At 43.1% G+C, this 59,936-nt stretch overlaps 1 protein-coding gene across 3 annotated transcripts; it reads right to left on the bottom strand.

Moving 5' to 3' along the window:
• Positions 1 to 15,305: 15,305 nt before the first annotated feature.
• Popdc3 (popeye domain containing 3) lies at positions 15,306 to 59,447 on the bottom strand. Of its 3 annotated transcripts, none has more exons than XM_040733230.1 (4): positions 59,424 to 59,447; positions 18,160 to 18,868; positions 17,143 to 17,251; positions 15,306 to 16,068 (listed from the first exon to the last, which is right to left on the bottom strand). In XM_040733230.1, exons 2-4 carry the CDS (start codon positions 18,642 to 18,644, stop codon positions 15,787 to 15,789), a joined length of 876 nt encoding a protein of 291 aa, XP_040589164.1. In that variant the 5' UTR covers positions 18,645 to 18,868; positions 59,424 to 59,447; the 3' UTR covers positions 15,306 to 15,786. The 3 variants fall into 3 exon arrangements, with proteins under 3 accessions (XP_040589164.1, XP_040589165.1, XP_005070470.1); XM_040733231.1 differs by lacking the exon at positions 59,424 to 59,447 and adding an exon at positions 57,527 to 57,603; XM_005070413.4 differs by lacking the exon at positions 59,424 to 59,447 and adding an exon at positions 45,002 to 45,131.
• Positions 59,448 to 59,936: the final 489 nt, after the last annotated feature.

The raw sequence follows: 59,936 nt of genomic DNA, 5'->3' as shown, positions 1-59,936 counted from the left end.
TCTCAAACTAGTGGAAGGCGAGGGCCACAGGGGAGATTTCCTCCTTCCTCCAGGTGCAAGCTGAGCTTTCACTCAAATCTCTCCCTCTCCAGGTCTCCCCCTCATCCCCATCCCACTCTTGTAGTCTCTCCCCTCTTCCTCTCTCCATGAGTGTATGTGCCAGAGCATGTGGAGGCCAGAGGTCAGCCCTAAATTGTCATTCCACAGGAACCATTAGCCTTGTCTTTTGAGACACTCTCATTGGCCTGGAAGTCTCTTATTAGGCTAGTCTGGCTGGCTACTGAGCATCAAGGAACCTGCCTGTCACAGCCTCCCAGTGCTGGGATTACAAACTGTACCACCACACCCCGCCCCGGTTTTTGCCTTATCTTTCCTTCCTTAATTCTTTCCTCCCTCCCTCTCCTCCCTCCCTCCCTCCTTCCTTTCTTCCTTCCTCTTTCTCCCCCCCCCCCTTTTGTGAGACAGGGTTTCTTTGTGTAGCCCGGGCTGTCCTGGAACTTGCTCAATACACCAGGCTGGCCTCGAACTCAGAGATAAGCCCGCCTCTGCCTCCTGGGTGCTGCGATTACAAGTGTGTGCCACCACTACCTGGTGACACCCGAATTTTTTTACATGGGTTTTGTGGGCTCAAACTCCTGTCCTCATGCTTATACAGCAAGGACTTTTCTAACTGAACCACATCTCCAGCCACCTAGGGTTGTGATGAGGACTGAATTTCAGCACACCTGCAAAGGTCTTAGAATGAATGGTATTGATGTAAATTCTGTGTGCATGAATATGTTTTGTCTGGTTTAATTTCCTTTAAGTTGTCTGAAATTAGTTCTCACTGCTACCTATCCAGTGTTAGTTTCTAGATGTTCTTTCTGCCAGTTTGGTTGTTACAGTTAAATACGTTTGAGAACTGGAAATAGCCTACATTCTAACCACAGAAGAGTGAGTGTTGTTCTACATGGCTATTAAAATAATTCAATTCCTAGGACTAGGGAAATGTGGAATAGAATATTCATTTAACTATGTAAAGATGTGTTGCATTTGTTTGTGTTGCAGAATAATTATGTGAATATGTGTTGCTGTTTCACCTTTCCTGCCTAAGGCACCTGATTGGTTTAATAAAAAGCTGAATGGCCAATAGTTAGGCAGAGGAGGGATAGGCAGAGCTGGCAGGCAGAGAGAAAAGGGGAGCCAGCCATCTGGGACCCAGTCAGCCTGGGGCTAGCCAACCAGGCTTGGAGGAAGCAGGAAGGCAGGATGGACAGTATGTAGATGAGGTAAACAAGCCTTGGGGCAGCACATAGACTAAGAGAAATGAATTCATTTAAATTTTAAAGAAAGCTAGCTAGAAACAAACCCAAACTAAGACCAAGAATCCATAATTAATAATAAGTAGCCTTGTCATGATTTGGGGGCTGGCAGTCCAAGAAAGTCTGCTACAGGTGAATGGCCAATAAAGCACCTGCTACACAAATGAGACAGCCCAAGTTCTGACCCTTAGAACGCAAGCAAGTCCCGACTGGGTGCCCCCTCTAATTCCACCATCAGAAGGCAGGGATGGGGATCCCCAGAGCAAGCATCTAGGGAGACTAGCCACATGGGGGAGCTCTGGATTTGCTACCTGTATTTTTAAATTTGTTTATTATTTTTATTTGTGTGTGCACACACACATGTGTGCGTTGGTCTATGCACTGCGTGCGTGCAGGTGCTCTCCACTCAGTGGCTAATGTGTGTTAGTCTTGAGAGAGATTCCTGAGATCAACCCGAGTCCTTGTTTGTGCATTCACACCAATGAGCACACCCCACAAGCATGAAAATACATGTAATCGTACAGAAAGGCGTCACAGACATCCCAGTGATGCCTGCTGAATACACGGGGCAGTGGGTAGCCAACCATGATCCAGAGGACCAGCCCACGTTTGTTTTTGGTTTTTGTTTTGTTTTGTTTTTTACAGCCTACAAGCTAGTATAGTTTGTTGTTGTCTCTCAAAGGTTGAAAAAAAGATCTGAAAACATTTAATGCTTTGTGAAAATTCTATGAAATTCAAATTCAAATTTTATACAAAATTTTACTGGAAGGCAGCATGTTGATTTTCATGGCTTTTTTGGTATCCCAACAGAAATATTGAACAGTGATGACAAGACCTAGATATTTATTATTCGACTCTACAGAAAAAGTATACTGACCCCTGATGCAGATTTTACTTTGGGCCAGTCACTATAATAAGTCCTTTTTTTATTCTTATCTCCCTATTTTTATAGATAGGAAATTGCAGTAACGGGCTTGAGGGTTGAGAAGCTTAGTGAGAAGCTGAAGTAGGGTATGAACCAGGCAGTCTGGTTCCAGAACCTGGACTCTTGGACACAACTTCTACCACCCCCTCCCTTTTTACACCGCCTGCTGCAGTAGGATGGAAAACGGGAAGTGGGAAAGGCAGGTGGCAACAGTGTGTCGCGACAGTCTTGGGCATTCTCTTCAGCGCTGACATTTTGCTGTCTCAGAGCCGGAGCTGATGGTGTTTTCTCCCTCCTTTCCCTCTCAGTCCTCTTTTCTTGACTCCTCATTCTGCATTTGCTTCTGCCCAATTTCCCACAGTAATCATATGCTGCTTTTGTAACTGAAAATTATTGAAGATCCACCTAACGCTTTTGTGGCTCTAAGAGAAGCACCTGTTACAGGCCACTCCCTTTTACCATCGGATGGGGTCCTCCAAGTGTGCCAATCACGTGGGACTGCATACTTCACGTACATGACTTATGATGACGTGACTTGAGTTCCGGGAATCTCTGCTTTCACTGTGTCCTAAGAAATAGAAGGTTGAAACAAAACAAACCTCATCCCCTCAGTACAACCCACCTAAGGATTTAAATAATTTATCATCTTACTGTATTTAATTTACTTATCAAAGATACATGAACGCTGACTACAAAATTCAAAACAAGAAGTCTAGATGTAAAACCGTGGCTGTGGTAATACTTGGGCTCCCACCTCTCTCTTCTGTTTTATGTTTTAAAAGATGATCTCATTTAGCCTCTGTTGGCCTCAGAGTCGCTAGGCAGCTGAGGATGGCCTTGAACTTCTATTCCCCAGTGTGAGGCTGACAAGAATGCGCATTCTACCTCAGTCTGCCACTGTACAGATATTTTAGAAAGTTATTTTCATCTTTATTATCATTGTTTTATGTGTATGGGTGTTTTGCCTGTATGTGTGTTAAGTCACCACATATGTGCTTGGTATCCATGGTGGCCAGAAGAAGGCATCTGATCTCCTGGAACTGGAGTTTCAGGCAGATATGAGTTGTCCATGTATACACGCATTCACCTCTGAGCTTTTTCTGTTGTGTTCAGTAGTCTACATGTCTGTTTTATGCCAGTCAAATAGTTTTGATTACTGTTGCTTTTTAACACAATTTGAAATCCTCAAGTAAGATGCTTCTAGCTTTGTTTTTTTTCCTCAGGACTATTTGGGGGATTTTCGTGGTGCCCTACACATTTTCAATGTTTTTATCTATTTCTGTAAAAAATGCTATTGGGATTTTGGTATAAGTTCATTTAAATTGATACTATACTTTGGGTAGTATGATAGTTTGAATGTACTTGGTCCCTATAAGCTCATAGGGAGTGGCACTACAATTAGGAGGTGCTGCTTTGTTGGAGGAAGTGTATCACTGTGGGGTTGGGTTTTGAGGTCTCCTATGCTCAAGCTATGTCCAATGACACAGACCACTTCCTGTTGCTGTGAATCAAGATGAATTAACTCTTAGCTCCTTCTCCAGCACCATGTCCCACCATGATGATAATGGACTAAACCTCTGAAACTGTAAGCCACCTCAATTAAATATGTTCCCTTATAAAAGTTGCTGTGGTCCCAAAATCATGGGTCCCACAAAGACAGCTGACCTGAGCTTGTGGGAGCTCACAAACTGACAGCTAAGTAGCTGGCATGGGACGGTCCTCTGCATTTGGGTGACAGTTGTGCAACTTGGTCTTTGTGGTATTTGGTGATGCAAACCTTATGAGTTTAGAAGTATTCTTGCTTCAGTTTTTATGGAATGTATTGGTAAGATCCCCCAGGCATTTGGGAGACTTCACAACGGAGGTCATCTGTCCGGAAAGTATCGGAAGATTCCTTCTTCAAAGTGGGAGAAAGGGACTTTGTTCAAAAACAAAGTGATGGCACCATCAGATTGGGCTGCAAGAGGGTGAGTGTCCTTGACTTAGAATACTCACTGAGAGCATGGGAGGGTGTTTGTTGTGATGGTTGTTGAGTCAGTCTGCTTACTCACGTTGCTAAGTTCAGATTTTCTGTTGCTTCATTCTTGCTAGGTTATGGGTTTCTAGGAATGTATTTTTTCTATGCTAAACAGTTTTTGGCATATAATTTTTCATAGTAGTCTCTTTTGATGATACTTTATATTTGTGTGGTACTGGTTGTATACTTCACATATTTTGGAGTGTGTTAATAGTATATATCTTTTTATCACAGAATAATATTCCATTATGTGACTGCACCACAGTTTATTTATCCAATCACCATTTTAAAAGTGTTTTGGTTTCTTCCTGGCTTTGGTGGCATATATATGGATAAACATTCATGTGTAGTTTTTCTTGGGGGGGGTTGCTTTGAGACAGAGTCTCTCTATCTCCCTATATAGCCCTTGTTGTCCCAGAACTCACTGTGTATACCAGGGTGGTCACAAACTTACAGAGATCCTCCTGCCTCTGCTCCCAAGTGCTGGAATTAAAGGGGTGTACCATTAAGGCCAGCTTCACTTATAAATTTTTATGTGAAAGTATCTTAAACCCATCTGAGTAATACTGTAAGTTCTTTGGTAAGATTATGTTTGACTTTGTAAGAAACTGCCAAACTGTTTTCCAAAATGGCTGTACTGCTTTGCCATCCCACTAGTCCTGAGTGTATGTTTTCATTGCTGCACTGCTTTGCTAGTGTTTGTTATCATCTGTTGCTTCCATTTTAGCCATCAAATAGTGTGCCTTTTGCTTTTTAAATGAACTCTCCTGGTGGATTTGTGCAAGATGACCCAATGGCATATGCACTGGGCAGATGTTATTTGATGTGATTACAGAACAGGAAACAATGCCTTAAAGCAAAGGATATAAACATTCTGCTATTGTGATCCAATCCCTAGAGTCTAAAAATGCCCAAGTCGACGACCAAGTATTTCTAATATTAAATTAAAAAAGAACCCCCATAAAAAAGGTGAACTACAGTTAGTGCGGTAGACAAGGCTTTGCTGAGAGACGTTGCCTTTGAAGACACATGGTACACAGCTAAAAGTTTAAAAAGCAACTGAGAAACTTCAAGGATGATGAATTATGAAGGCAATTGAGACTTGGGGCTTTGAAATTAGTACCTGGGTTTGAGCAATGTTTTCATATTTAATAAGCAAAATATAATTTTTAAAATTTGAACTTCAGTTTAGTTGTCTGTAAAACCTTGGGGTGGGGAGAACATGATTGGATTGTTTGAACTTTAGAGACTATTTTTTAAGATGCCTAACATTTAGGTTTTGTTTGACGAATGATATATCCAATCCCTCTCCTGTCCACTTCCCAGTAGCCAAGCTTCGCTAATCTGAAGAAGTAAACTGCCCAGTGAACACATGAACTAGCTACTGGATACTGCCTCTTCCATCCATGTGCCTGTCTCAGACAGGCAGAATACAGCACGCACAAGATATGCCAAATGAAACTTCTTATAGACTGCAAGGCTTTGGTACATCCTAAAATATCCCGTGGTTTGGGAATTCCCTGGATTAGCCAGAAATTACATATTGGTTTCAAAGACAAACTCATAAAAAACACAACAGTAGAGCTTGTGAGAACCTGGGCAACGGGCAGAGCTGAGTTACAGTAATTCACCATCTTGCAGGTGTGTGGCAGTAACAGTAACTAAAATGTTATTAGAGGGAGGATAGTCCCTATCTCTCTATTTGAATAGCTTCCTTCTAAAACAGAAGTGATAGTTGTGAGTTACTGGTTGTAATATTAATAATAGCAAAAAAAAAACCCTGATGAAGCATTGGATAGGGCTTCCCAAGCCTTTAGGAAATGATTTCAGAAGGAATTCTTTACAAATAATCAGGCAAAACAGGCCCCTTTTTTTAAGGATCAAGTTTAAAAAGGAAGAGTAGAGAAGTAGCTGTGAATTGCACTGGACTCCCAAAGAAAACTCAGAGGCAGGGAGGCATGGGGGATGGGTTAGATCTTAAAAACAAAGTTATTCTGAGGCCCAGGCTGATAACACCCTCCCAGAAGGACAGAGGGCATGTGCAAAACTCTGGACAGACCAGTGACAACCTGTGTGTCTTTTATTCTTTTCACCTGGGTCCTAGGGAATCACACACACACACACACACACACACACACACACACACACACACACACACACACACACACCCTTCCTTAAGTCATCTGATGAATCCTAAGTACCTCCACTTTCAGCAAAGAAAGATGAACCAACCATTTAACCCCTGAGGAGGACACTTTTAGGGCACTGTTCTTTCCCAACATGTAAACAGTATGTTCATAAGGGACATGAGGTATTTAGTTGTTAGAAGTAAGGATAATGGCTAATTGTAGAAAAATACTTCTTTGAAATTCTTGGTAATAACTCTTGGTTTGATGGATTCCTAAGTATCTAATGGGAAAGGAAGCCACACTCAGGACTTAATCCGTGTCTGCTGGAGGCAGGACTGTGAAACACATGGCTTCTATTGTATAATACCATCCTGTCTCATGAATTAATTATCCCAAAAGATGATTTTGGAGGCAAACGTGAAGCCTGATAATAGCCAGCCTAGTAATTGACATAAGGCTAGAAACACATCCCAAAGCAACACATCGGAAGGATGGAAAGATGGTGAATGTGGTGTGCTGCCATCCAGCTCTGACTGATGGACCAGAGCACCAGAGCTCCCCAGGGAAATGAATTATTTAAATCCAAATTTTTATTATTATTACTATTTAAATTATTGTAATAAATTCATGAAAATAAGACACCTCTCAAGCTTAATGCACATATAAAGCCTAATAAAATATTTATGAGCCACATACCAGCAGTTTTATCATTTAGCATTAAAAAATGGCAAACACCATGAAACATTTCTTTAATCTCAGTTCAAACATATTTGGCCCAATTTAGAGCTGCACAGAATGGCTACAATGACATTTCATTTGAAAACTATGGAGAACCTCATGCACTTCCACAGAAGAATAAAAATGTTTGCACTTCCAAAGGAAGATATGAGAGCAATTGAGTGTGTTTAGAGTGTGGGAAGGCAACACAGGAAAAGTTTCTAGCCCCAAACAAAGCTATTCGTAGGCACTTGGGCTGCTACTGCGATTTTAAAAAGCTATTCTTTAAATCTGCTACACTACTTTCTCTCACAAGAAGTGTATGAATATATTATGAGTTAAGAAATTGGCATCCAAAAGCAACAGAACATTTAAATATGCCAGGAAATCCCACAGATGTTTGGAAGTTTTTAAATGACTTGGTTTAATGAGTAACATTTCTAATGCCTAGAAACTGGGAATAGGGAATGGGAAAATGCAGTAGAAAGCATGGATATGAACCACTGGACATCAGTGCTTATGTTACTAATGACTTAGCATGTTGACATATGTTTCCCACTTGCCACTTTTAAAAAATATTTTAACATCTTAGATTTTTAGTTAACCTACATCATTGATTTCAGTATGACATTTCATTACATATGCAGATAAGCATATATTTGTACTTTTCTAATAGTCATGCTGTCATTCTTCTTCATTCTCCCCTTGGTGGGCCCCTTTCCCCTAGTAGACCCACCTCTGCTTTCATGTCATGTATGTGCACATATGTGCTTGATTGTAGATTTTGAATAAGAAAAAAACCCTGCCATACCCCCCCACTTTATACTCCTTCTTCCCCCTTTGTAGCTATTTGAATGGCTGTTTAGGCTCATACATTTGGATGCTTTGTTCCCAGTCAGTGAACTGTTTAGGAAGGATTAGGATTGGAGGAGATGTGTCGTTGGTGGTGGGCTTTTTGGTTCAAAAGCCCATGCCAGTCCCAGTCTTTCTGTCTCTGTCTCTGTCTCTGTCTCTGTCTCCGTCTCTGTCTCTGCTCCTGCTTGTAGATAAGATGTGAGCTCTCAGTTACCATGTCTGCATGTCTGCTGCCAGGCTCCCTGCCATGACGATAACAGACAAACCCTCTGAAAGGCTAAGCAAGCCATCAGTTAAATGCTTTCTTTTATGTTGCCTTGTTCATGGTGTCTCTCTCAGCAGTACAGCAGTGACTAAAACACCCTCAATAGCCCCATCCTACTTTTTGCATCTCATATATATACTTACATTTGAGTCAAGATTCTGTAGATGAGAGACTATGTAATATTTGTCTTTCTGTGTCTGGGTGACTTCACTTAACATGATGATCTCCAGTTCTACCCATTTCCCCACAAGTGCCCTAATTTCATTCTTATTTGTGGTGGAATAAAACACCTTTCTCTCTATATACTACATTTTCTTTATTCACTCCTGCATTGATCGGCATCTAGGCTAGTTCCGTGTCTCAGCTGTTGTGAGTAGTGCGGCAGTAAACGTGGATGTGTAAGTATTTCTGTGATATGCTCACTCAGATTCCAGGAGTGGTACAGCTGGATCATCTGGTAACACCTCCACACTGACTTCTGCAGAGGTGCGCAGCTTACATTCCCACCAGCAGTGCATCTGTGTCACAGCCCATTCTCATCAGCGTTTGTTGTTACTTTCTTAACTATCCATTGCACGGGAGTGAGATGGGACCAGTGTTGTCCCTGTGGCTAAGGATAGGGAACTTTTTCAAATGTTTATTGGTCATTTGTATTTTCCTTTCAGAACTGTTCATTTTCCTATTTGTTAATACATGTATTTTGGTGTTTAATTTTTGGAGTTCTTTATGATTGCAGATATTAATCCCATCAGATGTGTAGATGGCAGACACCTCCATCACCAATTCTATACCCTGTCTTTCCACTGGACTGAGCAGAAGCCTCTTAACCCATGAAGCTCCATTGGTCAGTTCTTGGAAATGTTTCTGAAATATGTGGAGTAATTTTCAGAAAGTTCTTGCCTATGCCTACATCCTAAAGTGTCTTCTCAACTTTTTTAAAGTGGCAATATGGATGTTTTGTTGCCCCAGAACAGTTTATCTATCTCTCCTGACCTCAACCACTTGCTACTTTGTTTTTTTGTTTTTGTTTTTTACAAATTTAGGTTCCAGTGTTGCTTCTTCTTCTAACCTCTAAGTTACTGAGGCAAGGGGTATGTCTAATTTAACTTTCATATCCAGTGTACCTAGTTAGGTGATTTACATGTAATTGGAACAATGTCAGGTGATTGAAAAACTGAGTGTACGTGTAATAGAAGAGATAACACATATTTTTCCATTGAAAAACTAGCACATAGTTTTTAAACATATGTTTTAAACTTAGATTATTATGAATGAGGAAAAAACCCAACATGTCAATAGAAATGGCTTATGATAGTGGAATTGCTATTTTATGTTCTTCCGTTCAACTTGTTTATATACAACCACAATATTTTATAACACAAGGAATAGCACTTAATATCCTTCCACATTGGGTCATTTCATTAGAATAATGGTACCTGCCTGTTGACAGTGACACCCTACTCCTTTGCCCAACCACGAATTCTCTGTCCCTGCCTTCCTCTCCTCCACTCTCCCGTCCAGGTGACATAAAAAGAGCAGTATGATAAAGGAGGAAGGAACGATGAAGGGATAAAGGTTTAACTCAAGATTCCTTCAGAGTCCACTCACTTATTCATGCATTCATTATTTCACCTTGAGTGGTCATGTGCTAGGAAATGCCTAAAGACAGCCTGCAGTTGTATAAGAATGCAGAGCTCTGCATGTGAGAACCAGTATGTGTGTGTGGGCAGTCCTGGGGCTCCAGTCCAGATGACCAGAAACCAGATCCAGGAGGACTAGGGATAAATAAACAATCCCGAACACCTTGATCAAGGGAGGAACAAATACAGGTATTCATTACAAACAATTGTTGAAAATGGAAGCTTCCTTCCTTCCTTCCTTTTTCCTTCCTTCCTTCCTTCTTCCCTCCCTCCCTCTCTTCCTCTCTCTCTCCGTCTCTCTCTCTCACTTTATTTATTTATTTATTTATTTATTTATTTATTTATTTATTGGTTTCTCAAGATAGGGTTTCTCTGTGTAGCTCTGGCTCTCCTGATCACTATAGCCGAGGCTGGCCTCAAACTCAGAGTCCTGGGATCACCACACCCGGCTGGGAACACCTTTCAAGTAGCAGGGAAAAATGTTTTCTGCTCTCACTAGGGAGAGGGCATGAGCTGCAGGATGAGGTCAAAGACAGGTTAGGAGAAAGTCGGTTGCCAATGGCACATGTTGGGTTAGTGTCTAGTGTCGGCTCAGTTCACTCTTAAAAATAAGAATTAGGGAGCATTTGCTCTGTATCAGACACTAAATTAGGGGCACGTTTTTGCCAGAAAAATTTTCATATAAATAAAATAGCATAGAGGCTGGTTTAATGTGAAGTCAGAGGAACACCCCTGAAACTATTCATTTTTTAGAAAAACATATAACAAGCAATTACACTATTTAATTATCATTTAAAATAGAAGAATTTGCATAATTCTCCATTGCCTGCTTCTGTTTGAAAACATTAATTGGGAGGCCATTAGGCAGAGAGTGTGCCAGTTTCCTGAGTCCCTCACTGGCAAATCAAAGGCCACTGTACACAACGCAGCCTAAGTGTAACCACAGAAACCACCAGCTATCAGCTAGTAGGAACTTTCCACTGAAATCCTCTCTTCCATTTGTCTTGCCCACCTCTCTCAGCCCCGCCCCCAGGGAAGTGCCGAACTGCTCAGGGTCTGGAGTTGCTCAAATCCTCTTCAAAAATTTTAGTGTGCCTATGTTTACTTTTCAGTATTTCCAGCACAAAACATCTCTAAGCAAATCAGTACTCAGGTTTTCAACCAGAGTCATCTTGGAACACAAGAACTGCTTGGGGGGGCTCTGCACCGAGAATAAGTATTGTTCAAACTACCAACAGCATCAGTGAGGGGCAAATGGCATTTTCACGGGTCTTCCTTTCACTTCATGATGAAACTGCCAGTGGTACCGCATAGTGTGGAAAGGTTTGGTGCAAAAGTGGTTACAATTGCTTTTCTTCCATGAGACAGATAATTGGCAAAACTGCTGTCGTGTGCCAAGCATCGCTCCCAGGAGGGCCAGGGAGGAAACTAAGGGAGGTTCCTTTCTCAGGAGCTTAGATGTGAAGTGTGTGCATTGGGTAAACTTTTACCTCAAGGGAACCAGCGTCCATCTCCCTCCGTTATACCCTGGAAACCCTTTGCACCACACCGAAAATACCTGCTCTATCTTGGAGCCCTCGCCAACTTCTATTTGAAAAAGCTCCAGCTTACAAAACAATTGAGCCCGAAGCATCACCCCAGAGAACAGTAAGGAATGAGAACAACCGGAAACCCTAAATGAGTTTTTTTCTACGAAGGAAGTGATGGGTGGCATGCAGGGCAGACGGGTGAGATGAAAGAGGCTTCTCAGAAAGCACGAGCTGTGGAAATAGCTGAAGTGAACGCGGACCACGTTTGCTGGACTTGATCGTGCCCTTTCATTCTACAAACGGATAGCCAACTCCATAGCATTCTTCGTGATTACGCATTTTACTCGCAGACTGGTTTGAGCTGGAGCTAGTTGTGGCTGCTGCTTCAGGACAAAGGCTCCTGTTTAGGTGATGTTCCTCGACAAGTACCGGCAGACTCAGAAGATGTGGAATTAGCACTTGGCATTGGCTTTTTCTTCAGTTCAGATTGGGGACATTTTGATGTTCTCTGAGTCAAGGAAAAAGTTCTACGGAGAATACAAGCACTGGAGGAATTGGACTCGATACTACCATTTGCTGAGTGAGCCGCAGACCTGTACACACTGAGACAAGGTTCTTCCAAGGAGCAAGAAATGGAATTACTCTACTTTTGTTGACGTTCTCTGTCAGTCTTCAATATAGACAGTAGGTTTTCAAGGTAATCAAAGCATGATAATGAAACTTCAAATTATGTTCAGATCATGATGATATCCGTATATATACAAATATACAGTCTGTCATTAAAATGATGGTGGTATGGTAGGATGACCAGAAGTATGTTCAGTCTTGCTGCATCTTTTCATAACTGTGGTTTTGGTCTACCACAATATGTATTTGTGCTTACCCATGTATTACATTTTAGTAGAATGGAGAAATAGAATTAATTGGACTCAGAATATACTAAACTATCTTTTATTAAAAAGGGGATGGGATGGGGGTCGATATGGGGCAGGGGAGGAGGGTAGGGAGAGGGAACTGGGATTGACATGTAAAACAAGCTTGTTTCTAACTTAAATTTTAAAAATTGCAAAAAAAGTGTTAATTTTTGACTTAATTTCTGGAGGATTTTGTTTGTTTGTTTAAACAGAATTTCATGAGGTAGCCCTGGCTGGCCTGGAACTTGCTACATAGACCAGGCTGGGCTCTAACTCACAGAGATCTGCCTGCCTCTGTCTCAGCTTCCTGAATGCTGGGAACAAAGGCGTGCCCCACTGTCCCCAACTGAAGGTTAATATTTTAGATAATTCACAATCTTTGGGAACATGGAGTCCATTAGAAAACACTGTCTAGTGCCACATGAAGATTTATGTCCTTGATCAAACCAAACTTCTCATATCCCTCATCTTTTTTTGTTGTTTTGTTTCGCTTTTTTTGTACTGGAGATTGAATTTAGGACTTTCCTAGGCAAACACTGAGCTATATCCCCAAGTAGCGCTGGCTGTCCCGGCAACGTACGTACGTGTGTGTGTGTGTGTGTGTGTGTGTGTGTGTGTGTGTGTGTGTGTGTGTATGGTTGTTGTTGTTTTGTATGCAAGATCTCATTCTATAGCCCAGGCCCGAAATCCACTATGTAGCCCAGGCTAGCCTCAAGCTTGTGCTTCTCCTGTCTCGGTCTCTCAAGTGCAGGGATTATGGGCATGAGCCACCACACCCGCCAAGAAAAGGTTCAATTCAGATGAAAAGGGAAGTAGGGATAGATAGAAGGGGGGCTTCTTTTTGAGTACTTTCTCCAATAGATTGTGCCCTTCTGGGTATGTGCAGGGTAACTCTGACACACCCTGTGCTCATCCCGAGAACAGCACACAACCTTCCCTAGCTCCATTGTTGAAGAAGTGAGAATATTTCCACACTGTGCAAGTGCTCAGAGACACATCTGCTTCACAGTAGAGTCATCCTGGGAGCAGGCCCCTAAGGCTATGGAGTCCAGGGCACAGAGGCAAATCAGTTTCAGGAATAGCTCTGAAGGATCAGGAGTGAAGCAGAGGCCTGTAAGATGGATTTGCAGCCTCAGGAACTTCACTGGTGAGTACGGTGTGGGTGTATACGGGCTCATTTTGTGTCCCCATCTGTCCTTTTCCCTCTCACTGCCTTTCAGAGTACCTCTTGGCCATAAAACTGAGGACAGAAAAATCTTAAGGTACCAATTCTTTAAAGTCAGGGTCATCCTATGGCCAGCGCCAGCTTTCTGAGCATGTGATGTGGGTGATTACAAAAGGTCTCTCGCTTGCAAACACTCAAGCTTGTTTGATGCTCTGTTGATTTGAAATTCTTACTGCTTTTTGAAGAAGGGCTCCATTTACCTGTGAATATGCAGGTCTTCTACCCAAAGCTATAAAATGTTTTTAGCGCAGGATCATACCGTGTGTCTCTCATCTTGCTGTGCTCTCAGCAATGAGAGACTGGTGATGGTGAGGCTGGGGCAAAACGGCCCAGTTTTAATAGAAATTAAATTCTCTATGTACCACGGGGTTGCAGTTCATGGTTTCTCAGATACCCATTTCTGCTTTCATCTGAGCTGGCCAGAGTATTTTGATATAGTAAAATACAGTTTTTTTTCAGACATTTCCTATTGGACACCAGTGTAGTTATAAGGGGTCACTGTAGGGTCTTTTGTTTTTACTTTTTACCAGGTTAGAAAACCTGTGAACAAACTAATGTATTGGATCACAGCACACGTGTTAGTACAAGGTTTGGTATCAAGCCTTCATGACAGTGGAGATGGCCAGGGTCCCTGCATTGTCCCTCTCCTTCTAACACCCCTTCATCCCACCGAATTTGCGTCCTATCATAAAAACAGATCTCTGGGAAACTCATCTATTCACTGTCTCATTCCTTCCTGCTGTATGATCTGAGCCCATCACACTGTGACTTTGTTCTCAGTGAACTTCATAGTTAGAAAGCTAGCTGATAATTAATTCCTGCTAAATTGTTACCTGGTGTAACCTAAGGTATTCCATTGTCACCTGGGGTTAGTGTAAAATGGGAATTTGTTACTTAACTGCAACAAATCGTAAAGACACAGGGACCTGAATTTCTCCCTCAGCTGGGGATGGCTGCCACAGGGTCTGACTGTTGTGTCTGCCTGCGTAAGAGCTGCTGTGGCCAAGTGTGGCCGGAGAGGAAAGCCCACCCCATTGCTGATTTTAGTTCATGCTGAACTTTCGTTATCCAATAGCTCATCCATACTGGTGACACAGACCTTGCCATGCTGTCCCATTTACAGCAGATGCTGACTCTCCGGAAGTAGTGCACTTTACATCCTTCTCCCCGCCCTTTCCTGGCTTTACTTTGGAGGTGTGTGAGAAGGCAGGATGTCAAGCTTGTGCCACCTACCACTCTAGCCAGCAGCTGTGCTCCGTCTACTCTGCCTCCTGTCTGTCTGTGATGCCACCGTCCTGTATCAGGTCTCTGGACCCCATCTTCACTCCCCTGCTCAAGGGCGGCACTCAAGCCACGCACCCCCACCTAGAGAGCATGCCATTTGCACGCTTCAGTGCCTCTTTTCCTGTCTTCATCAGCAGTAACCATTTCCTTCTCAATCCCACTTCTGGCTCAGCCGAAGCTCTTATCTGTTATCCCTCTATCAAAATGTTCCTGGTGAAGCTCACTACTATACTTCCTCCTTGATCAGTTCAGTGGTTTATTCCAGACCTCCCATCCAATCTCTCAGGCACGTTAGTGACACTTCCTTGCTCCTTTCTCACAGTGGCTCTGGGAGGACATTCGGGTCTTTGTGTCTTTCATATGGTAACACTGATAGTTTAACCCCAGGTGAGATAATAGCAGGGATGCAATTCTGCTTCCTATGAGTTGCCTCTTTTGATAGTCACTGTAAAGCATACACTCAGGACTTGTTTGTAGCAAGAAAGTAGTCTTCAAATTGGCAAGTTATCATTTCTTACATTTATTCTACTTTCTAGTCACGTCAAAGAATTTCACATGTAAAAGAAATAATTGCTCCCCACACCTAATAGTGTCAGAGACTTTGGAAATTAAGCAGATTCTAGAAATGGGTCTGTGGACAGTGGCTGTCTGCCTTCATGCTGAGAACATTTACTGTTTCTCCTGGGCCAACAGGACAAGACAGCATGGTTGAGAAAACATTGGAGAATGTGAAATCACATTCTCCCAGTTCTGATGCAGAAATAGGGCAAACTGCCCATTATTATTCACATTCCTATCCCATTATAACAGCAAGGAATACAAGAAAATTTGTAAATTTTATTTGCAATGCGGAAGTTAAATTGAATCAAACAGCTGGCAATGCATCTGGACTCTAAATTTAAGTTATAAAAATATCAGTGTGCAAACTTGGCTGGGGAATGATGAAGTCTTTTTCATAATAATCACACAACTTCAGGTTTTGATGTCACTTGTTACAATGTTGTCTGGAATTCCGAAACTGTTCCATCAGGGGTGATCTGGACAGGTCTGGACTTGACATTTGATAGTAGTTGGGTAGCCGGATATCATAGTGATGTTTTTTCCCTGTATACACCCTGTCGTTCAGGGCGTAGAGTTTATCTGCAATGTCACTGCCAATTAAAACCGAAAACAGGCGGGAGATGTAGCGGTGCTGAGCGAAGAGCAGGTATAGCTTTTTTCTCCTCCAAGACACGTACCGACAATCAGTTTCTGCTGTCAGGGTTACCTAAAACATGAAGACACATAAAACAAACCTGACAGCAAGAGAGTCAAACACAGCTCTTAAAGATGTGTTTTTATGTGTTTGGCCTCCATGTGTTTTAGGTACACCACACGTGTGCAGTGTCCAAAGAGGCCAGAAGAGGGCGCCAGATGCCCTGGAACTGAAGTTACAGATGCCATGAGATGACTTGTGGGTGCTGGGAACTGAACCCATGGTCTCTGCAAGAGAAGCCAGTGCTCTTAATCACTGAGCCATCTCTCCACCTCCTTCAACCACGTTCTTCTGCCCCAAATTCTAATTGAATTTCTTACTGTCCTCTTAGGTTGAGAAATATTGTAAAAACTTAAGACATTAAATATTAAAATAAACTACATAATTTACTTCATATCCAATCGCAGTGCTTGTACACATGCTCCAATTGATTATGTATTGCATTTTGCAGAGCTACTTGATATGAAAACAAAAGAGTTAAGATGGCTGGTATCAGAGAACGATACCAAAAATGAAGTATTTTTTAACCCTAACGTGGCTTCTCTAGTACAATATAGAATACAAATACCATTCTTGCATGTTTACATGAATTTGAATTTGCATGTACCTGTGTGTTTTGGTTTGTAGGAAACTGTATAGCATAATGAATGGGACCAACTGAAATGAGTGTCTAACACTTTCAGTACATGACAGACAAAAGTGAGAGCAAATTTAGAAGTAACTGAAGCCCATCAAGCATTTTAAATTTTCAAAAGCCATTTATTTTGTAGTAAGTGCAACTTCTTCTCTTGACACTTTCTAAACTACCACACCCACTGACTGTGTTTAAGGTCAGATCTTAGTTATTACATATTAATCCCCAGATCCGAGGTTCAACACAGGAAATCTAGAGAATATTCATTAGATTCCTTCCTGCCCCCTGACTCAGAACTGGGAAGCAGGCATGAAGCAAATTGCATCCTAAAGTTAAATAAAAATTAAAGCTGTGTTATATGTTGTTCCATGCATATGCCTGCTTGCTTTAAAATTAAGGTTCATGTGTTCCGAAGGCTGGGGTGTTAGCCATGTAGCCTATTTATCCCTTACCTGAAAAATACCTTCCTCTGTGGGTCGTAGTGAATCCCACTCTGGAGAATCCAGGAACTGAAAGGGGAAGATGTAATGCAGAAATTCGCCATCGACTGTCACTCTGACCCTAGTGAGACACAAGGACATCTTTTATGAGGGGACAAGAAAGTGTGTACATATTTGAGGGTATACCATGCGGTGGCATGTCCTTCAGCCTCTGGTGACTTCTTCCCTGTTGAATTTTGAGGAACCAAATACTGAGTCCATATACTACCTTAGAACCCTATGAGACCTGTGCACGGATACTCCTTGCTTAGGCATCTGGAGCAGCAGTAGGTGACATTCACCACAGAGTCACACATACGAGATGAGTCCAGTCCATATGAACACTGTGCTTTGACACAAGACAAGAGTGTACTCAGTCAGATTTTCTGATTTTGTGGAGGGAGTTTAAGAGCATAGTGGAAACTCTCTGCAAGCACCTCTGTGAGTTTAATCTTTCCAGTTACATGAAAAAAACATATTATTGTTTGCCCCCTCACACGTTGCCAAGTTTAGAGTCTATATACACAGACTCTCGAAGATTTCACTCCCATTTCACACAAGGGGCAAATGCTAGAATTTACTAAATAGTTTGATAGTATAAAATTCAAAGTTTCCTGTTATGTAGAAGAATGCCAGTAGAGTCTACCTAAAATACTTTGTGTAGCAATGAAGGTTCTATTGACTCAAGCTGCCTCATCCTCCCTGACATTCAGCGACTAGCTGCAATGCAGCTACTACATCCACAGAACTACATTCACGCATCGGCTGTAAGGCTTGTGAACTTTATTCTAAGATGGAAGAAGAAGGTTGGTTATTTCCTGATTCAAGTAAACAATACCATGTCCTGTAAATGCCCACACCTGTGATTCATGTCTCAAAGATTTCTCCAAGTCTGGGGGTGCCAAATGCCACTCAGGACTCTGCTGCACCAAAATGGAAAGAAACACAGACAGCTACCATAGAGGAAAGACCCGCACGGAGGGTACAAACCTTCCTGAGACAAGCATGGACAGTCTGTCAATGGAGGTTTTCCCTTGCATAGCGTAACAGTGCTCCTTTTCCAAAGTCACCACCTCAGAGCTCAGAGCAATTGTTCTGAAGACAGGCAGCGGGATCCCCAGGGGCTTGAACAGGGAGCTGTACAGCACCTGGAATTCTCGGGCAAACGTTATGCTGTGAACTTGATACGCAGTGTGAACAAACTGCATGAAGCAGATGACAAACAGCACAAAATTCCAGGAGAATATGTCAGCCGCACAGACGTCTACCCACGCCCAGACGGCAGAACACAGGAAACCCAGCCCCAGCAAGCTGAAGACATAAAGGAGCCCGAAGAACCCACTGCCGCCCATAAAACCTACTACAAACAAGATACTGGCGAGCTGGTAAATGGCGCCTTCGGCCTCTTGCTTCCAGGCCATGCAGACTGGGTGTTCACCCACCAGGCTCTTCCACAAACTCGAATTCTTTTCCATGGCTCCGCTACCTGCTTCTCTTGTCAGTTCACTTCAGATGACACTGAAGCCAGCACCGGAGTCCTTCGCTTTGCCATCACCGAATGTTGCTCCTCACAGGCCAGAAGCTGGCATGACAGGGGTTTAGTAGGCATAGAGCCAAACATCTACCGATTCAGCACCAGTCTCTTTAAGCGCACCTGGGCTCCTGATTTAGACCAAGTCCTCAAAGATGTTGCTATTGCCTGTGTAAGAGAAAAGGGACAGAGGAGCTAATTCACCGAAAAGAATGAATGGTGTTTACTTAATGAATCAACAGCATTACTTATGCAAATTGACTTCCTATTGTTATGAAATCAGGATGTTTTAGACACAAATGTTAATCAAATTTCTAATGACAGCCTATTAGAAAATAGGCTAGCTATTTCCTTTTTTATTAATGCATTTTTCTTTTATGTGCATTGGTGTTTTGCCTGCATCTATATCTGTGTGAGGGTGTTATATCCCATGTAACTGGAGTTACAGACGTTGTAAGCTGCCATGTGGGTGCTGGAAATTGAACCTGGATCCCCTGGAAGAGCAGACAGTGCTCTTAACCACTGAGCCATCATCTCTCCAGCCCTGGCTAGCTGTTTCCTTTCCAGAGTGTTTAGGTTAGTTTTGACACGAGCTAGAGTTACCTGAGAAGGAAGGAAACCCAACTAATTAATTGCCTCCATCAGACTGTGTGAGGCAAATTTGTGGGGCATTTTCTTAGTTAATGATTGATGTGGAAGGGTCCAGTCCACTGTGGATGGTGCCAGCCCTGGGCAGGTGGTCCAGAGTTGTATGAGAAACAAACTTAGTAAGCCGTGGAGAGCAAGTCACACTCCTCCATGGCCTCTGCTTCAGCTCTTACCTCTCGGTTTCTGCCCTGAGCTCCAGACTTGACTTCCTTCCATGATGGACACTAATCTGTAAGATGCAATAAACCCTTTCCTCCCAAGTCAGTTTTAGTCACACAACAGACAGCAAAGTAGGACACAGGGTAACTAAATCCGTTATAGTCAGCTAGTCTCCCCAGCAGCGGTACTTACAGTGTAACTCAGAATCACATGACACAATGACTCAAAATGGAGAGCCACCGATTAAATATAATGTATCACATATATTAAATAAGGATCACTGAGGGCAGTTTCCAGAGATGTGTATTTTGAACAAGCGCTCCACGATGAACTCACGAGTCTTCCAGGCACCTCCTCTCTTGAGAGATACTGTTGGATACTACAGTATTTACAGTTTATAGATGAAAAAATTGGAGCTCCAAGGAGCCAGGAATATATCCAAGCTACATGATGGTCAAAGCAGAGCAGGCTTCAACACCAATGCCCTGTGCTGGATTCAATCACACCATTTTCATGGAAGATGGTTTAAACTTGATTTGATAAGGACCCCAAACAAATCAGGAAACAGGAAGCACATGGTCAGGAGACAGATCTTTAAGAAAATGTTTAATAAGCTAGATTTGGACAATTTAAGGAAACACAGTATATAGTACAGCATAATTTTTCCGTATTAGTGGTCCAGGTTAAAATCAATTCCATATAAGTAACATACTTATTAGTTCCCGTTAAACATTTAGCAGATGGTCATCAATATTATTGACTGTGCACCTCTGCTCATACATTCTCCACTCTTTCCTGGGTCTGGAGAGCAGTGGGCATGAGGACAGAGGTCCAGGATCTGTGCGTATCTTCACCCCAGCGCTCCTTACTGTCAAGGGTTCCTCAGGTTGAGTCGCAATGAACACCAGCATGCAAAGACCTCAAATGTGGACGCTGTGTTTGCCGCCTTCCAGGACAGCCCGTGTCTCAGAGGGACAAATAAAACTCCACACACATTTGAGAGCATGTCTCGCTGAGTGGGAAGGCACAGGCCATCACTCAGAGCCAGAAACTGAAGCGAGGGTGCTCCTGCTTGGTGCTCCTCAGCCGCTGCTCAGTGCTCCTCATTTGTGAACCTTTTCTCAAGCAGTGAGGGCCGTGCCAGGTGAATCAGAAAGGAGAAGGAAGAGGAGAAAGAGGAAGGGGCGGAAGGGAAGGGACAAAAGGCTTAGATACACAACTTAGCGTGGTACTGCCATTTTCACTCGTTTTAAAAGACACATAAATCATCTTGCAGATCCCTAACTCCAGTCAGGCTGTGAGACACACGACTCAGGCCGGCCAGCATTCTGAGCATGTTCAGTTTCTGCTGTTAGAAAACAACACACAGAATTCTATTCTACTAGACTGCCACAACAAAGAACAGCTCTTACAAATGCAAGGATGATTGAGAACTGCAAATACCAGCCCGCAAATGTCACTCCTGCTGTTTTACTTAAAAACTGGGGCATTTTAACCAATCAATTCTTCAGGATACTCAGCACAGCCACGGAAAAAACCAATATGAAAAGAATTGCTAGTAGGTCTCTGAACTTTGGTTTGAACTTCCTTAAAAATTTATAATCCTCATCGAAATGTTAAGATGATGCTGATAATAGAAAGGCCATGTCAAACTTTTCTGGTGATTCAGAAGAGAGCACAGGAGAACCGTCGCATAAGATGCTTGATTTGGAGGGCATGCCGGGGCCTCTATGCTTCGGAAGTGTGATCCAGAGCGGTTCTGGGAGGAGCTGTGTTTCCAGCCTACTTCTGTTGCACTGAAGTTGCTCGCAGGCCTCGGTCCATCCTGGACACAGTACCACCAAAGCTTGTTGGCTTGCCCTGATCAAATTACTCCACACCCAGCCTGGTGTGTTTGTGTCCAGTCACCACAACAGATGTGCTTAATTAGAAGGGGAAGGACTGACAGCAGCAGGTGATGGGCAGGAAGGGCCTCTGCCATGTGTCACCATCGCTCTGATGGCCAAACATGATTCATCCGCCAGCTGCCTGCCTCACAGACCCCCAGGCCTGGTCATTTTTGTGTGGACATCTTCCCCAAGCTGTAGCTGATCTTGCCCACTGAGTACAAATGTCGGAGCCAAACACTAGCAAATGAACACAGCACTTCCAAGTTTGTCCAGCTTTTCTCCTGAACCTTTAAGACTGAATTATCAAGGGATAAGATGCATACGATGATAAAAGCATACTCAGCGGCAGGCGGCATAATTGGCTGCACAGTGGTGAAGATTAGCCCAGAACTGTGTGTATCTGCTTCCAGCATTCAGTTATTATCTCACTGCCCAAGCCAGGCAGGATCTAAACCATCATGCAAGCATGGGGAGCTGGGCACAGCCTGGTGAAGTCCCCCAGGGAGCTGGGCATCGCCTGGTGAAGTCCCTGGGGAGCTTGGTGAAGTCCCCCAGGGAGCTGGGCATCACCTGGTGAAGTCCCTGGGGAGCTTGGTGAAGTCCCCCAGGGAGCAGGGCACAGCCTGGTGAAGTCCCTGGGGAGCTGAGCACAGCCTGTCAATCCCTGGCTACAGGTGAAAGGGTCATGTCCCACAGCATGGATGCCCAGGTGCCCTCTGCCCAACTTCACCCTGGCCAGGACTGGAAGCTTCAGATCAGGTAGTGTGAAAGCGCTGGGCAACACCTCTCAGTGGACGTTTAAGACCTGCTATGTCTGCTTGTACTGCTCAGTTCACACAGTCCACTTCTGACACACAAACAGCCACCTGTGAAACCATTCACTATTATTTGATGCTAACTGATTCTTCCACTAGGATCTGAAATTTGAAAGAGCAGCAGGGTCAGAGACAGATGTTATTGTGTGCCTGACCCCTGGCATTCTGTGGCTGTTGGTTGAATATGCTGGGATTATTCCACCCCTAACATGCGATGTTGAAATACCTTCTGGGTGCCTTAGGGGCACAGATGCAGGGAAGAGCCCGACCTTGGAGATACATCAGCATGAATACTGAGGAGCTGCGGAATCTTAACCCCCAAACATCTGGACAACCCCAAATTCGAAGTGGAATCCTTGGCCAACCACCTTGAGCTTCGATAAAGACAACAGCTAGTCTGGTACCACTGCTATTGGGTTAGTTTGGGTTGCCAAGCAACCCACAGATTCAAAATTCCAATATTCTGCTCATTAATTAAAATCAGATTGGAACTTCAGAATGTGCTTCATATGCTAACTTATCTTCTTTAGTTGTCTTTTTTTGCTTCTACTTATCCTTGAGATGGTATATTTACTAAGCACCTATGTGCCAGGCAGACTTTTAAGACTATCTCACTAAACAGCCCTGTGAGGCAGGTAATCTTATCTCAGTCTTACTGATGAGAATCTTGAAATTCAGAGAAGGTAAATAAATTGTCCAAGGTCAAACTGCTTAGATGTTTCACATATTCTCTACCAAACTAATCTGACTCTGCTACACATCACCCGGACATGGAAACCACTCTGCCCTCTGTTCCTGATGCCCATGGAGGAACATTTAGCCACCCACAAGAAGGGAAACACCACCTATTTTCTCTTGGCACCAGAAACCAGTTAAGGTGGCAACTCCAGAAATTCCAACACCCAGGAATTAGAGGCCAGCCTAGGCTGCATAGTGGGACCTGGTCTATAAAGCAAACAGCTAATAAACAACCAGTAGTAGCCGCCGCCCCCCCACCCCGCCACCACCATCAGGGTCTCTTTATGACCTTCCCATCCATGGACTTTAGACCAGGTTTGTACCAGTAGGTGTGAATCCCTCCTGTCAAACAGACCTCAGATCTAACCAGAGAGCTTCTGGTTATCCCCGCAGCTTCAATGCCACTGTTGCTCAAGTGGGCACATTTTGCTTGGCAGGTCAGTATTACACCTCGCAGGGTTGACAACTGGATAAGGGAACTGATGACTCTTCTACTCCTAAAGTCTGCAGAGTCCCTTCTGGCACCATGAAAACTAGCCAGCAGGGAGGAAGCTTCTAGCTCAGTTTCTGTGTTCTTAGCTTAATTTTTCTGTGTTCTGAAACCAAAGTGTGTGGCATCTTCAGCAATAGGGTCTTGTTATCTAGGTCTGGGGCATAACCAAGAGCAATGGCAATTAGCATGTGTTGTTTTGGGTGCTTCTGGGGTCTCCCTGGTCAACAACTCAGGAAGGTTTGTCATGTCTAGCTCTAGGATATTCTTTTAACAACATATAGTTTCAGTAACTGCATTATCCACACATGCTGGGTATTTCTGTTCTAAGTGTGTGTGTGTGTGCATGTGCTGTGTGTACTGTGTGCGTGTGCTGTATGTGTGTGTGTGTGTGGTGTGTATATATATGTGCACCACTGCAGGGTACTTCAGTGCTATGTATGTGTGCCAATGTGGATGTGCCTGTTTCTGTGTGTGTGCATATGTGTGTGAACATACAGCTTCAGGAACAGCATTATCCAACCATGAAGGGTACTTCCGTTCTGTGTTTATGTGTGTGTGTACGTGTGTGCATGTGTACCTCACTGCAGTGTACTTCTGTTTAACTGTGCATATGTGTTTGTATGCATGTGTGTGCACCATGTGTGGAAGTCAGGGCAACCTCAGGGCTTGACCCTCACCTGCCTTGTTTGAAACAGAGCCCCATTGTTATTCTCTGCATACACCAGGCTAGCTGACCTGTGAGAGCCTGGGAATTCTCCTGTCTCTGCCTCCCACTGCACTGTAGGAGCACTGGGCTTACAGATACACACAGATGAGTCTGGGTTTTCATGAGTTGAATTTTGGGGATTCAACTCAATCCTCATACTTGCATATAGATACTTTACCCACTGAGTCTTTTCTCTAGCCCTTGCTTTTCCTAAATTATGTATTTTAATTAGCCTGAAAAGTACTGTGTTTCTATATTTCTTTTTTCATATATTTGTTTTAGCTGACTACCTCCCCTCCCTCTCTCAGATTTCCACCACTCATATTCCTCTCATCTATCTTCACATTGCATGTGTTCAAGTGTTCCCTAAACCAAGCCCCACCGCTTTCTAGCTTTCCAGCTTCTGCAAACACACAAACCTAGAAGAAAACCTAACACTGTTGTTTTGCTAAATGGATGTATTAACAAGTTTTCATCTAAATATTATGTTTAGATTATGTTTATATTCTTTGTCAAGGAAGCATGTTCTCAAAATGGGCAGAGACTTAGAACTGGTCACAGTGCTGAGAATCAGTGACTGCCGACTGCTCAGCCCTAAATCATGGAACATTGTGGAATGTAATAACTGGAGAATAGTGCTGAGAAACATTGTCTTCTGGGTTGGCATGGCCTTGGCTCTCATGAAATCCCTGCAGCTGCACTAGATTGGGCCCATAAGCATTCTGCCAGATTGGGAAGGGACTCATGAATCCCACTTCTAGCTGAGAGGCTATTGGCAGCTGATCACTTTGTCAATGATGTAGTCACTAGTAAGTTGCCTATGTTCTAGTAAACAACCCTCCACCCAGACACAGCCAACCCCAATTATGCACACACATGCACACCCAAACACATACACAGAGACACATACATGCATACACAGACACATACACAGATATACACATGCACACACAGACACATACAAGAGATACACACATGTACACACAGAAACATACACAGATATACACATGCACATACAGACACAAACACAGAGGTACACACATGCACACATAGACAGATACACAGATATACATATGCACATACACGTATACACATGAATGTAAGAGGGGAACTTGTTGGGAAGGAGGAGTTTACAGTGGGAGGATAAAAAAAGGGTAGTGGGGAATAAATATAGTGTCTTAGAGTTTCTATTACTGTGAAGAGACACTATGACCACGGCAACTCTTACAAAGGAAAACATTTAATTGGGACTGGCTTACAGTTCAGAGGTTTAGTTCATTGTTGTCATGGTGGCATGCAGGCAGATGTGGTGCTAGAGAAGAAGCTAAGAGTTCTATATCTGGATCCACAGACATCAAGAAGTGAACTGTGGCACTGGGTGTAGCTTGAGCATATATGAGGCCTGGAAGCCTACCCCCACAGTGACATACTTCATTGGAGGTCATTCCTATTCAAACTACCACATAGGGTCAGAATATATTACATACACATCACTGCATAATGTTTTAAAAGGCAAATAAATAAATAGTATGTGGTTCAATGAAGAAATCCATTTCCACCATCATATTATTATTAAAATAATATAGAAATAGCACTACTGTACTTGTTGCTTGTATTTTACAGAGCTCAGCCACTTAGACTATTGTAGTTTTTAAATCCACCTTTCCCTAGAGGACTACAACTGAAGACAGGAATACAGACAGGAACATGTTGGCTGCTCTCCATCTTTAATTATAAATGTGAAGTTGGTGCAGTCCTGCCATAGTGATCTCTTTGCTGTTATCTCTAGTGAGATGTTCTATTCCCATCTCCTTTTTCTTTTTTCTTTTTCTTTCCCCAGCTTTGTGAGGCACTACATGGAAATATGAGCCCCACATTGGGTGCCAAAATATAGTGAGATGCTTTACTCTTTTGGCTTTTTGAGGGACCCAACACCCAGCTACCAAATAAATCACTCACAGAGGCTTATTTTTAGTTATGAATGCCTGGCTTTAGGTTGGCTTGTCTCTTGCCAGCTTTTCTTAAATTATCCCATCTACCTTTTGCCTCTGGGCTTTTTCTTTTTCTTACTTCTGTTTATCTTACTTTCACTCTTACTCCATGGCTGGCTGAGTGGCTGGCCTCTGATATCCTCCTCTCCTTGTTCTCTCTTGCTTGCTCCTCCTTATAAGCCCTTCTCCCCTGGCTCCTACCTACAACCTCCTGTCAGCTAGTTGCTCTCCCGGCCTCCTGATTGCAGGTGAATTTTATTTAATCAAACACATATTTGCATCATTAAACACATGTTCCAGAGCATAAGTAAAAGTAACACACTTAAAATAATGCTCTAAACAGTTGTCTTCTGCCCTGTGTTCTGGCCACCCATCCAGCCTATGCCCACGCTTCTTTCTAGAGGGCAAAAAGCCCCTCTCTGGAAACCAGAAACAGCTCATTTGTCTGTTGACTGGGCTAGCCAGTGCACATTTCTACTCAGCAGAAGGACCCTTACCTCACTGTGCCTGTAAGTACTGCATGACTTTAACCTTGTTTTATTGTTGATAAGTCAAGGAATTGGGCAAAATATTACAATCCCTGTAATCTAAAACGAGTGACTCAGTGTAACATGGAATGAGATCATTGCAAACACAGGTCAAAACATCTGACTCAAGACTCAAGATCTCACCGGGTTTGCTCTTGGGACAACTCCAAAGACTATCAATAGGCCTGTCGTGTGCTCCAGCTGAGGGCTATTTTCATAAACTCCTTGGGAATTTTGATATGTAATTAGAATGAAGGAATATGGTTAACCCAAGGGGAGGGAGAAGGGAACCAGAACATTCTGCAGAGAACATGCTTTTGACTGAAGCCCACGTTTTAAAGGGAGTGCAAGGCACACATTCTCCTTCTGTGCTGCTACAATTTGGTTCTGAACTGTCTGAAAGGCCGTCCCCAAGCTTGGTGCTACTAGGGTGTTGACTGAAACTTCAAGAGGTGGGACTGCTTAGAAGTTGCCAGTCATCAGGGGCATGCCCTTGAAAGGGGTATATTGGCATACCAGAACTTTCCTTCTTTCCTCCATTTCTTCCTTCCTTCCTTCTTTTTTTATTTTTTTTCTGTCTGGCTACACGGAAGTGAGCAGCTTGGCTTTACCACATGCCTCCTACCACGTTGCTTCACCACAGACCAAACAGCAGCAGGACTGGGGCTAAAGAGATGATCCAACAGTTTACAGTGCTTGTTACTCAATCATCAGGACTGCATCGGTTACTTTTTCATTGCCATGATAACAATGATGGCCAAGGCAATCATAAAAGAAAATTTAATTTGGGATCATGGTCCCAGAGGGTTGGAACTGTGCCCACCATGGTGGTAAGCATGGCAGCACGCAGGCAGATATAGTGCTGCAGCAGTAGCCAAGAGCTTACTTACATCAGGAGGCTTTTGAAACCTTAAAGCCTGCCCTGAGCAACATCCTTCCTCCGACAAGGCCACTTCCTAATCCTTCCCAAACAGTTCCCCCAATTGAGACCAATTATTCAAATATAAAAGCCTATGGAGGCCACTCTCATCCAAACCACCACAGGACCAAGAGTGCCCATATTGCATGTGGGAGTTTTGGTTTTGGTTTTGTACTCACATACATACTTTATTAAAGTAGAATTTACATGCCACAGAATTAACATTTGAAAAGATACAGTTCCCTTATTTGGGGAAAACATGTTCATACACTTGAGTGGTCACCACCTTTCCTCAGATATACAACATTCTTATGGCCCCACAAGTGACTGATTTTTATTTTCCAATATATTGTTATGCCCTCAGAAGCCAACTGGCTCCTGCATCCATCATGTCCACACCATGTTCTTACCCATCCTTGAACATCATTTAATAAAAGGTGTATCTACCCTTTTGTGTCTGGAACTTTTTGATGTTGTTTTAACAACTAACATGCTTCTGAGACTCATGCACAGTGGTTCATGCATTAATACCTCTCTTTTCTCCTTCAGTATACTCTTCCTTTGGAAAACTATGCTGCAATTTAGTTAACCATTCATCTATTTATAAAAAGCAGGCTGTTTCTGTTTCTATGAATTGTCTTGCACAAATTGTTGGAATTTAATTGACACGTTTGCACATATGAATAGATCATGTAGGCGTTTGAATGTGATGGCCCCAATAATCTCATAGGGAGTAGCACTATTAGTGGGAGTGTCTTTGTTGGAGTGGGCATGGCTTTGTTAGAGGAAGCGTGTCACTGCAGGGGTGGACCTAGAGGTTTCCTATGTTTAGTATACTACCGAGTGTATCAGTCTACTTCCTTTTCTCTGCCAGCCAAGATGTAGCTAGCACAACTGCCTGCATGCCACCATGTTCCCCAACAGGAGGACTGACCCTCAGAAACTCAAAGTGAGACACCCCAATTAAATGTTTTCATTATAAGAGTTGCTGTGGTCATGGTGTCTCTTCACCACAATCAAAGCCCGAACTAAGAAACTGGGTAACATGCACATGCCTGTGACTCCAGATCAAGAGACCTCACAAGCGTTTTCAGCCTTCACAGGTACTCCTTCAGAAACACATATATTCATTCAAGAACTCACAGGTACTCCTTCAGACACACATATGTTCATTCATGAACTCACAGGCACTCCTTCAGACCCACATATGTTCACTCATGAACTCACAGGTACTCCTTCACACACACACACACACACACACACACACACACATATGTTCATTTATGAACTCACAGGTACTCCTTCAAACACACACACATATGTTCATTCATGAACTCACAGGTACTCCTTCACACACACACACACACACACATATGTTCATTCATGCACTCACAGGTACTCCTTCACACACACACACATATGTTCATTCATGCACTCACAGGTACTCCTTCACACACACACACACATATGTTCATTCATGCACTCACAGGTACTCCTTCACACACACACACACACACACACATGTTCATTCATGCACTCACAGGTACTCCTTCACACACACACACACACACACACATGTTCATTCATGCACTCACAGGTACTCCTTCAGACACACACACACATGCTCATTCACGCACTCACAGAGATACATACACAGAAGGATGTGAGCACAGACATAAATAAAATAAATCTTTTTAAAAACAGAGCCTCATTTTTTGGCTCTGGCTGACCTGGACCTGACCTGACTATGTAGACCAGTCTGGCTTCCAACTCACATAGCTCTTCCTGCCTCTACCCTTTGACTGCTGGGATTAAGGGCATGAACCACCATAACCAGCCCCCCAAAAACAAATTGAAAAAAAGGATAGACCAGTCTCAGAGTGACCTCCCCAAAGTTCTGAAGCAACCTCCCCTCTTTGTCAGATGGTCACTCTAAGACACCTCTCACAGAAAAAAAAAAACCAGCACAAGTGTTCACATTTCTCTTCTTAGGAAAGGTGGTATTTTTCTTTCTCACACTGATCATTCTGAAACAGTTCAAAACTTGTGGATAGTTTGTAATTGACAGGCACTTTCTACTTTGGGACTTTTTAATGGTCTTTTATGCTTTTTATTTTTCATCTTATGTGTATGACTGTATTGCTTGCATGTATAGTTTTTCCATTATGTGCATGCCTGATACCCCTGGAGGTCAGAGAAGGGCGTCAGAGCCCCTGGAACTGGAGTTATGGACAGTCATGAATCTCCATGTGGGTGGTAGGAACTGGGTTCTCTCAATGTTCTTGAGCAGAGTCCGGACTTTAGGAGCTGTTCTGTGAAACATGGTGACTGTTAGCCATGTTGACAATGGATTCTGAAGAGAGTGGAGAAGTGAAAACATGTTGCTCATTATTATGATTACATTTTGAAATGAGAGCGCTTTGGAGAGCATGAGTTAAGCAAGATCTATCATAAGAGCTATTTCCACCTGTTCCTACTTAAAAACCGTGTTGCCACTAGGAAAGTTAAAAATCATGTGTGTTGGGGGTGGGGGTGTAGATAGAGATGGGGCAGACCACACTGGCTGCTCTTCCAGAGAATACAGGTTCAGTTGCCAGCATCCACATAGTGGCTCATAGCGATCTGTACCTCCAGTCGGAGGGGATCTGACACCTTCTTCTGGCCTCTGTGGGTACTGCACACACATAGTGCACAGACATACATGCAGGCAAAACACACAAGAGTAAAGATAATACAATCTTTTAAAAATCACATGTGGCTTTTTGCTATGTATTTCTATTGACCAGTGTTGGTAGGGAGTCTCTCAGGTACCAAGAGGGAATGGAAAGACTTGGCAAGATGCTGGCAAACAGTGCACATGTAAAATATATTTGCATACAAATATGCAAGAATTATCCAAGATTATGAACAGAGTTGACACAAATGTAAATGATATTGGCTACAATATTCACCCACCACAGGCACAATCAGTTGCTGCCCAAGGCATTGATGTCACCATCTAGTTTCTGCCTATAGGAATGACCAACCCTTCAGTTATAGGCCCCTCTAATCTACCCAGGGAAACATATTTTTTTCCTTTTTTGCTTGCCCAAGAAATTATATTACTTGACTTAATCCTTGCATCACATCTTCTGATGATATTTCACCAAATGCATGAATGTAGTGAAATCAGGCATCTTTGCACCATCCTGGGCTCCATAGGGTTCACAACAGAGATGGATGTCAGTGAGGAATGGAAGAGACTTTGTGTCCTGTTACTCTGCAGGCCGGACTTTGCCTTTGATCGTCCCTGCTAAACAGTGTAGAGTAGCCTTGAAAACAATCACACTTTCTCTGATCCCTATGTCACACTTGGCATTCATCCCTGATGATCTGAGCCATGACTGTCCTCACATTTTATCACACACTTCAAAGATGTTCCTCAGCATTGGGCCTCCCATCCCTGTGTATGTCTATGTAGCCCCTACTATATAAATCCCTCTATGAATTCCCACTTGTGGAGGATGAGAAGAAGTGGCGGGGTGCTGCTTACTGGCTTGCTCCTCATGGCTTGCCCAGCCTGCTTTGTTATTGAACCTAGGACCACCAGCCCAAGGATGGCTGCACCCACAATAGACTGGGCCCTCCCTCATCAGTCACTAATTAAGAAAATGTCCTACAGCTGGATCTTATGGAGCATTTTTCTCAACTGAGGTTCTCCTTGGATGACTTTAGCTTATGACAAGTTGATATAAAACTATCTAGCAATACACACACACACACACACACAAAACACAAAAGCTAATCACACAGAATTAAGAATTGTCACTATACGTGGGGCCTTTTACTAAAGTAATACTAGTATTTATGGCATTTAAAGTGTATGTCAATGAAGCACAGGACACACAATCCCCACTACATTTAAATCAGGAAAATATGGCGGTAATCATTTCTCCAAGCATCCGGAAAACAAGCCACTCAGAGACACTAGAATTGCTTCCCAGGGTACTCTTCACAGAGCCGGGAAGCCCTTGAACTGTCAAAGCACTTGACTACTCAGGCAACTTCTGAAAGTTGTGATATATGCACACCAATCTTGTGATATATGTATACCGTTCAAGACTTGAATTCATGAATGACTTTCAGTTCAGTCAGTCCTTTGTAAAACTCAGCCATATAGATAAGGCAAAACTATTTGATGTTCAATATATACCCAGAGGCTAACACTCAAAATCTGGCCTATAAGAATACAAAACATGGGGTTGGAGAGATGGCTCAGAGGTTAAGAGCACTGGCTGCTCTTCCAGAGGTCCTGAGTTCAATACCCAGCAACCACATGGTGGCTCACAATCATCTGTAATAAAATCTGCTGGCCTGCAGGCATACATGCAGGGAGAACACTGTATGCATAATAAATAAATCTTTAAAAAAAGAATACAAAACACACAACTCTAATTCTTCAACCTGTACAACTCTGTACAATAGAGATTATTATGAAACCAGATGATGTGAAACCAGTTAATGCAGGATCCAGGGGCCTCTTCTATCCTTAGGTTCTATTGACAGCACAACTTATTTATTAAGCACTTACTGTGTGCCAGGAATTTAAGATCTTAAAGTAGCATATTAATTGATCTCTAAAAGTTTCTGAAGTAGTTAGTTTTGTTGTTATCATTTTATACACGAGAAAGCCGAGGTGAGGCATTTGAAGAGGTTAGTTAAGGCTATGCCAATTCTAGAGCCCAGAGTCAACCCTGCACAGGTGGATGCCAGTCTGTTCTCTTGCCACCACCTAGCATGGCACGTATGGTCAGAATCTGAGTGCTTGGACTTGCTAGGACAAATCCAAAGCATGCCTGTTTGTGTGTGCCCTTCAGATTTAAGTTTGAGCACAATAAATATCTGATTATGAAACTACAGCTTTTGAGCCACAAAGGGTGAGTGGGTGAGCCTCAACAGTTCAATGACTCAGTACAAAAGTTAGCTAAGAAACAAAAGGCCACTAGATTTGAAGCAATGGCAGTTCTCCTTCCTCACCGTGCCATGTAAGCGTTTAATAGCTGCTATTAGAGTTCCCTACATCCTGCAAATGTGAGTCTTTTCAGCTTCCACCACATAGTTGTTTTGCCAGAGGGTAACTCCTGGTAAAGGGAGAGAGACTAGACCTATTTTCTAAACTGTAAATCTCTCTCTCTCTCTCTACACACACACACACACACACACACACACACACACACACACACACACACACACACACTTCTGCTTGCTCCCAGTGACCTCCACAGACCACATGAATTCCCTTTTTCGACAATTTTGAGATGATCATCTAATTGGCTATAATCACTTCTTTTTCTAGCTGAATACATATATCACACACCTGGTTCAGAGGAGTCATTTTTGGCCTCAGTCACAACTGAATTCCTTTGGTATATGAAATTCTAGGAGTCACCCTATATTTAGCCAACTAGAGTTAATTCTGCTACAACACAACATTTGCAATTCTAAAAAAAATCATTGCATCATGCAAAACTGCAACCTGAACCATAGAGAGGAAAATGGAGTTACAGATGTAACACCCCAAACCTTCACCAGTGGTTACCTTCGTGAAAGGATATTAATAAAAATGATAGCACCATTTTATATGTGCAAATGGCTAAAAATACACAAATATGGCTTTGACTTTAAGAAGACCTACAACCTGCCCACAACCTCAAAAAGAAAAGAGGTAAAAACTAAAGACTTGGAAGGGCAGGGAGTAGAATGCATGGGAAGGGTTGCAGTGGGAGAACAGGTGGAAGGAATACATCTTCCATCTCCCACAAGTCCTGGAAACATTTCTGCTTTTAAACATAGGTCAAGGAAGCATACATTTATGTTAGGTACCTGTCTTATCAGAAACTCATTTTTGATCCAATGTGCAGTTTTCCTCAGCTGACTTCTAAATCCTGGCTGGGAACTTCTTTGGTTTAGTGCAATAGCATTTGACAACCTCAAAGCAGCCATGGTTAATGCTCAAAGAGGCCCCGAAGCATGCAGCAACCTCCTTTGAAGCTGTTGGAAAGGGCTAGCCCTGTCTCTTCACCGCATGCCCTGCCCCCTTCCCACTTGTGTTTCTTTAAGCCTCCCGTCTGACCTGACTTTATTCTAGCCACAGATATTTCTCTGGACAGTTCTGTATTATTCATCCATTCTCTTTTTCTTTCTCAGATGATGCCACATCGTACCTTGACTCTTCAAAAATGCTTCATTATTTCCACTTTCTCTTCAATATGAAGGCTTTCCATCAGCAAAGTCTGCTTGGCACTTTTCAACCGAGCTACTTAGACACGTTTGGAATGTTGAATGAACGTGTTTCATATAGGAAAGGTCATACATGTGAAAGAATGTCAAAACCTCACATGAGCGGCCAACATGTGATGAAGTTAGGGTAGCTGGTTCATATTTGAGATGTGTGTTTTGTGTGTTTCTTCACAGCTCATGTCACCCAGTCACAGCCTAATACATTCAGCAACACTTTCTTGTGCAACAAATCATCCAGAAGGAAGTGGGAGGGCCGCATATGCTCAAATTGTTCCTTAATTTGTCAGTTGTATTTGAACAATGCATATGTTCAAAGCATGCATCATAGCATTAACTCTCAAATAACCAGCAAATCAATATGCACAAGAATTCAAATTCCTTCTCTCATGGTGCTGGCATTTCATTGAAACTCAAATGTTGACACTATGTAGACCTATTTTGTAAATTACAAGGACTATTTACATAATTAAAATAAGAGGTGTCAATGAGTAACACTTGAGAGTCTTCTAGAGTCAATTGCTACATATACTGATTTTTAAGTAACGACAGGACGTGCTGTCAGAGGAATGCAGTGGGTACACTGCACAGGCAGGTAAGCTCTGCAGTGAGGACATTGCACAGGCAGGTAAGCTCTGCAGTGGGGACACTGCACAGACAGGTAAGGTCTGCAGTGGGGACACTGCACAGGCAGGTAAGGTCTGCAGTGGGTACACTGTACACTGCACAGGCAGGTAAGGTCTGCAGTGGGGACACTGCACACTGCACAGGCAGGTAAGTTCTGCAGTGGGTACACTGTACACTGCACAGGCAGGTAAGTTCTGCAGTGGGTACACTGCACACTGCACAGGCAGGTAAGTTCTGCAGTGGGTGCACTGCACAGGCAGGTAAGCTCTGCAGTGGGTACACTGCACACTGCACAGGCAGGTAAGTTCTGCAGTGGGTGCACTGCACAGGCAGGTAAGCTCTGCAGTGGGTACACTGCACAGGTAGGTAAGCTCTGCAGTGGGTACACTGCAAGGTAGGTAAGCTCTGCAGTGGGTACACTGCACACTGCACAGGCAGGTAAGCTCTGCAGTGGGTACACTGCACACTGCACAGGAAGGTAAGCTCTGCAGTGGGGACACTGCACAGGCAGGTAAGCTCTGCAGTGGGTACACTGCACACTGCACAGGCAGGTAAGCTCTGCAGTGGGTACACTGCACACTGCACAGGCAGGTAAGCTCTGCAGTGGGTACACTGCACACTGCACAGGCAGGTAAGTTCTGCAGTGGGTACACTGCACACTGCACAGGAAGGTAAGCTCTGCAGTGGGTACACTGCACACTGCACAGGTAGGTAAGCTCTGCAGTGGGGACACTACACAGGTACGTAAGCTGTGCATGGCTAAACCATACTGTGTGCTCTTTCCCCAGTCCAGAGCAACCCGAAGAGTCAGGCTTCAGAGAACTGCCATTCTTCTGCCTGTCATGAAGACTCTCCTTTGCTCACAGACTCACGTTTAGAGACGAGTTACACAAAACTGAAAAATTCACTATTTCACTAAAGTATTCATTAAACAATAACCAGTACCATTCATCCTTTTAAGCTGGCCTATGAGAGCATGCCAGCAGCACACCCACCTCCCTTGCTGAAGATGTTACACATACCATGGTGAATACTTAATGCCTACTCAAAATACATACTATGATAAACCTGTAGCTTTAAACAATGTTTTTCATCCTAGTTCCACAAGCTTTTTTAATATTTAAAACTAAACTTTTAAAGTGTTTCTTCTATGACAACTTCATCCATGTATATATACTGCATTTTGATTATTCTCTCTCCCACAGTCTCTTAACTCTCTCTCACCCCCCAGCCCCCAAGTCCCTTTCTGACATTCATGACTCCTTCAGCATATATGGATGAATGTGGCATGTAAAGAGAGACCGTGGCCTGTACACATGGCTTCTACAAGGGCCCCCTCCTCAGCTCCTGCTGATGGCAGTGAGGGAACCTAGTGCTGGCAGACCATCAGGCTGATCAAAAGCAGCCAGAAATCCAGATTTTGTAGTTAGATGACATTTTTTACAAATCCTGACAAGAGACAATACTGAAAAGGCGTGACACCGAAGGCCAGACTATCTACGGCCTCACAGCGGCACAGGGCTCTCTCAGGTCAAGTGAATCCAGAGCAGAACAGCTACATTTGGTTAGCTTTCTTATTTCCCAAAAGAATTTCCTTGGCAAAATGACTTTGACAGAGAAATCAGAATTTTTATACTAACCCCTCTTTGCCTATCTGACCGAGACCTGGTGAAAGGAATGACCACCAGTTAATGCTGCCATTACTTGTTAAGATTGTATTTCAACTTTAAAAGGAACACAAAGGAAGAAAGCAAAGGTTAGATTCTATAAGATAAATCTAAAAGCTTTAGAATTTTTTATTTCTTTTTTTCTGTAGAAACCCAATTTCCTTTTGCATCAGAAGAAAGTTATTCATGTACTGTGGTTTCCAGAACAATTATGACACAATGTAACATAACATAACACAACAGGCACTGGACGGTGAGTTCTAGTGTCACCCTCTGGTGAGGGGAGGAGACTATAGTAAGTAGTGACAACTAACATCTGTCATGAAGAACTATGTCAGAATCTTCACAGCGGGAGGAACACTGTGGGAAAGAGGGAGGGCTGACTATTCCTTAGTTTCAAACAACGAAATGACTTGGCCGTTTCAGAACACTAACACCCTCATTCGTTGCATCTTTCACATTGCACTTTATTTGGGGTTGATGCTCGTGCTACAGTAGGTGTGTGAGGTCAGAGAAACATCTGGAGCAGTCAGTTCTCTCCTTCCAAGCCTGACCCGATACCCGGGGACTGAACGCAGACCATCATGTGTGGCAATAAGCATCTTTACCCGCCCGAGTCATCTCTCAGACCTACTGTTTTCTCCATGCTTCATTTTCATTTCTGAATGAGTTACATTTTAAATCATTGAGACAATCCTAGTGAACACAGAAGAGAACAAGAAAAATTAAACAGCTGGGAATGATACGGAAGGCAAAGTTAAGATAATGTAAGAATTACTGATGTCCAAAGTAAAGAATTGTAAAATTTAGGAAAATATATTAATAATGAGAAGATCACTCCAAGATTAAGAACACTAAATTATTCCAAAAAGGGAACACAACAAGTTCCATGAGAAATTGATACAGAAATTAACCATGACATAGCCCAGCTGAATTATTAAACCTCAAGAATAGAAAGGAAACATCAAAACTCTAGACAGAAAAAGCAAGTCAATTGCTTTGGGGGTGGAATTGTGATATTGACTTTGGACTTCACAGCCACATTAAAGACTAGATACTTGTATTTTAGTAGCAGGGAGCACACGTACAATCTGCTCTTGAGATTCATCTCCTGTTTAGTTAAGAAAGACATGTTATCATTGAGGACATTAAAGCATTGACTGCTCTTCCCTGCTTCCTTCTCCTCTCCCCTTCCCGTCCTCTTCTTTCCTCCTTCTCCCCTCCCCCAGCCCCTTTACTTTGCTATCTAGCCCAAGGTGGCCTCAAATTCATGATGGTCCTCAGCCACTTAGGTCCTGCTATCACACATACACACAACCATGCCCATTTCAATACTCATGTCAAGTGACAAAAAATAACTACAGTTTTCTCTTACGTTGAAATATCACTTTTTTTTTTTTTAGAAAACAAGAACATGTCTTAGTGCCCTATTGCTCTGAAGAGAAATCATGACCACAACTCTCTTAAGGAAAGCATCTCATCAGGGCTGACTTCCCATCATGATGAGAAGCATAGTGGCATGCAGGCGGACTTGGTGCTAGAGAGGTAGTTGAGAGTTCTACATCTGGATTTGACAACAGGAAGAGAAAGTGACACTGGGTTAGGCTTGAGCTTCTGAAATCTCAAAGCCCACTCCCAATGACATACTTTGTCCAACAAGACCATACCTACTCCAACAAAGCCACACCTCCTAATAGTGCCACTCCCTTTGGGGTGCATTTTCTTCCAAACCTCCACATTCAACTCCCTGGCCTCCGTAAGCTCATAGCCGTACTGTAATGTGAAAATGTGCTCATTCCATCTTCAAAAGTCCCTATAATTTATCAAATCTCAACATTGTTTATAAATCCATAATCCAAATTCCCTGAGATTCAAGGCAATCTCTTAACTATTACCTCCTATAAAATCAAAATTTAAAAAAATCAGATCACATATCCCACCATGTAATGGTAAAGGATTTCCATTACCATTCCAAAATGGAGGAAAAGGACCATGATGAGGAAATATTGGACCAAAGCAAGGTCAAAAACCAGATGGGCAAACTCCAAACTCTGCATCTCCATGTTTGAAGTCAAAGTGATCTTCAGATCTCCAACTCCTTTCAGCCTTTCTGACTACAACACACCCCTTTCTCTTGGACCAGCTCCACTCCCCGTGAGCAGCTTTCCTCGGCAGGTATCCCATGACTCTGGCATCTCCAGCACTTTGGGGTCTCCAAAGGAATCTAGGCTTCACCTTCTCAGTTTCATACAATGGCTTCTCTAGGCCACCGTGCAGGGACACCCTGACATATTCTGGCCCCAGAGGCTTTCTTTAGTCATGGAGGGAGAGTCCATAACTACTTTCTTGGATCCATGACCCTAAAGCCAGAACCATGTGGTGGAAGCCGCCAAGTTCTGCTGCTTTCTGGTGCTGGAACATGGCACCCTCGTTCAAATTTATTTTCACCAACTTTCTGTTTTTGATGGTTTCCTTCACTGCCAAAGCCTGGTTGTCCTGGAACTTGCTCTGCCGATCAGCCTGGCCTTGAACTCAGAGAACTGCCAGCCTCTGCCTTCCCGGGTACTGGGATTAAAGGTGTGCACCACCGTGCCTGGCCTAAGCTTTCCTTTATTTCCTTTGCACTTTTCTCTATTTCCTTTTCACAAGTTGGAAACTTAGCAGGGTGGGGTCTTGCTCTGAGGTCACCACTCCCTTTTTTCCACTTAGCATCAGACTTTTCTATAATCTGTTTATACTTCCTGGTGCTCCTTTCCTCTTCCAAGTGAGCAATTTTTATTTTTCCTTGCTCATCTTGTTCCTTTTCATCATACACCTCTCTATATAAGTCTGTCCACCAGAGTGCAAACTTGTACAGCCACTTTAGAAATTAAGTATGGTGGTTACTAAAAAATTGGGAATCAATCTACCTCAAGACCCAGTCATACCACTGTTGGGCATATACCCAAAGGATGCTCAATCATACCACAAGGACACTTGTTCAACTATGTTCATAACAGCATTATTAGTAATAGACAGAATCTGGAAACAACCTAGATGCCCCTCAACTGAAGAACAAATAAAGAAAATGTGGTACATTTACACAATGGAGTATTACTGAGCTGTCAAAAACAATGGCATCATGAAATTTGTAGGCAAATGGATAGAAAGACCATCCTGAGTGAGGTAACCCAGACTCAGAAAGACACACATGCTATGTTCTCATTCATAAGTGGATGCTGGATGTAAAGCAAATGAGAACCAAACCACAATCCACAGCCCCGTATAAGCTGGGTAACAAGGAGAACCATAAGAGGGACACATGGGTCACCCTGGGAAGGGGAATTAGATGAGATCTCCTGCGTAAACTGGGGGTGAGGAGGGCAGAGGTAAAGGGGAGGGGATGGGGATGAGAACATGAGGGAATGGGATGGTCAAGTTGGGGAACAGATGCAATTAAAGAGTTGTCTTGATAGAGAAAACCATTATGGGGTTAGAGAGAGACCTGGTGCTAGGAAAATTCCCAGGCATCCAAAAGGATGACCCCAACAAAGACTCCTAGCAATGCCTGAACTAGACTTCCCTTTTAATCAGATTGGTGACTACCCCAACTGTCATCAAAGATTTTCCATCCAGGAATTAATGGAACCAGATGCAGAGATCTACAACCAAGCACCAGGCTGAACTCTAGGAATCCAGTTGAAGAGAGGGAGGAGGGAATACATGATAAAAGGAGGTCAAGATCATGATGGAGAAATCTAGAGACAGCTGAACCAAGCTCACGGGAACTCATGAACTCTGGACGGACAGCTGTGGTACCCCCGGTGGGACCCAGCTAGGCCCTCTGCATGTGGGAGACAATTGTCAGCTTGGTCTATCTGAGGGGCCCCTGGCAGTAGGTCCATGGCCTATCCTGGTGCATGAACTAGCTTGTTGGAGTCCATTCCCTATGGTGGGATGCCTTGATTGACCTTAATGCAGCGGGGAGGGGCTTGGTCCTCCCTCAACTTAATGTGTTGACTCCCCATGGGAGGCTTTACACTTTGGGAGGAGTGGATAGGGTAGACTGGAAGGCTTGGGGAGAGAAGGGGCATAAGGAGAGGTGGGAGGGAGAACTGTGTTTGGAATGTAAAATGAAATTTAAAAATGAATTTTAAAAAAAGACTGTCTACCAATAACCACATAACACAGTCAACAAGAGGCTGTTTTGAAATTTCATCTACAAATGCAATTAATCCAAAACTCTTTAATTTAGCCTCAGACAGACTTTTCGGAAAAGGGCAAAAAGCAGGCACATTCTTCACCAAAATATCACAAGAATGGTCTGTAGGCCACATACTATTATACTCTCCTCTGAAACCTCTTGAGCTAGCCCCCTACAGTTCAAATACCCTCAGTACCACAGTCTTCTATGTTCCTACTAGGATGGCCCATTAAGCTCTATTTAAAATGTCCAATTGCTTTTCTAATCTAAATTCTTCCAATGTATTCCGTATTCCTTCGAACAAAAGCATGGTAATATCCCCCTCCCCGGGACCAACTTGTGTCTTAGTCAGTGCTCTGTTGCTCTGAAGAGACACGTGACCAAGCCAGCTCTTATAAAGGAAAGCATTTCATTGGGACTGGCTTACAGTTCAGAAGCTTAATCCATTATTATCCTAGTGGGAAACATGGCAGCATGCAGGCAGACATGGTGAGGGAGAGGTAGCTGAGAGTTCTACATCTGGATGAGCAGGCAGCAGGAAGAGAGAGTGACACTGGGCCTGGTTTGAGTTTCTGAAATGTCAAAGCTCTCCCTCAATGACAGACTTCCTGTCGCAAAGCCATGCCCCCTAATACTGCCATTTTCATACCACAGAGCACAAGAATGCTTTTAGACAAGTTGACAGAGGTGGGGCACAGAGACAGCATTGAAAGCAGAGGGGACTCATGGACTCTGGACCCAGCAGCACCAGCCACAGACCTTTACAAAGCCAGACAGGATCACAAAGCACAGACTCCATCCTGTCTACATGGGGTGTCTGCCATTTGCATGGAGGTGTGAGCTGGCTGCTGATGGCGGGCTGGAACTCAGCTGCTTGTGACTGGTTGAAACCTGGCCATTTGTTAAGGGAATCATCCTTGTAAATTAGGTTTCCATCTGACTGAGTATGATATATATATATATATATATATATATTAGAATCAAAACAGGGCAACAGGACTCACACTAGTGGCCTCATGCTTGTTTAAAAACACTATTTTATAAAGTTAGAAGTGTTTCTGTCTTCTATGAAAGTAATTTTTATAAATGCACTGAAAGACCCTCAGGATAACTTTCACTCTATGGTAACGATGCAGATGATGGGACACCTTTTCTTTCCCCTTTTATCATACAGTAGCCTCACTTTGCATTCCTTATATAATGTAGAAAGCAGTAAAGTCATTTAAGATGAAAAAGAAAAACCTCAGGACCTGAAGAGACACCTCAGCAGTTGAGAGAACTTGCTGCTCCTGCACAGGACACAGGTTCAGTTCCCAGAACCCACATGGTTCACAACTTCAGTTCCAGAGGATCTGATGTCCTTTTCTGACCTCCATGGGCACCAAGCGTGCATGTGGTGTTCATACACACATACATGCAGGCAAAATACTCATACACTGTGTGAAATATAAAAATAATTTAAAATTTTAAAGGTAGTAAAATGCATAACAATCAGAACTAAAAAATGTCAATGCTATCATATTTTCTTTACATCTTTCCATTATTAAATCCACAAAACATTGAAGATCACCATAGGCTTTTACTCTGATACCTTCCCTGACTGCATATTTTATATATATTTATGGAATGTTAATCTACATTCAAATACCTGAAATATTTTTAAATCCCTATATAATTTGAAATAAAATTCTGAGTTAGTAAATGCCTCATTTTTTCACATTCAATTTTTTGATAAATAAGCTTTAGATTTTGTGGATGTGTTTAATGTATATATGTGGTGTTTGTCCAACAGTGCATACGTGTCTTTGCACGTAGAGATTAGAGTCTCATATCATCTGCCTTCCTCCACAGTTCTCCTCCTTAGTTTTTGCAACATGATCTGACGCTAGACCTGGAGCTCACTAATGGTCAGACTGGCTGCCCAGGGAGTTCTGGGACCTGCCTGTCCCCACAAGTGCCCACAGCAGGGCTACAGATAGTCCCTTTACATGCTGAGCTCAGGTCCTTATGCTTACATGGCAGGAACTTAACTAACTGAGCCAGTTAACTCTCCAGCTCATGGATGAATAGTTTTATGCAGATAAAATAGAGGCTGAGGTGGCAGAGAGCTTGCCTAGAATGTGAAAGTTGTGAGTTCGGTTCCCAGCACTGGAGGAGAAAACCAAAAACAGGCTGTATCAAACCCAGTACCTCACATAGCCATTACAAAGATTCAACAAATATCAAGGTGCTCCACAACGAAGTTGTGAAGTTAAAATAAGACTGAAATCATTATTGTGCCTGCATTTCCTTCCATCTGAGACAAACACCTTCGGAGGGAGGCAGGGCACCAGATGACTGTCCTCCTGCTGTGTGTGGATATCAGATCTCACAGCAGCCTCCCCAAGAAGCAGCATTTCTTCCATCTAAGTGTTCCCACCATCCGGGGGCCCTTGTCTAGAATGCTCAAGACTACAAGAATTTCACGTTTCAGAATTGTTTGAATTCCTTCTGTGCAGTTGTGGACAACTAAGAGAACAACTTGAAGGAGAAACAATGTATTTGGGCTCATGTTTTCAGATGTATCAGACTATTCCAGTAGGCATGGTGGCAAAGCAGTCTGTGTTCTGATGACGAGGATGCAAAGAAAGGGGGACTTGAGGAAGAGGCCAGGGCAAGATGCAGCCACTAAGGACACACCACCAGTGACACTTCCCCACACTAGGCCATCTCTACCATTCACCACCTCCCAGTAATGCCAACAGGGACACCACACAGGAACAAGCTTATCTACTCATCAGTCAGAGCCTCAAAACCCAGCTGCATCAAGGACTGCAATCACAAGGCAGAGGTGAGCCTGCCCTTTCTTATTCCCATCAACTTGACACATGAACCCTTCCATTTGGTGAAATCCTGCACACAGACCCCGGAGAATCTCCTATATGCCCAGGAGGTTGTTCCTCATACTCAATTCTTTGGTAGTCCTAGCCTGGCCACTTTCAGTGTGACAGCCCCCAAAGGTTATTTCTGATAAAGAACAGGATGTGGCAAGTCAGTCCTCATTGTAGATCTGTGTGAATTAATCCCAGAATCTTTGGGCTAGAAGACGATTCCACATAATTATACTGTGGGTGATTATTTATTTATTTTAATTAATACCAATAATGACTTTTACTTTAGCGCATTTTCTATAGTTAGATAAATGGAAAAAATAAGTCCCTTTTCCTTTAAAAAATGTAATTAGTGACTCAATATGCTGCTCTATTCAAACTCTGTATCACTCATAGCCCTGGCCGACCAGTTACAAAAAAGCTATCTCAATTGCAGTTTGCAGGCTTGCATATCCATCAAAGACATTTTCCAAAGCAGTTATGAAATGTCCTACTTTATTGCTTATTTGTTATGCACCGTGGCAAATGCTTCCCAATTCTCCTGGTCTGCACAGCCAACTTTCAGAAAGAGCCGGCAGGCATGCTGTGGTTGCCTACCTTGTGAGCAGTTTGCACTCTGGGATCTCAGGTTCTTGTGACTTCTTTGCATTCAATAGTAGGAACTGAAACAATTCTCAAGCACAGGCTACACAATGATTCAGCTATTTTGAGAGACTGTTGGATTAATAAGTTTAAGTATCAAATGCTTCCCATTTAACTATAAAGTTTTGACAACAAATAATACCTTAGGTAGATTCTATTTGGATTCCTATAGCAAACTCTTCAAGACCACACAGATTTTTCAGTACAGAAGAACCTCAGATTACTTGGGAACTGGAATCCACATTTGCATTTGGGGAAGCTGAGATCCAAATTTTTGCTTCTGTAGCTCTGATTCGTTTTTTGTTTTGTTTTACTTCCACAAAAGACAAAGTCAAGTTACTGTACTAGCACAGAATGAATATTTTCATGCAATAGATTTTAGAAATAAAAATGAACAGGGAACAAAATAGCCACTAAACTTAACACCAATAGGCACCTTTTTTTCAAGGCTGTCATGAAGTTTAATTGCACTTTACAGGCGCGCGATTCAAAAGAACTCAGTGCACAGAAGAAACACGGAGAAGGTGGGTAGTTTTGTTTTCTTTTGATTCAGTTTTCCTTTAAACGTGGCATTGATTCTAAAATCAGTACTCACGGAATTTTTTTACTTTTCCCAAATGTTACCGGGCTAAAACTTTCCCCCTCAGTCCGTGTCTTGCATTTTGATGCTGTGCCTTTGATCTTTTCCTAAAACAAAGACTAACCGACCCTGGCAAGGACATCTGGGGCTTGTGAATATCGTTCTTTCTCTGACAAGTATGGAGAGCAGGTTATAGCGTAGCTGTCCCTGACCCTAACTGCACAGACCCCAGTCGGGCCCTTAGTCTGGGGAAAGTCAAGTGCGGCGGGCCACGGCTCGCCCTCGCCCGCCAGGATTCGGGGATCAGCCTTTTCCCTGGAAATCTTCTCCTGTGGGCGCCAGGTGTCCAGGGCTCCGCGAGAGATCTGGAGCCCTGGGCTGGAGGGGCCGACGGTCGCTCGCTTCCCCGGAGACCGCGGCGGGAGGTGAGAGCCGCGAAGCGCGTACCCGACTCCCGGGCGCACGCAGAGGGGACGCGCACCGGGGGTCTCCCCTCTCCGCGTTCCCGTTCCCCGCAGCCAGCCCCGCAAAGTTGCTTGGCGGCCGCTCGTGCGCGCACCTCGCCGCTTACCTTCCCCGGCCTCGCGCCGCTCCCGATGGCGCCCGCAGAACTTTGCGGCGGAGCGCCCAGGGCCTCGACCCGGGCACGCCTCGTCGCCCGCCAGCCAGCGCCTGGGTCCCGGTCACGTCCTCCCGCGCCTGCCCGCGTCGGGCGCAGCCGACCGAAGCCGCTCCCAGCGGCGGGGACGGGCTCGGGCGCGCGCTTCGAGGTAGGCGGGCAGCCAGCGGGCGCCGCCAACGTGCAGGACTCGCGAGGTCCCAAGTTGGCAAAGACGTGCTCCGGGCACCGACCTTCGGCCCAGGCGCCGGGTCATCCTAGATATAGAATGATGGAGCTGAGCACCAGCAAGGAAGGCTGCTGTCTGCCTTCTCCCCGCTGCACCCCGCCGAAGAGAAGATAAATCACCGAAGGCGGGGGGTAGGATATATAAACGCACAAGACAGAGAAAAGGCAATGTTTATTCGTGGGTAAATAGGTTAAAAAAAAAAAACAAGTAGGTAAAGGACAGATCATCATAAAAGAAAAATAAAACGCAAATGCCACATGAGCTCAAATAGTAGGCAAATACCGCATGCATTTTTGCCTGTAAGAAGTTTCTATTAGTTCTGATGACCAAACCATGTGGTGATCATGACTAAAATAAAGACATGACCTCTTCAAGGTATGGTTGAGGAAGTTTTTATGGTAGATATGAGGGAGAGTACAGCCAGAGGCATCCGAAAGAGTCCAGAGCGGGGAGAGAGAAGAGAACTGCCGACTGACTGAACAGACTGACTGAACATACCAGCAGACTGAACCCAGCCATGGGAGGGAGGAGCAAGAGAGAGAAGAGAGAGAAGACCAAGAGAGCAAGGAGAACCTAGACTAAATGCTGAGAGCTGAGAGAGCTTGCGGTGCACGGCCTAAATGGTAGGGTTCTAGGATGCCAATGGGCTACAGAAGTTTAGGTAGGGGTGGGGTGAGAAGAGCTGAGAGAAGCTAGGATGCCTGCATGGACTCTGTGACAGGTACCTGCATGCTGAGAGAGCCTGGAGGCCAGCACATGCTTTGGTATGAGAACAGGCACCACTGTTAGCCATTGGCCCTGACAGATGTGTAGTCACACAGTGCGACTCACAACTTACTCAAAGGTTTCAGTGCCTTCGTTTTGCTGACTTTCATTTTATATAACCATGTTGGCACTGATGTCTCCAGGAACAATTTTCTGCCATGTTTATTTGTTTTGTTAGTTAATTGGTTTGCTTGTTTGCTTTTTCTTTTTTATTTATTCTCTCATACATTACATCCTGGCCTCAGTTTCCCTTCCCTCCTCTTTTCCCAGTGCCTGCCCACCTCCTCTCTCCCCCAGATCTACTGTTTCCCCTTTCCCTTCAGAAAAGGGCAGGCACCCCAGGGATATCAACCAAACATGGCATATCAAATTATAAGAAGACTAGGCACATTCCCTCTTATTAAGGATGGAGGAAGCACCCCAGTAAGAGGAAAAAGGGTCCCAAAATCAGGCAAAGGAGTCAGAGACAGCCCCTGCCCTCACTGTTAGGAGTTCCACAAGAACACCAAGCTATACAACTGTCACGTATATGCAGGGGGCCCATGCAGGCTTTCTGGTTGTGGTTTGGTCTCTGTGAGCCCCTATGAGCCCAGGTTAGTTGATTCTGTGGGTTTTCTTGTGTTCTTGACCCCTCTGGCTCCTACAATCCTTCCTTCCTCTCTTCAGCAGGATTCCCTGAGCTCTGCCTAATGTTTGGCTGTGGGTCTCTGCATCTGCTCCCATCAGTTATAGGATGACGTCATCTCTGATGACGATTATGCTAGACTCTGGTCTACAAGTATAGCAGAGTATCATTAGGTATCATTAGGAATCATTTTATTGCCCCCCCACACACAAATCTTGTTTACTTCTACCCTTGGTCTCTGGGATATCCAGATGAAACACCCTTAGCCCTCAGGGGAATGCAAATCAAAATGACTCTGGAATTCCATCTTACACCTGTCAGAATGACTAAAATCAAAAACACAAGTGGTAGCTCATGCTGGTTAGGATGTAAAGCTAGGGGACACTCCTCCATTGCTGGTAGGTGTGCAAACTTGTGCAGCCACTTTGGAAATCAATATGGTAGTTTCTAGAAAACTGAGAATTGATCCACCTCAAGACCTAGCAATAGCACTCCTGGGCATATACCCAAAGGATGCTCCATCCTCCCAAAGAGACACTTGCTCAACCGTGTTCAAAGCATCTCTATTCATACTAGTCAGAAACTGGAAACAACCTAGATGTCCTTCAACCACAGAACAGATAAAGAAAATGTACATTTACACAATGGAATATTACTCGGTTGTTAAAAAAAATAACTAAAAATTTGCAGGCAAATGGATGGAACTACAAAAAAAAATCATCCCAAGTAAGGTAACCCAGACCCAGAAAGACAAACACAGTATGTTCACTTATAAATGGACATCAGTTGTAAAGTAAAGGATAACCATGCTGTAATCCACAGACCCAGAGAAGCTAAGTAACAAGGAGAGCTCTAGCGGGGGTGCATGGGTCTCCCAGGGAACAGGGAGTAGAACAGATTTTGTGGGTGGGCTGGGGGCAGGTGGGGATGGGGACAAGAGGGATCATTTGGGGAGAGATGGCATTGGGGGAAGGGTAGAAACCTTGTGCTGTGGAAACTTCAAGGAGTCCATGAGGGTGACCCCAAATGAGGACTCCTACTAAAGGAGGATACAGAGCCTGGATCAGCCATCTTCTGTAATCAGGCAAGCCTTCCAGTGGAGGGATTGGGATACCAACCCAGTCACAAAAAACTCCAGCCTACAAGTTGTCCTGCCTGCAAATGTGCTGGGGTAAAAAAGAGGGGCGGAGCTTGTGGGAGTGGCCAACCAGTGACTGGCCCATGCCAGGAGAGGAAGCCCATGACTGTTTGTTTGTTAGGACAGTGTCTGTCCACATAGTCCTGACTGTCCTGGGATTCACTGTATAGATCAGGCTGGCCTCCTGAATGCTGGTACTAAAGGTGTGCACCACCATAACCTGCTCATTTTTCTGTTTTAAAAAACATTTATTATCATGTGTATGTGTATGCTGGGGGAGGGGGTGTGGAGGCCAGAGGACTGCTTTGTATAACTTTATGTAAGAGGTTCTCTTAGTCGACCTTTTCATGGGTTCAGCAATGTCAAGCTTAGTGAGGAGTACTTCTAGCAGCTGGGCCATGTTTCAGCACCCATGATATACGTTGATTTACTGAGTAATTAGTATGTGTGGTGATATATTATTTATGATTTATTAAAGCTTGTGTGAGGATTCAGAAAACAAAGTCAGCTACAAACTACAAAGATCAGGCAGTGGTGGTACACACATTTAATCTCAGGACTCAGAATTAAGAGTTAGTCAGATCTCTCTAAGTTCAAGGCTATTCAGGGCTACACTAGATTGAATCAGTCTAAAAGAGTAACAGAGCTTACACCTTCAATCCCAACTCTAGAGAGATATAAAAGATAGGAGCAGGGTCATCAGGAGTCAGTCTCAGAATTAGTCTCTAGCCACACTGCGATCATAGCAGTCTGAATGAATCTGAGGAGAAGCTAAGCCAGGAACAGTCTAAAGATCACCCCTTTGGTCTGAGCACAGGTAGAGGTAAAAGCTAGTGACCCGCTGCTTTCCTTCTCTGATTTTCACCTTGAAGCTTGAGCCCCAATATCTGTCTCTGGGTCTTTTATTTATTCAGTGTGTGTTCGAAGCCTCAGAATAACCAGAAAGACAAGAATAAAGAGGACAAATGAACCTTTCTTCGTTGTAATTAAGATGAAGTCCAAGCATCCCGATGGTATGGACAGACAGAAACCTCTAGACCTCCAGGCCATTGCTCCCAGTGCTTGAAATCATTTGGAGAAGAGAAAGACGGCTGGGGAAGTAAGAAAGCCTAAACTCTTTTTTTTTTTACTTTCATTCTGCATTTATTTGACATTTCATCCAGTTAAACTGAAATGACACATTGGCTCTGACATTAAGCCTAAACTCTTATGTCAGATATGTTCTGGGTTTGTGCTCAACTGTGTAATCATCCTGTGTTTTAAACTAAGGATTATATTCAAAATTTTAATTTTGAAAACTTAGAAGCAATACAATTATGCTGTTCGACAGATTCTTGGTGGCCACTATGCTTCCTGGTGTCTTCTGTTTTGCTGGAATGGCCCTTCTGAAATAGAGGTGAACCTATGACTTACTTCTAGTCGGTTACTATGGCAGATCTAATGGATGGATGCTACTCCTAAGACAACAATCTATCATAAAAAGCTCCCATAGTATCAGAATTCCTGTAGACTATGCCCTCTGGCTTGGTGAAGTCAATAGCCATGATGTCCTGCAGTGATCGAGTTTGGTGGCCTCTAAGAGTCTAGAGACAGCCTTCAGCCAACAGCCTCTTGTCCACAAACGAGGACATGGATTGTAACTGTAAGGTTACATGACCTTGGAAACTGATTCTTCTCCCATCAAGTATCCTGGTGACAACACCAACCATGTGTTGTCTCAGCTTTGTAAAACCTAAAGCAGAGGACCTAGGGCGCCCATGCCTGGGCTCTGATTCATCCTCAGACTACAGTTCCTTCTATGGTCAATGCTGTAGTAAATACTGCTTCTCAGCAGCAAGGTCACTTTCCTCTGTATTGTTCCCACATGCACTTCCTCATCCTGACCACAGGGGTCTCCAAGAGGTTAAGACATCTGATGGAATGGAGCCCCAGAGGTATAGGATTCCCTGGTCTTCCAGCTGCATGAGAACAGCAGCCTTCCTCCATCCTGTCCTGTGGGCTTTGCTCAGGTGCTGTGCTGACTAGTTGCACTGTGATGTGAGGGATATTTATGGTATCTAACGAGTTGCAAGTAAAGTCCTACATTACTCCCCAGTCTTGGTGAAGCTTTAATTTGAGGCTTCCAGGGTCTGGCCCTATCCTTCCTGTTCTCATTAGCTTGTTCCTTCCCTAGTTCCAACCCTGAGGCTTCTGCATTTGCTTGCTAAATGCCCTGGCTACCAGATGAGATCAAGTCTATCTTGTCCCTGTTCCCTCACTCTGTGCTGACTGGTCTTGTGAGGACTTGACCCAAGCTAGAGTTATCTGAAAGGAGGGAATCTCAATTGAGAAAACGCCTCTGTAAGATCAGCTGTAAGATATCTTCTTAATTAGTGACCCATGGTGGATGGTATCCTGGGCTGGTGGTCTTGGCTTCTGTAAGAAAGCAGGCTGAGGAAGTGATAAGAATCAAGTCAGTAAGCAGCACCCTCCATGGCCTCTGCATCAGCTCCTGCCTCCAGGTTCCTGTCCTGACTTCCTTTGATGATGAACAGTTATATGAAGTGTAAGCCAAATAAACCCCTTCATCCCCAACTTGCTTTTTGGTCATAGTGTTTCATTGCAGCAATAGAAACCCAGCTAAGACACCCCTCCCTTTCTTTCTTAACTTATTGCATGATTTTAGTCTTTCAGTAATTCTTCCTACTTCTCTTTGTATCTTCCATTTCTTTCTATCATAGTTTTACTATATGAATAGCACATTAGTCCATCATCGTATTCCTGAATCTGTTGTATATGTATTGACCTCTGCACACGCAAGTGGGGGTTATCTTGATTTCATTGATGTGGGAATACTCACTTACAGTGGGTGCTTTTTCCCTAGCTGGGGTCCTGGATTGTTTATGTAGAGAAGGAGAGTTGAAGAGCATGCGTACGTTCATTGGTCTCTGCTATAGAGAGCTGAAGAGCATGTGTGCATTCATTGGTCTCGGCTATAGAGGACAGCTGAATAGCATGTGTGTGTTCGTTTGTCTCTGCTGTAGAGAGCTGAAGAGCATGAGTGTGTCCATTGTTTTCTGCTTTCCAGTTGAGGATATGATGTGACCAGCTGCTTTGGGCTCTTCCCTCCTCAGCTTCCCTGTCATGATGAGTTATACCCTTGAGTTGTGAGCCAAAAAAAGTGTGTTTTCTCCTCTATGTTGTTTTTGTCACAGTATTTTATCACAGCAACAAGATAAAAAATTAAGATAGTGTATCTATCCTCTTCATTATGTGCGTGTGTGTGCGTGTGCACGTGTGTGTTCAGTATTTTAGCATAACAAACAAGTAATATGTGCAGAATTATGCAATCATTCCCTTTACATACATATTGAGCTAAATAAGACTTAAGTTCAAGAAACTCAGTATACAAGTGAATATTAGTTTTTTTCTTAAAATGGTAAATGCAATGGATTGATATAAATGGTCAGTGCTAGACAATATCATTGTGGGGTGAATGGATGGCAGATGAACACTGGTCTATGAGAAAGTAGAGAAGAACTGACTGAGAAAGGCTCTCATTCTACCTGAGCGAACATAAAACTGATTGTAAAGTAGAGAAACTTTATATTGTCAATATGAAATATGCTATAAGTGAAGCATAACCATAAAGAAATTTATTTAAAAGTTCACTTGCCCAACAGTGTGTTTAAACTGTGATATGAAACTGTTTTGTGTGTGTACACTTAAACACATTTTAATATTTTTATTTTATTTTTATGAGTGTTTGCTTGCATGCATGTGTGTGTACCACATGTGTGCCTGGTGGGTACAGAAGTCAGAAAAGCGTATTGGATCCCTTGGAGCTAGAGTTACCATTGGTTGTAAGCTCCCATATGGGTGCTTGGAATCAAACCCTGGTCTTCTGCAACAGCAAAAAGTATTCTTAACCACTGAGTCATATCGCTAGCCCCTTAAACTCTTCTTATATAATATTGTAACCATTCAAAAAACACATTCTGTCCATCTTATTAAGAAAATTGCATAAGTAGCTGCAACTTGAGCACAATCTTAATGCTTATGCCATATTCAGTAACTATGCTTTCAGAAAATGAAAAACAATTGGAGGAATAATTACTGCATAACAAGATTTTCTTTAACTTACATAAAAGAAGTTCTTAGAAAAAAATAAAGGCTCACTATAAAAGATCCTAGTCAGGCAACATTTGTGAAGAGGCTTCACTGCGCACCCCAGCAAAAACTCAACTACAGCCTGTCTCTGAGACCGTCTCAGAGGTGACTCCAGCATTCATGGGAGCTGGGAAGACTTGGGGATCTCTTGGCATGGCTCACAGTAAAGGAGAGAGCTGGTGTCCTTTCTCTTAGGGCTGCTCAAGTCATTGCACATGGTGTGAGCCATTCATTCAAAGTACTGCCTTGGCCGAGTGCTGTGCTAGCACAAATGCTCTGTTCCCAGCCCTCAGTGTCACTCTGATATTAATGTTGCAGCAGCATGCTACTAGCATGTGTGTGGGAGTTCATCATAAAACACAAGTGCAAGGAAAACGGGCAGTAGATTAGCCTTAGATCTATTGGACGTCTCAGACATTCAAACCCAATTCCTAAGTGGCGATATAGCCATTTTTTTTAATGAAGGGGAAGAGTAAATTAGAAGCAACTGATTGTTACATAATAATCTTTTTGTACACTGTGTATATATGTCACTTGGATTGGTTTAATAAAAAGCTGAACAACCCGTAACTAGGCAGGATTTGCAGGCCAGAGAGAATATGGGAAGAAGGGTGGGTTTGGGAGGAGATACCAGAGGCAGAACAAGCAGCAGGGACAGTATGTAGACAGGTAGATGAGCCTCAGGGCAGCACATACGTTAATAGAAATGGGTCGATTTAAGTTATATGAGGTAGTGAGAAACAAGCCTAAGCCATCGGTCAATTATTTATAATCAATAATACATCTCTGTGTGGTTATTTGGGAGCTGGCTGGTGGGACAGAAAAATCTGTCTACCCCTCATTTTCTGTCTTACAAATAAATTAGACACGAGATCCAATGAAAAGACAAAACAAGCCGGGCGGTGGTAGCGCACGCCTTTAATCCCAGCACTCAGGAGGCAGAGGCAGGCGGTTCTCTGTGAGTTCGAGGCTGGGCTGGACCGATAGCCTCCAAAACAATACAGAGAAACCCTGTCTCGTAAAAAACAAAACAAAAAAAAAAGAGACAAAACAACACGCAAACATATCTCATAATATTAAACCTTTTTAGTAAGATCTATTGCTAATGTTTCTAATAAAAAGTATATTTTTTAATTCAGTACACTTCAAGGATTTTAAATCATAAATTATCTCTCTGTTTCAGAGTTGACAATTAATGAGAAGCTAATTAGTGATAGTAGAGAAATGTGAAGTTTCTGGAAAATTAAAAAACCAATTAACTGAAGAGAAATCATGAAGATGGGAGCATGGATTTTCCATATGATTTCACAATTTTTATTGATTATTGTTTAACATTACACTATATTAAACAAAATTCTCATAAAACTGCAGTTAAAAGAAACTTTCATTTCCAGACATGTTGGCCTTTTAAAAAATTATGCTGTCAAAAGTCTCAGCAAAATATTTGTGTCTGCATCATCTTTAATACCCAGGAGACTGATGTCACGGAGCTGCCCCAGGAAGTGGAGTGGCAGATGAGGAGTGGCTGAGGCAAGATCCTGTTCATTCTCCCCTGGGCCTCCTGTGGCCCTCATTACCGAATTTTCAGACTAACACCAGCTAGAGGCTGATCACTAGAGTCAATCTTCACTATTTCTCTGCAGGGTTTACTGTTAGCAGTACCTCTGAGGCTATAATTAAGATAATTTAGGTGTTTTTAAAGGAAAGAAGAAAGTATCCGATCTTTTTCCCCTCTTTTTAAAATTTAAATTAGAAACAACTTGTCAATCCCAGCTCCTTCTCCCTCCCCTACTCCCCTGCTCCCACCAACTCCCCCCCAATGCTCTTCCCCCCCACCCCTTGCCCTATTCTCACTCCCCTTCCCAGGGAGGGTGAGGCCCTCCATGGGGGATCCCCAAAGTCTGTCATATCATCCAGGGCAGGATTTAGGCCCTCCTTCATGTGTCCATACTGAGAGAGCATCCTTCCATGTGGAATGAACTCCCAAAGTCCATTCGTACACCAGGGATAAATACTCATCTACTACCTGAGGTCCCATAGATTGCCTCCTCACAGACACCCACGTTCACAGGGTCTGGATCCATGCCATGCTAACCTCTCAGCCATAAGTCTGGGGTCCATGAGATCCCCCTTGTTCAGGTAACCAACCTAGTCTTAACCTCTTTGCTCATTACTCCTCCCTCTCTGCAACTGGGTTCCAGGAGTTCAGTTCAGTATTTAGCTGTGGGTGTCTGCCTCTGCTTCCATCAGTCACTGGATGGCATATGAGGTAGTCATCAAAGTCACTATCAGGGAAGTATATTTAAGGTAACCTCTTGACTATTGTTTAGATTGCCAGTTGGTGTCATCCTTGTAGATCTCTGGAAATCTCACTAGTGCCAAATCTCTCTTCAAACCTATAAGAACTCCCTCTAGTATGGTATGTCTCATCCTGGTCTCCTCTATTCTTCCCCCAACTCAACCTTCATGCTTCCCCATGTCCTTCTTTCTCCCTCTTCTTCTCCCCCTCTATTTCTCCCTGGTCCCTCTCCCTTCCCCTGTGCTCCCATCTGCTCAGGAGATCCTGTCCCATTCCCCTTCTCTGGGGGTACCATGCATATCTCTCTTAGGGTCCTCCCTGTTTCCGAGACTCTCTGGCACTGGGATTGTAGGCTGGCACTCCCCTGCTCCATGCCTAAAATCCATATATGAGTGAATACATACCAAGTTTGTCTTTTTGTGATTGGGTTACCTTACTCAGGATGGTTTCTTCTAGTGCCATCCATTTGCCTCCGAATTTCAAGTTTCCATTGTCCCCCCCCCCTGCTGAGTACTACTCCATTGTGTAAATGTACCACATTTTCTCTATCCACTCTTCAGTTGAGAGGCATCTAGGTTGCTTCCAGGATCTGGATATTACAAATAATGCTGCTATGAACATAGTTGAACAGATGTCCTTATTGTATGAATGTGTATCTTTCGGTTATATGCCCAAGAGCAGAATTGCTGGATCTTCTAGTAGACTGATTCCCATTTTCCTTAGGAAACTCCATACTGATTTCCAAAGTGGCTGTACAAGTTGGTACTCCTACCAGCAGTGGAGGAGTGCTCCCCTTTCTCCACATCCTCTCCAGCATAAACTATAATTGGTGTTTTTTATTTTAGCCATTCTTACAGGAGTAAGATGATTTCTCAGAGTTGTTTTTATTTGCATTTCCCTGATGAATAAGGATGTGGAACACTTTCTTAAGTGTCTATCAGCCATTTTAGACTCCTCTATTGAGAATTCTCTATTAGATCTGTATCCCATTTTTTTAATTGGGTTATTTGGTGTTTTGGAGACTAGCTTATTCACTTCTTTGTAAATCCACCATATAAACAATCTGAAAAAGAAAATCCACATGATCATCTCACTAGATGCTGAAAAAGCCTTTGACAAAATTCAACACCCCTTCATGATAAAGGTCTTTGAGAGATCAGGGATAACACGAACATACCTAAACATAATAAAGACAATATACAGAAAACCAACAGCCAACATCAAACTAATGAAGAGAAACTCAAGACAATTCCTCTGAAGTCAGGAACAAGGCAAAACTGTCTACTCTCTCCATATCTCTTCAATATTGTACTTGAAGTTCTTGCTAGAGCAATAAGACAACAAAAGGAGATCAAGGGGATACAAGTTGGAAAGGAAGAAGTAAAATTTCCACTATTGCAGATGATATGATAGTCTACATAAGCGACCCAAAGAATTCTACCAGGGAACTCCTTCAGCTGATAAACACCTTCAGCAAAGTGGCAGAATACAAGGTTAACTCAAAAAAACTCATAGCCCTACTATATATAGACAATAAATGGTTCTGAGAAACAAATCAGAGAAATATAATCCTTTACAATAGACACAAACAACATAAAATATCTTGGGGTAACTCTAATCAAACAGGTAAAAAACCTGTATGACAAGAACTTGGAGTCACTAAAAAAAGAAATTAAAGAGATACCAGAAAATGGAAAGATCTCTTATGCTCTTGGATACATAGGATCAATATAGTGAAAATGGCAATCTTGCCAAAAGCAATCTACAGATTAAAGGCAATTCCTATCAAAACCCCAGCACAATTCCTCATAGACCTTGAAAGGATAATTCTCAACTTTATATGGAAAAATAAAAGATCCAGGATAATCAAAACATCCCTGTACAATAAAAGAACTTCAGGAGGCATCACCATCCCTGACTTCAAACTCTACTATATAAAGTTATAGGCCTGAAAACAGCTTGTTATTGGCACAAAATAGATAGGTAGACCAATGGAATTGAATTGAAGACCCTAATATTAACCCACACAGCTATGAACACCTGATCTTTGACAAAGAAGCTAAAACTAAACAATGGAAAACAGAAAACATCTTCAACAAATGGTGTTGGCATAATTGGATGATATCTATCACCATGCACAAAACTTAAGTCCAAATAGATCAAAGATCTCAACATAAATCCAGCCACACTGAACCTCTTAGAAGAGAAAGTGAGAAGTACACTTGAATGAATTGGTACAGGAGACAATTTCCTGAACATAACACCAATAGCACAGACACTGAGATCTGCAATTAATAAATTGGACCTCTTGAAACTGAGAAGCTTCTGTAAGGTAAAGGAGACAGTCAACAAGACAAAATGTCAGCCCACAGTGTCCGACTCTTAAAGATTCAGCCTGTCTCCTCAGTGACATGATGTAAAAGAAGTCCCAGGAGCTGGGACACAAGCTATGCCATCATCATAGTCAGTATTGTGGTTCACACATGTGTGTCTGTTGGAGAGATGGCTAAGTAGATGAAAGCGCTGATGGCTCTTGCAGAAGAACCTAGTTCCTAGCACCCACATGAGGGGGCTCACACTTGCCTGTAACTCAACTCCAAGAGATCTGACACCCTCATTTGGCCTCTGACTTTTTTAGTAGATATAATGTTTATCTCATGTTTTCTCTTTTATAAATTGTATGTGTTATTTTTAAAAATCAACTAAACCAAAGTCTTTGTAACAAGAACAATGTAAGTGGAGGATCTTGCCTTCAGCGTGAGCCAGATACTTTGAGAAACTGTTCTAAAGAGAGAGACGGGCTTCCCAAATTGCCATAGGTGGATGCCACCAACCATTAGCACACTGGAGAGCCTTTTCCTCAGATCACACCAATCCACCAGTCAGGAGCCACTAAGTGACCACCCTCCTCCTAAGCAGGGGGTGTTTTTCTTACACAGTAGGTGCTGTCCTCTCTCGATGACATTATACATGGGAAACTGATATGTAAGCTGTTGCTCTGGAGCTGCATGCCCATTGACAGTCACTTCCTATGATTCATCTCTCTGGGTTTCCTTTCCTCCTCTGAAACTGTGATTCAGAGAATTTGCAGAGTGGTGTGTCTCTCACTATGTTACATTAGTGATGGCAGGGTGGATTCTCAGAATTGCAAGATAGAGAGTGTCTGTAGGGCACCCACCCAGCCCCATCTTTAAAGATGATTGATTTTTTCAGGGTTCTCAGCATCACTTATTTATGACTTTAAGTCCCAGCAAAGGCAATAATGTTCTCACCATCTCTGAATCTTCTGACTCTAAAACCAAACCCCTGGGGCTTCTTCAGCTGGCTTCTTGGTCTTCACTGGCCTGTCTCCAATGTCTTCACATCTATTTGAAGATGACATACTCTAAATTCACTTTCCTTTAATAGACACTGAAAATTTTTGAGCAAAGGGCAGTCTGGGTACTTCAATGTTATGTCATAGTGAATCTAAGTGGAGGAATCACGTGAAGGGAAAAGAAGAACTTTGGCATCTAAGAGAACCAAGATCAACCCTGTTGCCAGTGACCTCTGCAGGCAATGGACTTTTCTCTGTTCCCATTATAAGGCCATCGTGGGGAGTAAGTGAAATTTTTTTATGTTTTGTTTTTAAAGTACTGACTTTATGTCATATTTGTTTTTTATACAATTTCCTCTAGTGCAAATCAGTGACTTTGTTGTGTGTTCACTAGAAAAGATTGTCTATCCAAGCAGGACTGGAGATGACTTTAATGGACTTGATAAAAAATGCTCTCCTGAACTATAATTTTCCAAGGTAATTTTACTATCATTATTTTTTCTCTTAGACACTGAGTTTAGATCCATGATCAAAACTAATTTCCCTGGGTAAGAGTGTACCTTAAATCTTACAATCTTAGTGGTTTATGAAATTCTTTCTAGAACCCATTTTTTAATGGATTTGGATCCATTGCCCCCAAAGATAAATAGTTTGAAATTGATAGTCTTGATTTAGAAATATCTCTTTTTATCTCTAGAAACCCCTTTAAAGTAGAAAGTTAAAAAAAAAAAAGATAAAGGTACACACTCAGACCTGTTAGGACCAAATTTACAAAATAAATGCATCACAAACATGAGACTTAACAACAAAACAAACAAACAAAACAGCCTTTTCCTGTCCATCAAAATAAACAACAATTACCCCTGCTCCTTATAACCTGGGCAGCATTGTCAGCAGATCCCTGTTACAAAGACGCTTGATCATCCTATGACATTGTAAGCAGCTATTGCTTGTGGTTGTATACTATTTATGGTTTATTAAAGCTTGCCTGAGGATTCAGAAAGCAAAGCCAGCCTCAAGCTATAGAGATCAGGCAGTGGTGATACACACCTTTAATCCCAGCAGTCATAGAGCTAGGTAGTGGTGGCACATACCTTTAACCCCAGGACTCAGGATGAAAAGGTAGCTGGATCTCTGTTAGCTCAAGGCCACACTGACTGCATGAAACTGATCCAGTCCTAAAGAGAAACAGTTCACACAGATGATCTCAGCACTTGGGATCACATGCCTCTAATCCCAGCACTAGAGAGGTGGAGACAGGAGGGATATGGCTGGGAGGAGAAAGGAATAAAAGGAGGAGGAGACAGGAATTCAGAGATTTTGCCTCTGAGGATTTGTGGAGACAGGATTGTCATTTCAGCTGGGGAGAGGTAAGATCTGCTGGCTTAGCTGTTTTGCCTTTTGATCTTCAGCTTGAAGCTTAAACCCCCATTTCAGTTTCTGGGTTTTTTATTTTTCGTTCTACAATTGCTTCCATCTCTGGCTCCCTCATAAAGAAGCCCAGGTGTGGAGAGACTGATGCTCGAGGTTCTGCTGCACTCCTATCTTGGGATCTGAACCCAGGGGCTCAGACAACCCAAATCTGTGTCTGCTGAACTGGATTACTTCTCTTTTTTTTTTTTGCATTGCTGGTTGGAAATTTCTTGAACACCCCTGCTTTTGCCTCTAATCTGAGAAGCAATATAATATAGTCGTCCAAAGCACATAGTCTGAGATCTAAATGATTCATCATTTTGTTAACATATTTTAGTTGGACAGAATAGAGGTTTTCATTATGACATTTCATATATGCCTAATGTGCTTCTCCCCTCTCCCTGCTCTACGATCTTTTCAATACTGGCTTCACCACTTACCAGAGAGACAGTGAGGGCAGTCAGTTACTTCGTATGCTCCTTGCATCTCAAACCCTATCTGATGAAGAAACCAGGGTCTGAGTGTCTAGGGAGTCTGAAATAGAAATCATATTCTGTACCCAAACACTGAGTTGTTTGCCACTTCTGACTCACAGCACTGTCACACGATCTCATGCCTTCAGAAAACTTCCTGTAGACCAGCTGTCTCAGATGCAATATGTGGTTTTATTTTTTAACTATTTTATAAAAGCACTGTGTGTGTGTGTGTGTGTGTGTGTGTGAGTGTGAGTGTGTGTGTGACACAGCACATGTGTCTGGGCCAGAGGACAAGCTGAAAGAGTTAGTCTTCTCTTCCACCACATGGGTCCTAAGGTCAAATTCACATTGTTCAGTTTTCTGACCCTCTGTACCACTTCACCTGTCTGTAAGTGATATTTAAAATTTTCGATCTAAATATGCATGAATAAGGCAGTGTGAGTTATGAAGAAAGCTGGTCACTGTACTAACATTTTG

This window comes from Mesocricetus auratus, unplaced genomic scaffold (genome assembly GCF_017639785.1).
Source record: "Mesocricetus auratus isolate SY011 unplaced genomic scaffold, BCM_Maur_2.0 Super-Scaffold_100029, whole genome shotgun sequence".
NCBI classification, from domain to species: domain Eukaryota; kingdom Metazoa; phylum Chordata; class Mammalia; order Rodentia; family Cricetidae; genus Mesocricetus; species Mesocricetus auratus.
This window is presented reverse-complemented; position numbering and strand designations above follow the sequence as displayed.

Excerpts from the sequence above, each read along its gene's own strand:
- Popdc3 (XM_040733230.1), bottom strand. The coding sequence starts at position 18,644 with ATGGAAAAGAATTCGAGTTTGTGGAAGAGCCTGGTGGGTGAACACCCA. Across the intron at positions 17,252-18,159 it reads TCCATGCTTGTCTCAGGAAG|GGTCAGAGTGACAGTCGATG; the intron begins GTTTGTACCCTC and ends GTGTCTCACTAG. Across the intron at positions 16,069-17,142 it reads CAGAGGAAGGTATTTTTCAG|GTAACCCTGACAGCAGAAAC; the intron begins GTAAGGGATAAA and ends TTCATGTTTTAG.